Source organism: Scardinius erythrophthalmus (genome assembly GCF_964197995.2).
Source record: "Scardinius erythrophthalmus genome assembly, chromosome: 6".
In the NCBI taxonomy this organism is placed as follows: domain Eukaryota; kingdom Metazoa; phylum Chordata; class Actinopteri; order Cypriniformes; family Leuciscidae; genus Scardinius; species Scardinius erythrophthalmus.
This window is the reverse complement of record NC_138226.1, coordinates 43,928,840-44,000,928: the sequence shown is the minus strand read 5'-3', so window position 1 is coordinate 44,000,928 and position 72,089 is coordinate 43,928,840. Positions and strand designations below refer to the sequence as shown.

At 40.3% G+C, this 72,089-nt stretch overlaps 2 protein-coding genes across 6 annotated transcripts in view; both read left to right on the top strand.

The window, feature by feature from the left end:
* The window catches only part of insig2 (insulin induced gene 2), a 9,157-nt gene extending 6,311 nt beyond the window's left edge, over window positions 1-2,846 (top strand). Inside the window, exons 5-8 of one of the 5 annotated variants that reach the window (XR_014030335.1) lie at window positions 90-189; window positions 1,442-1,713; window positions 1,911-1,982; window positions 2,669-2,846. Coding sequence is in view for 1 of the 5 variants with exons in the window: in XM_081368303.1 (XP_081224429.1) it covers window positions 90-189; window positions 1,442-1,483 (142 nt within the window). In the remaining 4 variants the exon portion in view is untranslated. Of the gene's footprint in view, window positions 1-89; window positions 190-1,441 lie in introns of all 5 variants that reach the window. The other 4 variants (XR_014030332.1, XR_014030333.1, XR_014030334.1 and 1 more) reach the window with 4 other exon arrangements.
* Window positions 2,847-23,804: 20,958 nt separating this feature from the next.
* On the top strand, window positions 23,805-54,862 carry LOC308692364 (E3 ubiquitin/ISG15 ligase TRIM25-like). The gene is made up of 4 exons (XM_081368300.1): window positions 23,805-24,467; window positions 53,497-53,656; window positions 53,807-53,854; window positions 54,079-54,862. The coding sequence occupies exons 1-4, from the start codon at window positions 23,895-23,897 to the stop codon at window positions 54,627-54,629; spliced, it is 1,332 nt and encodes a 443-aa protein (XP_081224426.1). The 5' UTR covers window positions 23,805-23,894; the 3' UTR covers window positions 54,630-54,862.
* Window positions 54,863-72,089: the final 17,227 nt, after the last annotated feature.

Sequence of the window (72,089 nt, the reverse complement as noted above, 5' to 3'; positions counted from 1 at the left end):
TCAGCCTTTATAATCCTGTATTGTGATTGTACTTTGAATAAGCGTGCAGCCTTTACACACAGACCTGCATGTTGTGTGTGTGTGTTTAGATACACCTCTCCTGACTTCCTCTACATCCGGTCCTGGCTGCCCTGTATCTTCTTCGCAGGAGTGATAACTGTGGGGAATATCGGACGACAGCTCGCTCTGGTAAACTCTCGTAATCTGCTCTAAACCACAGTCAACCGAACAGTGTGTGTGTGTGTGTGTGTGTGTGTGTGTGTGTGTGTGTATGTGATCAGCAAGATTTCACACTGCTGTCAGAAAGACTGGACACATTACATTGATTAAAAGAGACAGTAAAGGCACATCGTAATATTACAAAAGATTTATGTTTCAAGTAAATGCTTTGTATTCATCAAAAAAAAATGGTTTCCACAGAAATATGAAGCAGCAGGACTGTTTTCAACACTGATAATAATCATAAATGTTTCTTGAGCATCAAATCCTCATATTAGAGTGATTTCTGAAGGATCATGTGACACTGAAGACTGGAGTAATGATGCTGAACATTCAGCTTTGATCACAGGAATAAATTACACTTTACTATATATTCTCATAGAAAACAGCTGTTTTACATTTATAATAATATTTCACAATATTACTGTATTTTTGATAAAATACTATGTTGGGGAAAGTTAGTTAGACCAGTTTCACAGACAGGGCTTAGATTGAGCCAGAATTAGGCCGTTGTTCATTCATGACATTTAAGTAGCTTTAAAGGGATACTCCACTTTTTTTGGAAATAGGCTCATTGTACTCATTCTCATTTGACGAGACCATTAGCGATGTCTATCTTGAGACAAAACAATAACTGACATATTTTACAATATATCGATCTCAATTAAAACAGCTCAAACATGCATTTTAGTCTGAGACTGACTGTGAAACCGGGGGTCAGAATATTAATATTCTGAGCACATAATATTTCCTGACTTCTAGAGTGAAGTGTGTCAAACAAAAGCTCTTCTAACATTGCAGGTTATATTACTGACTGTACAGTGCGTGTCGGCGACTGCGTTACGGAGGAGAGAGAGAATTTGAACTCACTAGTTTCAAAATGTTTACTCAAATTAATTAAACTCAAAAGTAATTATTTTATTAAAAGTGACTCAAATATTAATATGTACATTTAGAAAGTAATTTTTACTTTACTCATTAAATCAAAAAAGTAATCTGAATACATAATGCATGTTACTGTAATGTGTTTTGAGTATATAAGGTAAGGTTAATAAGTCTTCACTATTTATTTTTTTATTTATTTTTTTTACAAAGGAATATATCAAATGCAAATGATTAGATGCATTACTCAATGTTGAAAGCTCTTAAAATTGTGAAAAGGCCCGTCTGCTGCTTTTGAAACTAAGCAGTGCATTGATTTGTGTCTCTGTATTTCCTGCAGTACGAGTACAAAGTCAGTCAGGAAAAGACTCATCAGGATTGAGGAGAATCCTCTGCACACACAGGAGAAGCAGCGAGGCGTCGACGGGACAGAGCGACCCGTCACTGAGGAGCCACAGTGTTATGATGATCCACCGTTCACCTCCTCAGACGCCAGCTTCTCCACGTGTGTGTGACAGTCTCAAACACGCCAGCTGCGCCAGCGCTGAGATGCAGTGAAGTGCCAAACGGACTGTGATTGGTCAAACCGCAGGACTGTCCTCATGACTGCAGGTGTGAGACCGACAATATATTGACTGAATATTTAGACACATCACACACACTCAATCAGAGAATATGATTTTCCTACTGTTGTTCCTCTGTGACGAGACATCTGGACACAACACCAGCATCGCATCTCATCCATCAGATCCCAAACGAGTTATATGAATGATTATGAGGGGGAATCTCTCATCTGTCACACATCACAGGCTCGTATCCAGCACTAGTGGGCGTCAGAGCGTCAGCATATTCAGCTGGAGAGGGAATTAATGTTCAACAAGGTGTTTATTACAACTTCAGTACTTTAATGTGATGCATTCCTCGTAATAGCCTGATCATTCCCTGCTAGACCCAAACATCTCCCCCGTTTGACTGAAAGACGCATCCTTACACACAGAAATCACTTACTGTATATAAATGCCCGATTGGCTTCAGAATAAAAACAAAATGATTTTTAATGACGTTCCATTGATTATTACCTAAGCCTTAAAATTAGTGCTGGCCAACGATTAATCACATACAAAATAAAAGTTTGTGTTTACATAATATATGTGTGTGTGTACTGTGTATAATTATTTTGTATACAATACACACACACATGCATGTATATATTTAAGAAAAATGTGTTATTTATATATAAAATATGTATATTTATATATAAATGTATATACATGCAAGTATTTCTTAAATACACGCATATGTGTGTATTTATATACAAAATAATTATACACAATACACACACGTATACTGTACATTATGTAAGCACAAACGTTAATGGTTGGCCAGCACTCATTCAAGCGAGATGAGCTGGAGGTGAACGGCTGGGACAGGCAGACCACTAATTAAGGGAGTTTTTGTATTATCTTTCCTCTTTTTATTTACGAGGACATTTTATGAAATATTGAGTAGGATACAGAGTAAGTGGGATCAACATGGTTTATTAAGTGTTTACAATGATCTTTTACAGCTGAAATAATTGTATAGAAGAAGAGTAATTGCAGTTCATCCGTCAGAAACTGCATGTTTTCTCATGCTTTGGCGATCACATGATCCATGGTTTGTATTTTACCACATTTACTGTTTTTTGAAGTTGAAGTCACATGTTTGTTATCTGCATTATTAAAAGAGACTTTCTTTGAAATTAAGTTGTGTGTTTAATATTATAATAATATGTTTTGGTTTCTGAGACTTTTATTCTACAATCAGTGACTATTTAACCCTGCACGTCTTGCTCTTGGTGTAAAGTGAGGTTACAGCTTTAATTGACGCGTTTTAAGCAGCACTAGAACACTGAATTGATTCCTCTTTCTCGTTTACTTGTGGACACACACACACACACACAAAATAATGTCAAAAAACCCATCTCGACAAGACTCGTCGGTTATGTCATAAATGAACAGTTGAGAAAGAATCCGGATGTGTGTCAGTATATTCGGTCCGTGCATTCGGTCTTAAAGTGACAGCAGCCTAATATTCCTGCTGTTGTCTGTGTCATTAGAGATGATTAAAATAAAAATCATCATCATCTACCATGTAGGAGAGAAAAGAAGACAGTGAGGGGAGCAGTCAGAAGGAAAGTAGGATAAGTGTGTGAAGCGTGAGTCCAAGCAGATCTCCTCCTGCAGAACCAGACCAAAGGTTATGTGCACCCCTGACAATAATGCAATCAATGCATCAGATGCATACGAGAATATACATCTACATTTCAGACGATAGACTTGCACGTGATTGAGGTGCGTCTGTGTGCTTCAGTGAAAACAGCACATTACTACAGAACGCTGATTAATTAAACTGACGGTTTTATTGCACACCTTCCAGCCAATCAGAATCCAGTATTCAGGGTATAATGAACTTCAATCAGGGTGGGTCATGCTCATGATAGAACACCACCTGATTTAACCAATATTATTATAGTTTTATTATATTAAAATCACAATACAGGGAAATAGTTGACCTTCAGAGAGCAGATATGATTGTGATTATAAACTGTAGTTACAAATAGTGTTATTGTTAATTAGCTCATATATAAATAGTTCAATAATGCTTAGTTAACATCGTATTAACTGTAAATAGTTCTCACTTTAGATTAGGTCATGGAATATTGGAAAATGTCATTAATTGAGTGCTTTAGACCAATCTTTATTGGACATTAATTGTATTATTATTAAGTGTTCATTTACAAATACAGAAAGCATATCCCCAAAGCTAAGCATAACCACTTAACAAAAAACAAAATAAAAAACAATGAAATAGCCTAATGCTGTCAAGATGAATTACATACAAATACAGTTTGTACAGTATAAAACTCACTATTTCAATGGAAAGTCCCTGTAAAACATGGAAACCCAATCAATTGTGTGTGTGTGTGTGTGTGTGTGTGTGTGTGTGTGTGTGTGTGTGTGTGTGTGTGGGCGTGTGTCTGTCTGTGTGTAGTGGTTCCATATCTCAGTAACTCTGACTGCTGTAATCCCAGTTTGATGGATTTAACCATGTGTGTGTGTGTGTGTGTGTGTGTGTGTGTGTGTGTGTGTGTGTGTGTGTGTGTGTGTGTGTGTGTGTGTGTGTGTCAGTCTGTGTGTGTCAGTCTGTGTGTGGTCCCATGCAACTACTCACAGCCTGAACAACCAGTGATCTCTAACTCTCCACGGACAGTTATCTGGCAGAAATATGACTGCTGCCTCACACACACACACACACACACACACACACACACACACACACACACACACACACACACACACACACACACACCAGCTCACTGTGTAAAGGTTAATGCAGAAGACCTGCTTTGCGCTCGAGTTAATCCATTCTTCTCAGTTTCAGAGTGTGTGAAGCACGTGTGAACCAGTGCATTTACTCACACAGCTGTTTGCCGTTTATCTCTCCTCGTGACTTCTGAACTCATTCAAACTAGATTTTCATCTTTAGTTTTTCACCAGTTTGAACACTGAATGATAAATGGATGAATTATTTTGTGCAACAACAATGCATTCGCCAATATGTTTGGACAATTGCTTTTTGTGACTTTTTTCTTTCTCAGGGTGGGTTTAATTTTAAATATCTTAAAGCATCAGTTCAGCCAAATATTCTGTCATCAATCACTCAAGCTCATGTCCTTCCAAACCCTTAAGATTCCGTTTGTCCTTAAAACACAAATAAAGATATGTTTAATATTCTGGTAGGATTTAAAATAGTCCATGAAACCAAAGACTTTGAGGCCTCAAAAAGTGCACAAAGACGTTGTAAAAGTATCCTGTATGAATGCAGCGGTTTAAAGGGGTGGTATAATGCCCCCTTTTACAATATAAGTGTAAAATAAGTCTCTGTTGTCCCAGTGTGAGACGTGTGTATGTGAAGTCTTAGCTCAAAATACCCCACAGATAAGTTTGTACAGCACGGGGGTGCACCTGAGACCCGCAGTGACAGGTTAATTGACAGCTGCTGTCAGACTCTAAAATGGAGAGTGACTGGATTGACGCAAGCAGCTTTGCAACAGAGCTGTCATTTGAAGTCGAGGACTTTTCTCCCCCACCTTCACCTGAAGTGGAGGAGGGTGAATTGTCTGTGGACACAGGGCCAGAGCCGTATCAATTCGAGCCGCTGGTTCAAACTGCGGTCTTAACTCCCACATCGCGATCGGCATCCGACGATGTTAGCAAAGCAGCCGCGCAAGTGAGAATGGCCATTGTCTGAGTGGTAAAACATTAGCATTATGGCTAAATTAGGCTAATGTGTAACAAGTTAGCTCAAAGGGGAAATATTAATAATAACTCATAACTTTTTATGATTAATTATTCAAATTTGGGTCAGTTATTTGAATTAACTTGCTGTAGCTAAATTAACATTTCAATCAATTAATCAGTTCGTCCAACAAACTCTTTTGTTGACAATCAACCTGTAGAAGCAGCAGTTGAGGCCAGAAGAAGAGAGAGGGTCACTGTGGATTTGTCTCTAATAAAGCCTGAGAAAGGCCCCACCTCTCCGGGTTTGCTTGACCAATGAGAAGGGTGGAATTTCCAAGCGGGAATATTCCTCTGTGGTTGATTTATGAATCTTTGTTCTAAGCATACTCATTTGCATGTGCAGCTGGATTGGTTTCTGATGACGAAACTAAGAAAGATTCTTGTAATACTAATATGTTGTGCAGCTATCAGCATATCATGTACACAGTCATTTCGATCTTCAAAGTACCAATTTATAGAGACCAAACATGGTATGGGTGAGGTTACATTGACCGTTGGTTCTATAATAAAATACATAGTATCAAAGAGATAATAGTATCAAAAGATAATAGTATTAAAAGACACAACACAAGACAGTAAATCATTCACAAAATGTTCTGGGATGCATGTTAATTTCATGTTAATCAGTTCATCGATTAATGAATGCAGGAGAGTCTGTTCTAATATCTGTAGGTCTTGTGGCAGAGGCCCTGTTCACATTGCTAAGAGTCATAAAACCAACTTATCTGATCGTGGTCATGGTAACGAAGACCTTCTTGCCCTGTTTGGGGTGATGGGGTCACAGATCCCAGAGTGAGTTTTAAATATCATTTGTTAAACTATACAAATACTTGTGTTTGACTTGTCTCAGTCGTTACAAATGCTCATAGCAAATACTAACGAACTATCAAAAATTTAAAACCCATGCATTCTCAACAGGCGCACCTGTGGGCACTGCAGCTCACTGTCCCTGGTAGAGAATGTCTGTTGTAGGGAGATACCCAAGGTATAGCTATGAAATATGTCAAGACCAGAGTGTTATAGGGCAATTTCAGTGCAAAATGAACCTAGGGGTTAATAACACATGGGTACCGAGTCGACCGTTCTCTGGGATGTGTTTTCATGCTAATCAAATGTACCCAGTTTTAGCCACTGATTAGCTTATAACACTAGTATATAGGGCAGAGAGTAAGTAAAAAGAAATTGCTAGTTAATACCACTAACAAGGCTCAAAATAGCCCCACACTAACACAGTAGCATAATGAGGATCCCTACATGCAAACCGAAGCATTGAGAACTTTGTAAGTGTACAGACAGTTTAATAAGAAGATACTTTATAAAGACAGTACACTTCGCGTATACAGGCAGGCACAATCTTTGGAAAACAGCCTTGACCAGTCGAACCACGAACGCCGTGCTAAGTGAGCTGGTCGATAGGAATTACGTTTGTGAAATGTCATGCGCTCAGTGCTTTCTTCCGGAAACAACGGACCATATGAGATTCCAAGTCACAGTTAAGCTCACTTAGCACCGCGTTCGTGGTTCGACTGGTCTCCAAAAGATTGTGTCTGCCTGTATACGCTAAGTGTACTGTCTTTATAAAGTATCTTCTTATTAAACTGTCTGTGGTTGCAGACCAATAAAGGTGATTGACCGCACTCTTTCTCCACAGCCCCACGTCCTGCAGTCCCTTACCCTTACTAAGGGCATCCATTTTTTTTACCAAGCCCTGAACACATAAAGTATAATAAAAACAATTACTGTAATCAGTGTTTCCCGCAGCACTGTATAGACCAAGGTGGTGGACTAACATTCAGTATAGGCTATATGATAAAAAAATAAGTTTATGTGATAAATAAACCTTTTTGGGGCATCTTAAAAAGTCCTCCCGGATAATTGTCTTCCACTTTAACTGAAAAAAATTCTGTTCGAAATACTGGTACTGTTTTCGTTCTATTCAAAATTCTAACCTTTTCCCGTATGCCAAGGGTCGAAGAAGTGTCTAATGTCCTTCTTTTGCTCCCTCATAATCTTCTGTGCCCCTGTGTGACGGTCAGTCACCAAAGACTGGACCACAACGCCTCTTTCCTCAAGAAGAGACAGGCTTCTTTCAAATCCCTCCTTCTCCATCTGTTGGCTGTTTCTAATTTCATCGCTCTGCAAACACAAACAAATACTTTAGATCAATGCAGAGTATATAGTAATTCACATAACAAAATGTTTTCATTGTGTAGTTGTTTACCTGGACTAGTTGGATGTCTATGACCCTATATGGTCCATCATGGTGTAGCTGCCATATTTTGCTGAATGTCCTACAATTGTGTTATTTATGCAAGGAGCTTGATCTGATGTTGTGGAAGCACGGCTCAGAGATCCCCTGGATTTTGAAGGCATCTAAGAACTAAAGAAAAAAAATAAATAGTAAATACATCTTCATATAATGACCTGAGGGGTGATGTGCAAATATGACAGCGCTATGTTATTATCTCTCACCTTCGATATCTGGCAAAACGATGAGTCAGTGAACAGAACAGCTGCACAGAGCTGTAGGTTTCCCGCTGCTATATTGTTTACCATTGGCTGGCTCGACCAATCACTGGAGTACTCACAGTAAGCACAGTGCAGTTCGACACGGAGAAGTGTCCCAATGGTTGTTTGTGTGTACTTAGTCACTTTGTGGGGTAATACTTCAATGGAAACTGTATGTAAAAGAAAAAAAAAGTTTAAACAAATTTAAATAAAAGCATAAATAATCATAATTTGGTTATGTAATGTGTATGTATCAGAAATAACTTAACGACAATCAAAAGTATTTAAAAACAAGTAATAGCTAAATTAGAACAGTCAAATATAGCCTAACTGAAAAACCTAACGGTACTAAACGCATTACCTTGTACAGTTCATGGTGCTCTCACTTCCATCTTGATGGTAGCTGGAGTCATCAGTGGACACCTCACATCTTTTCCTCTTTATTGGTGTAGAGGTTGCGCCGGGACACTGTGTGAAAGGCTCCATCAGTGTGCCTGTGTCACACGACACACTCCTGTTAGGCATTCTGGCCTGGGTGGCTGCACAAATTAATAATAGATTTGTTATCATTTAAGTACAAAACAAAATTATATAATATTGACTATATGATAAAACATTCAAAAGCTCCATAGTATTCAAAATCACCTTTGCTTCTCCTCATGGGCTTCATGTTAGCCTACACACCTGCAGATCTGGAGCTGCCCAGTCTGGCACCCAATTTCTCTGGTCATATTAGGCAAAAAAAAAAAAAAAATTGTGTTATGGTTTACAATTACGGTCTTATATTCAGTCATTTTAGAGATTTTAAAATGTTTATAAATACTATTAGTTAATTAACTCACAAACTTCTGAGGTAATTTTCTCCAGGATTGAATTTACTATTACGTTATTATTATTCTGCATCTGTTGAGTTTTATCGAGTTGATGTCAATAGCGCAAAAATCCAGCAAAATGCGCCGGCCATTTGTCGACCCCAGAGGATTAACTTTAGCCTAACCATAAATTGTGATTAAAAATATATGATCACTCACATCAAGACGCCGCTGCATTAGTGGAGTCCATGCAGGAGGAGCAGCATTTGGCACTGTGTCGCTTTTCAGCGCGAGCTGTGTGGAGAAGCCTATTTACACCTCTATTGCGTTGGAGAAGCAATCCCGTGTAAAATGCAGGTTGCACACTTGAGCTCTGGGCGGGAACTCACGGTCTTCCAGGCCAAGTGCATGCAACCACTGGCGCCTAATTTCCAAGTCTGCTGGAAAGCTATGCAGTTAAGAAGTGCTGTTGCAACCAGCAATACTACACCTACATACCCTCCTGACCACTGTACTAAATACAGATAAATCTACACTAACTTGAAGCTATCCTAACTGATGCAATACTATGCTACTAACTAACTATGCTTCTAACAATACTACACTAACAAATATGCTAATTAACTACCTAGGCTACAAGAAATCATCTAAATGCTATGCTAAATAGATTCTAAAATACGCTATCCTGATCGTTTTCGATACTCACAATTCCAATTCCTGACTCGCTACAGTGGTTTTGACGAAACAATGTTTTTATACTGCCAAGGGCATGGTGAGCTCGTACCTGCTTACGTAACGCAGTACCGCAACATCCAATAGGAAAATTCAACTGCAGTAGCCACCGTTCAACCTGAGGAGGGCAGCGTTTTTACACCATATATTGTAGAATTAAAACACTTTATACCCAAATGTCAAAAAAGTTACTTGAATCAATAAATAGCACTAATAAAGCCCCAGTCTTACAGATAATTAACTAAAAAAAGTTGGTTTAGGGTTTAGTTACCCTTTAAAGTTGTCCCTTTTTGAGGGTCAGTAAAAACACGTTGTGTCGTGTGTGTCCCTTTAAATGCAAGTGAACTGCAAGCACAGAGGGCGGAGCTTCAACAGCTCCTGTGTGTGGGTGTTAGCAGCTCCGATTACCTCAGGCAGACAAGCACTAAAATGTCAGAAACGGTTCTGCCTTTTATGTTTAAATGAGTCGGACAAAGATGTAGAGACTCAAGAAGAAGTGACAACATGTAGAAGCAACAGGACGTTTCTGAATGGTTACGCTGCAAACAAGCCTGCACTGGCCCTTTACGGGCCCACTTAGGGCTAGCCTAAGGGCCCCCAGCGGGCTGCCAGCGCAGGGCCCATGAGAATTTGCTCATTGGCAAAACGTTGGCCCCTTAGCGCTGGCCCTGCATGGGCAGCCCTCACTTAGCCCCCCGGAAGCCCTCACTAAGCCCACACAGGGCCCACACTATTAATCTACAACAATAAATCTGTTTCAAATACTTTTTAGTAGTTGATAAATTTATGTTGCTGATGTGGAGTTAACTATCTTCAAGTCTTTGATTAGCATATTCCGTCATGATAATCTATAAAATCGCTCGTGTGTGAACTGTTTTAATAGGGTTGCACAATTAATCGAATTTCTAATCGCGATTACGATTACGGATGCCACGATTACAAAAGAAAATCCACTCTGCGTGTGTGTTTAGAGCATGTTAAGTTATGAGAGGCAAATCACAACTACTTAAGAAAACCCAGCACAATTGGAACTACCAGGCAGTGACATAAGTGTACGCTGAAATAAGAAGTCTTTCACCTCAGAAAAACAGACATTCCTTTCCTGTCAAATGTTATAGGCTACTGTGCTTGTAGCGCACACTCTTCATTTGCACGTGCAAATGCGGCGGCGCACGCTGTGTATCGCTTCACTGTATATAAAGTGCAAAGGAAACTATGAGCATGCAACTTCGTTACGTTGTAAATTAGTAAGTCACGAAATAAAAGTAAAATACCAATAAATCACGTTAATGGTACGTCGTGTATTAGCTGTCGTGTATTTTCATTCTATTCGCTTAGGAGCAGTTTCCATGTTTCATTAACTGTTCTGTTAGTATTGTGTATTCACCATGGTAACTGTCGTTTCCATATTAACCCCAAAATGCCACTTTATTTTCACTTTTCACTTTCACTGGACTATTAAGAGACACAATGTTTAATTAGACGGATCTATGTATGTATTCACACGAAAATTCTTGAGCTGACTTGATGTAAAGCCACTCGTTGCACAGTTGATTTATTTCCCTCTGAAATAAATAGCAAAGAGTCATAGCTGAGACTATGTGCATGATTATGCTGTATTATTCTACTTGATAAAAACGTATTGCAGCGAGATTATGCGTGCTACTACTAGAACTAGAACAACTACATCCGTGTGACTGTTATTCATGCGCAATTGAGCATCCACATCAAAGAGCAGGGCCTTGCATTTCAAGTTCGCACAGGGCCTCGCACCAGGGCTGGACTGGTAATCTGGCATACCGGGCAAATGCCCGGTGGGCCGACGTGCTTTTGGGCCGATACATCTCATACTTTTTTTTTTTTTTTTTTTCTGACGGCCCATAAAACTCGTACATCGGCGGCCCATTCATTTTGTTTTGTTTAATTGACAGCGCTGGGTTAGTGCCGGTGTAATGCATTGGTCAAAAAAAAAAGTAAGCGATAGTTTTTTTTTTCCACTGACAGACCGGCCCATGAAACGCGTAGATCAGCGGCCCATTGGTTGTTATCTTGATTGACACTGGGCTGGCCCAATCACATCTTTAAACACCTCCCCCTCTGGGCTTTGAGTGAGCGTGCAGTGTCAAGTGTGTATCTGTCAAAATAGTCTGAGAGATGGCGAGGAAACGCAAGGAATGTGCAGAGAAATAGCGTGAAAAATAGATACAGGCCCTTCAAGCAGACGCTGTAAAATGTGTCAAGATATATATGTTTTCTGCAGCAGCAGGACCTTCATCAGCTCCAGTGGCTGATGATGAGGATAGTGAGGAGGATCAGGAGAGAGAGATGAGAAAGTGTAACGTAGAGTCCGCGGTAAGCAGAACTACTTTCAAAACACTTTGGCTATGAGTGTAGGAACCCATAACCCGGTTACAGATTATTTCCACATCTGCATAGTTGACGATTACAGCAATTTACTAGAAGTTTAATGAGACACGTTTGTATCCATGTTTTCCGCCAAAATAAAAGCTCGATGCAGTTTCCGTCAAAATAAAAGATCATGTGCTTATCTCTTTCAAGTTTAGAAATTAGTACAAAACTAATTATGAAAGTTTTCTTTATTTTTCGGTGCATTATTTTTTACAATATATTGGCTACTATCATGAGATTAATATTATAACTATTATTATGTAGTAGTGTAATATAGACAGACACTGTTATTAAAAGAGGTTTGATTTGTTTTCTTTGTTATACTTGCACACTGAATATGGGTTGGAGCTTTTAATTTTGAACCCTCAAACTGCACCAGATTGATGAATTTAACATTAAAATGCAAAAAAAATTCTTAGGGGGACCATGCCCCCAAACCCCCCTAGAGGTCCACCCACCACAGTTTTACCAAAATTCCTTTGAGAAACACTGTCAATGCAGCTTATAGCTTGTTTTTTGGATTCATCACTGTGGAGTATAGTTCGACTGTATTAATAAATTACAATTTTGTACTTATTTCATCTGTTAACTCTCACTCGTTTATACTCACTCATTACATGGCATTAGCGGTTTTAATGAATAGGAGTTAAACAAAAACATATTCAAAGGCGTGCAAAGATGGGTGGTGTTTATGATCATATGTAGTGGGCCAGTCTGGGCCAAAATGCCAGGGCCGATTTTCTGTCCCAGTCCAGCCCTGCCTCGCACCCCACCTGCGACGGCACTGCATACAGAGTGACATTATATTGCATTTGTGTTACGTACTGTATTGCATGTGAAAAGACGGATGCGACAGCTTGAGCAGACTCACAAATGTGCTCGACTATAACAACTCTTCCTCTTCTCAACATGGACTTTACCCCCGGGACCCTGAGAACTTTACAATATGTAAAGTTCCCGGGTGAGGGGTTTAGGGCTGGTCCGAATACCATTTTTTGAGCTTCAAAGCTTCGGTAGTAATGAACATCGAATATTCGAAGTTTCGAAGAGAGGGTGCTGAACATATTCTTCTCTCTAATAAAGGCAGGAATCTCTATGTGTCTATATATCCATTTGCATTTTGATTATTTCGAGAACCGTTCATCCAATCGACTTCACAAGGGAGTGCAGTGTTGCATTTGGTGCGATATAGATAGACACGCGAGACGCAACATGTTCAGAATGAATAAACTTTTAATAAACTACAGAACAGCGCGAGCGGGAAGCGGCGCACCTCACACGGGCAGGGCTTATGCTCCGTGAACGGACTGCACTAGTGATATAAAACGCACACACACAAGTCTGTTAAATTAAGCAATACTTTTAAGGTAGTCTAATATTTTTCTGACTAACAAATTACTGACACAGTAAAGGGTAGATTTAAATAAAGAAAAACAAAATTTAAATAAAGAAAAAACGAAATTTAAATAAAGAAAAAACGAAATTTAAATAAAGAAAAACGAAATTAAGTTAAATTAAAAATGAGATTAATTTAGATTGATAATAACAGGTAAAAAGGCTAATACATTTAGTTTCTATTATTCTATTTTCCACAATGTCAAAGCAAGGCAGCTTAACCCAAAAAACAAGCTCAGGCATGCACTTTGGTCCATACAAACTCCGCTGTTCTGTGCTCTAGCCAGAGAACACTCCCGGCGTCGGTTCTATTCCTAGCATGCACGTGTGTTCCGCTTGGCTCGAGCCGCGCTGCGCCCGCAATGTCTCATGCAGGCAGTGTGCAAACTCCAACCTGTTAACATGGGAGCCGAAATAAAAATGGACACGCCACGCAGCTGAGACGCTCACGCCATGCAGCCAGTGTGTCGCAGGCCTTATTCAAACGCGAATGAGAACCGTTTCGAGGGGGATCCCAGGTGTGAAAAAAAAAAAAAAAAAAAAAAAAGAATATTCGAATGTCAAATTTTCAAATCGAATACCAACCCACTGAACGAATATTCGAACATTCGAATATTCGGGTCCAGTCCTAGCGGGGTTTATGTAAATTTTAGGGTTGGTGATGTCACTAACCCAGGAGGAATGTTGTGTAGTCCCAGCCATTTGTTGTAGTCCTTAAAAAATTATTTCTTTAAAAGCAAATATCTTCCTTTGCTTTGAACTTTGAGCGTTGTAATTTTGCAGATATTGTTTATGCTCAAACAGCAACATTACACACTAATCACCCCTTTAAAATACTATTGAAGTAGCTCCTTTTTAGGTACTAAATCATGATCGGAGGCTGACATGCTGCTCTTACTCTCAGACAGGTGTTGTTGTTGTGCGCGCTAGGTAAAATAAATGCGCCATACGTCATCACGTCGCTATGTCATTGATATCGCGATATTACACTTTTTTTATCATGTAAAAATGTATACCGGTGTTATCGTGGATGGTATGATATGGCACACCCCAGTAAGCAGATATAGCCGCCACATACACCTTTAAGATGGAAAGAGATAATCCAGCAGAGAAACGTTCTTCCAAATAATCAAGTATTGAACCAACGGGGCAGTTGACTGGATCCAATTGACATTCTCTACACCAAGAAGAGAATAGTCTCCACTTCAGTATAAACAGTCTTCTCATGAAGGGAGCTCTGGACTGGAGTATGGTCTCCACAACCTCAGTCTAGAGACCAGATTTTATGAGCTGGGCCCCCTCAGGGGCCAGGCCCACAGTTTCCACAACTACGGGCGAGGGTGATAAATCGTGCCCCCTGCTTGGGACAATAGGTCCCTCCTGATCGGAATCTCCATCGGAGAGCCATCTAGAAGGGACACCAGGTCTGAGAACCAAACTCGGGCCGGCCAGTACAGGGCTACTAATAGTAGACGGGCTCTGTACAGGCGAACCCTCTCCAGAACTCCCGGGAGATATCAGAGGAAAAGCAAACAAGTGTAGCCTGGCCCACACCTGAACCATTTGCCCAGGGGAGCTGGATGTGTGAGGGAGAACCACATGGGACAGTGAGTTGTCTCTGAAGATGCAACTGGGTCTACTTGTGCTTGACCAAATTTCTCCCATAAGAGCTTCACCGCCTCGGGGTGAAGTCTCCATTCCCCGGGCCTCAGCCTCAACTTTACATATATATTGCCCTGTGAGACATTAATTTCCTTTAGGCCCACAGGAGGATCTGGTGAGCCAGTTTGCATAAGTGACTTGACCTCAGACCCCCCTGATGGTTGATGTAAGAGACCACCGATGTGTTGTCCATGCGAACAAGCACATGATGGCTCCTCAGGTCTGGGAGGAAGTGTTTGAGAGCTTGAAACACCGCCATAATTTTTAGCCGATTTATGTGCCAAGAAAGTAGAAGGTCCTGCCACCGTCCTTGCACCAAGCGACCACTCATGATCACCCCCAAACTGTGAGGGAAGCATCTGTCGTTAGCGTTACACTGCAACAAGAAGCCCCCAACACTGGGCCTTGGGCAAGGAAACAATGTTTTTCTTCCTCATGACTAAGGCAAGTAGGCATTGCCGTGTGACCTTGATCATGCGAAAACGGATTTCCCCTCGGAGCAAACCCCTTGGTTCTGAACCACCACTGCAGGGGTCTCATGTACAGGAGGCCAAAAGTTATTACGTTGGACGCAGCTGTCATTAGACCCAACAGTCTCTGAAACTGTTTCACAGTGAGTGACTGGCCTAGTTTCACCCCATTAATGGCTGAGAGCATCAATGCTATACGAGCAGGGGAAAGTTGTGCCTGCATTGTCGTTGAATCCCAAACCACGCCTAGAAAAGTGGTTGTTTGAGCTGGAAGGAGCACACTCTGCTTGGTGTTGAGCCTCAGTCCCAACTTTCTCATGTGAGACAGAACGATATCTCGATGCCGAACAGCCATCTGCTCGGATTGAGCTAAAATCAACCAGTCGTCGATATAATTCAACATGCGAATGCCCTGGAGTCTCAGTGGAGCCAGAGCTGCATCCACGCATTTTGTGAAAGTGCAGGGTGATAAACCTAGGCCGAAGTGAAGAACCCGAAATTGGTAGGCTTCGCCCCCGAAAGCGAACTTAAGGAACTTCCTGTGATGAGGATGGATGGTTACATGGATGTACGCATCCTTCAAATCTATCGTGACAAACTATTCCTCGAACTGAATCTGTGACACGATCTGTTTGAGTGTAAGCATTTTGAACTTAAGTTTCAGAACCCTGCAGTTTAGTTGACGCAGGTCTAGAATAGGACGCAGCCCTTGAACAGTGAAGTAACGGCTATAAAACCCTGACTCCCTGCTGGGAGGATGAACCCTTTCTATAGCCTCCTTTCACAGAAGATTCTGTACTTCTTGCTCCATAACCAAAGCCTGCTCGGGGTCCACCACCGTAGGGAGGACCCCTAGAAATCTGTGCGGACGAGAACCAAACTGAATTCTGTAACTCTTTTCTATTGTGAGCAGGACCCAATGAGATATATTTAGCAGTTGTTTCCATGCTTCCAGAAAATCTGCTAAGGGGACCAGCCTCTCTAGACTGGCCTCTGGTATTGGTCGAACAGCCACCTCTGCGCCCTGAAACGGCGAACCGGCGAACCGGCAGGGAACAACTGAACTGGCAGCACTGCGGCCCTAGAGGGTGCCGAAGAGAAACGGGCACGTGTAATGAAGTGGAATCTGTTTCTGCCCTCTGCGTCAGGACTTCTTCTTAGTCGAAACCTTCTTTGAGATGTGGACAGTCCCCAGATCTTGTCTATCTTTCGAAAGTTTCGACTGCGACCGCCTCCCAGACCCCCCTGATTGTGGAGGAGCCCAAGTGGTGACACTTTGCTTTTGCTGAACTCTATGGGACCATCAGCAAGGAAGAATTTTTTTAAATGGCGCTGCAAAGAAGCTCTGGCCGCCCTGTCAAGGACGCTTGTCAAAAAGTACGGGGAAGCTTGTTGGCGCTTTGGCCTCTCTGACATAGCAGCATTCTATGTTCGATCATGGGAGAAGAGAAGTGTCACACCATGAAATGTAAACAGAAAAAACAAGCAATACATTGACACTAGAAGCTTTATAATGAAAGCATTTTTTATAACTGTTTGGTCGGGAAAAAAAGAATAATTAGCTATTATTATTATTATTATTATTTGCATTAGATCGCGAATCGGACGTGTAACCTACGGCATGCGTTGTGTAATTATCTCGGCAGTTTAGGATATCGCACAATATTTGTCAACACAGAAAACATTTCATCACTGGAGAGTTTTTTTTCGACACCATCATGTCAATTGATTTTGATTATTATGCGTGAGGGAGAAAGAGCAAGACAGCGCTCGTGTTGTTTGAAGACGGTGAAGGTGAGTGTGCGCGCGGCCAGGGCTCTTTCTCTCTGTTCGTTCACATGCAAATGATAAACTTTTACTCTATGATGGTTAAACTGTGCAATTAATCCGCTTAAACGATACATCGTGCAGCCCTACTGGCAAGACAGAGACAAATTTGAGTATCTATCAGTACTAGTTAAAAATATTATAAATCATCAGCACGCACTTCATCAACTCACCGGAGACACCAACTATCCCAGCTATTTTATCCCATGCCTCGTTCTTTTGTAACTGGTCCCTATATGCAAACAATGTCATATCATAAATGATAGGAAACCCAGCAACAGCGATGATCAGCTTCTCCTCCAATTTCTCGGAGCTAATGTTTTGGTAGGAACGAAAGTTTACATCGTATGTTTCTCCGGAATCAGCCAGCGCGAAGGACTTCTATATTCAGATTGGTTGCTGGCATTTTGCCGCTGCTTGCCGCTGTACATTAACTGCTCAAGTCGGCGGAATTGTGTACGTACAGTAAGAGACAAATCTGTAGCGGGACACAATTCTTGAATTGCATCAGCGCTGACTTCCTCACTTTCATCTAGGGCCCTTAGCATGTCAGCCTGATATGCTTGCAATCAGGGCTGGACTGGGACAAAAAATCGGCCCGGGGATTTTGGCCCAGACCGGCCCATTATATGATCATAAACACCACCCATCTTTGGACGCCCTTATGCATACCAACTCCTATTCATTAAAACCACTAATGGCATGTAATGAGTGAGTATAGGAACGCATTACAGATGAAATAAGTAAAATTTTTACATTTATTAATACAGTTGAACTATACTCCACAGTGATGAATCCTGAAACAAGCTATAAGCTGCATTGGCATAGCAATACAAGTGTTTCTTACAGGATTTTTGTTAAAACTATGGTGGTGGGACCTCGGTCCTTCTAGGGGGGTTCGGGGACTTGCCCCCCCCGTGAGAAAATTTTGTGCATTTTAATGTTAAATTCATCAATCTGGTGCACTTTGAGAGTTCAAAATTAAAAGCTCCAACCCATATTCAGTGTGCAAATTAAACAAAGAAAAATTCAAACCTCTTTTAGTTACAGTGTCTATTTACATTACACCTACTACATAATAATAGTTTTAATATTAATCCAATGACAGTAATAGCCATATTTTGTAAAACAAATGCACTAAAAAATAAAGGAAACTTTCATAATTAGCGTTGAACCAATTTCTATACTTGAAAGAGATAAGCACATGATCTTTTATTTTGACGCAAACTGCATCAAGCTTTTATTTTGGTGGAGAACATGGTTTATAAACGCGTCTCATAAAATTTCTAGTGAATTGCGGCAATCGTCAACTATGCAGATGTGGAAATAATCTGGGTTATGGGTTCCTACACTCATGACATGGCCTAAGTGTTTTGAAAGTAGTTCTGCTTACCGCTGCGGAATCTACACTCTCTCATCTCTCTCCTGATCCTCCTCACTATCCTCATCTGCCACAGGAGCTGATGAAGGGCAGAAAACATATATTTTGACACAGTTTACAGTGTCTGCTTTAAGGGCCTGGTTCTATTTTTTCACGCTATTTCTCTGCACATTCCTTGCGTTTCTTCTCCATCTCACTGTATTTTGACAGATACACACTGACACTCCAGCACGCTCGCTCACTCGTTTAAAGTTGTGATTGGGCCAGCCCAGTGTCAATCAAGAAAAGAGCCAATGGGCCACTGATCTACATGTTTCATGGGCTGGTCTGTCAGAAAAAAAATGCATTACACCGGCACAATGCATTACACCGGCACAAACCCAGCGCCGCCAATTAAGCAAAACAAAACGAATGGGCCGCCGATGTACAAATTTTATGGGCCGTTAAAAAAAAATTAAAAAAAATAATAAAAAGTATGTATGAGTATGAGATGTATCGGCCCAAAAAGCACGTCTGCCCACCGGGAAAATGCCCGGTATGCCCAATGGCCAGTCCAGCCATGCTTGCAATATAGACATTGTATGCAAACATGCTGCAGCCTAACCTGCTGCAGAACTCACTTTACCCACCAGCCTCAATGTAGCTTTGAGAGGCTTGGTGTGTAATGTCTGGGACTTTAGTGATGATACAGACTCAGGAGAGTGTCATGATTCTGCCTTCATGTCCTAGATCTTTCTTGTTTTGAGGCAGGATCATGACAGACCCATGTTTTGTGTGTAAGCACATGGCCATTTGTTTGGCTGTGTGCTTGCGTTGTCTCGTCATGTAACCCCGCCCCCTTGTTATCTCATCTTGTTATCTTTATTGTATCATCGCCGTCACCTGTTTCCCTCATTAGTTTCTCCCTATTTTATCCCCTTGTGTTTGCTGTCCTGTGCTGGTTCATTGTTAATCACTGTGAGATCTGTTCCTGAGTAAGTCCTGTTGAAAGTCTTGTCTAAGTAGTAGTATTGTTCCTGTTTCTGTTTTAGTCTAGTTTGTCAAGTGTTAGTCTAGTCATCTCTTGTCTGTCTTGCCCTTGTTTTGCCTCCTCGTGGGTTTTGTTTTCTGGTTTTTGCTTAAATAAACCTTTTGTGTTGCACACACCTTCTGCGTTTGGGTTCTACCTCCACATCCCATGACAGTATGAACCAGCCAAAGCCGAACCCAGCAGACAGTATGTCCTCGCCTATGAAGTGTCAATCGGACCCTCTTGAAAACTGGTGGCTCAAGGCTATTTCCGATTCGAAGAGGTGCAAGCTTCCTATTCCCCCCCAGGGAGAGCTGTCATTGATCGAGTATGCCCGGGTCGTGGATGAGAGAAGGTTTCTTTTACCTGACAGCCTCTTAAATCGCTACCTTATTGCGGGCCTTAATGATCTTCCCCCTCTGGCTGAACGTGAGAGGCTGGTCCGTCATCAATTCCAGGATTTGGTGGTCTGTTTGTCGCGGAAAGATCCACCGGGTGCCACCATGTCGCCATCACTTGGCATGCTGCCTGTGATCCCGGAGGGTCGCGTTCTCGCCGTGTCTACGCTGGAGGACCAGGTTCTTCCCACCTCGACTCCCGAGGCGTCATCCGCAGTTAAGACTCTTCGCGGAAAGCGGGGAAGACGGCTGTCATGGGAGTCTGCATCGGAGTCCTCTTCGACGGAGTCTACCCTTCCTGGGACTGTCTTCTCAGAGCCTACTACGGTCCCCACGGAGCTTCTTCAACCGGTCACTAGTCCGTCTACGGCCTCGGCACCGCGACCTAGGAGGAAGAAGAGGAGGAGCGGAGCCTCCCGTCCTTTGTCTCTGCCTGGTTCAGAGCCCGTTGCAGCAGGGAACGCTGTCCCAGAGCCCGCTGCAGCAGTGAACGCTGTCCCAGAGCCCGCTGCAGCAGTGAACGCTGTCCCAGAGCCCGCTGCAGCAGTGAACGCTGTCACCTACAGCACCTCCCCTGTCTTGTTTCCTGGTGTGTCGCCTCCTGTGTCCCCAATCAAGAGTCCTGTCCTGCCACCTTCTGTTTCTGTTCATGTGTCAGATTCCACCCCTGTCAGACTGCCTAGTGTTTCCCCTAGCACCCCTGTGAGTTCCCAGCCTCGGACTGTTTCCCCCAAGTCATCCCCTCGTGTGTCCCCATCCATGTCTGCCCGGACCCCTCGCCGTCAGCCCTCGTCCTGTCCACCCAAGACCCCTAGTCCACCTGTTCACCCTGGACTGCCCCCCAAAGACTTTGTGTTTCCTCCACCTCCTCTGCCCTGTTTATTGTTTTTAATTTTTCACCCCAACCCTGTTATTGTTTATTCATGTTTGCCGTTGTTGGTTTTTGTCATGTATTGTTGGTTTGTGTCCATGTCTCAGTCGGTCTTGTCCTGTGTTTCATGTTCCCTCTAGGGAGCATCTGGAAGCCGCTCCTTGGGGGGAGGGTTCTGTCATGATTCTGCCTTCATGTCCTAGATCTTTCTTGTTTTGAGGCAGGATCATGACAGACCCATGTTTTGTGTGTAAGCACATGGCCATTTGTTTGGCTGTGTGCTTGCGTTGTCTCGTCATGTAACCCCGCCCCCTTGTTATCTCATCTTGTTATCTTTATTGTATCATTGCCGTCACCTGTTTCCCTCATTAGTTTCTCCCTATTTTATCCCCTTGTGTTTGCTGTCCTGTGCTGGTTCATTGTTAATCACTGTGAGATCTGTTCCTGAGTAAGTCCTGTTGAAAGTCTTGTCTAAGTAGTAGTATTGTTCCTGTTTCTGTTTTAGTCTAGTTTGTCAAGTGTTAGTCTAGTCTAGTCATCTCTTGTCTGTCTTGCCCTTGTTTTGCCCCCTCGTGGGTTTTGTTTTCTGGTTTTTGCTTAAATAAACCTTTTGTGTTGCACATACCGTCTGCGTTTGGGTTCTACCTCCACATCCCATGACAGAGAGAGATAGCTTGCAAGCGTCTCTTCAGCCCAAGGCATCGTCACATAAACATGTTGTTTTGTTTCAGCCCAGTGATATCACTATAGTTTGACGTTTGAGGGCTGAAAACACAATATGAGAACGGTTTCTTCCACGATTTCAACACCTCAGTGTGGAGATAGGGAAAAAACAGCAGTCCCTGGCGAGGAGGCTGTGATCTGTATGGTAAGGAACATTTATCCAGCAGGCATTCTTTTGTACTTTCTTCTTTTTCGGCTGGCCAATCGATATTTAATTTAGCTACAGCACGAGTCACAACCTCCATAATCTCCTCATAAGCTAGGGTATGAGGTGGTGAATCCTCAATACCCCCTGCACAATGCTTACAACATCCAGATCCTCAGAACTGGATAATTGCAGCACTAGTGCCTCATCCCGAGGAGAAAAAACTGCAGGGGGTGCTTCTTCCTGAGATAAAGCACTGGATCTGGCAGGTGAAGGCTGAGATATATGCGCCGGTCTCAAACTCCTCTTTCAGAACCATTTGCGAACCCCATGATGAGCATGGTTTGAGACCCGAACCATGAGGAACGAGAGCCGAACCGTCCTCCTCAAAGAATGATCGTGGGAGTGGAGTGTCCTCACAGACAGCTTCCCACAATGCTAACAGTCAGCCCCCTCGAGAACTGACTGGGCATGATCCATTTCCAAACAAGCAACACAAAGATAGTGTGTAGGATACACATCCATAAGGAAACAAGGGCAGGGAAAAGTACACTTCTTAAACCGCTGCTTGTTCACCATAATATATATATATATATGTGTGTGTGTGTGTGTGTGTGTGTGTGTGTGTGTAACTGCAGTGCCAATCCAACACTAAATAGACAGAAACAGTATCACAGACAGCGCTTGCTGAGGAAACAGAAGTTAGTGTGGTCTAGGGGTTGCACGACTACTGATTTCTGCTAATCGATTTCTTATCAAAACAATACTCGAGTTACTCGACTACTCGTCGTTCATGCTACTGTAAATGAAATAGCTAGATCTTATCAATAAACATTTATTAATTCATAGCCTAATGCAACAATTACATAAGTAAACTCTCAAAACATTATAATTATGACATTTCATTTTTAAATTTTCATGTAAAAGTCTAAAGCCAAATAAATAGCCATTCTTGCCTTTCATTCCAGACGTCTGCTTCTAGGGGCCGTTCACATATCGCGTCTTTTCCGCGCTCAAGGTCGTTATTTCAAATGTAGGCGCGCGGCGAGCGCGCTCATAATGAAAGAAACATGGTGCGCTAGTTTTTCCAGGCGGGTTTTTCCTTCTCATCTCCAGAAATATATCTAGTAGTAAAGCTAATGCAAGGGCTAGAAATAAATGAATCCTTTGCTGAATGATACTTCCTCGTCGCCATCATGGAGAGCGCAGTTTGGTTGCATAGCGACGACAGACGCCGCGGGAGCGCAAGCGCTTGTAGGAGACAGCGGCACGGCCACGCGCGCTTTCCACACGTTTTTAGACGCAATATGTGAACGGCCTCTTGCAGAGTTGGCCAATTACAATATTTTTGTCATCCTTGATGAAATACTTCAACACATCTGACGTGTGTTGTCTGTTGGTGACGTTCGCCATTTTTAATTCATTTATGGTTAATGGACGCTCGAGTAGTCGATTGTTTCCGACAGCGTTGAATAGTGGTTGAAGTAGTCGATCTATCGACTACTCGACTAGTCTATGCAAGCCCTAGTGTGGTCTGTTTCTGGGTATGCTTTATAGTTTCCTGGTCTGTGACGTCACCTGCCTATGATGTCTCATCACACCATTGGACTGATTTCATATGTGCTTCATGACGCAATCACGCAGGGGCGTTCCCACAGTGTCTCGACGCAGCATGAAAGGGAACTCAAAATATTTGAGGTAATCGGTTACATAAACCCGTAAATAAAAAAAAACAAATTCATAAAACTCAAAACAATTAAACAATTCAGATTACTTACAATGTGTCAGTTTTGTAAACTCAGAAGAAAAATAAAGTTCTAAATACATATAAAAGATAACTAATTTGTTTAATTTAAATTTACCCTTCTCAAACCAATTAATTATTTTGAGCATTAGGGTTTACAGTGAATGTTTTTGTATTTATTATTGTAGAATCTGAACTCAGCAGGAATGAGGCTTTATGAGGGTTTATAGACTTGATAAACCATCAAGTGTGTTTTGCACACGTCACTCAAACACAGAACCAGGAAGCAGGAAGAGTTTGTGAAAGAGAAACTAAAGTGTAGTTGAGCTGTTCTGTGTTTGTGTCTCAGTATCCGTGCAGTAAAATGGCAGAAGCCAGATTTTCTCAGGATGAGTTCATGTGTCCAGTGTGTCTGGATCTCCTGAAGGATCCAGTGACCACTTCCTGTGGACACAGTTACTGTAAGATCTGTATTACAGTCTGCTGGGATCAGGAGGATCAGAAGAGAGTCTACAGCTGCCCTCAGTGCAGACAGACCTTCAGTCCAAGACCTGCTTTAGCTAAAAACACCATGCTGGCTGAAGTGGTGGAGAAACTGAAGAAGACTAAACTTCCTGCTGACTGTTACGCTGGAGCTGGAGATGTGCAGTGTGACGTCTGTACTGGAAGAAAATACAAAGCCGTCAAGTCCTGTCTGGTGTGTCTGGAGTCTTACTGTCAAACTCATTTTGACCGTCATGAGGAATATTTCTCCCGTAAGCCACATAAAGTGACTGATGCCACTGGACGACTGCAGGAGATGATCTGCCAAACACATGATAAACTGCTCGAGGTTTTCTGTCGCACTGACCAGAAGTTTATATGTGTGCTGTGTACGATGGACGAACATAAAAAACACGACACTGTATCAGCAGCAGCACAGAGGACAGAGAAACAGGTATGAAACTACACACTGATGAAATAATGTTGACACTATTTATATTGGCACCATATGATCAGAAAACATCATTCACACTGCAGACGTCACAGAAGTGAACAGAAGCTGTAAGTGGAATTTCACTGCTGAGCGTATTTGAGCTTCGCATTTAACTTAACAGAAAATATGGTGAAAATACACCGTAAACATTTATCAACAGAGATGATACTCTGATTGGTTTATTGCACGTTATGCCTAAAACACACCCATTACTCATTAAGGGAATAGGGACGACCCTTTTAGACCATGCGCCGGGAGCGCCGACCATTTTTCCCGTCGTTAAACTGGCAAAAGTTGCTTCAGACACGCTCTAAGTGCACTTGCGCCGTGCGCTTTAGACCATGAGCTTAGATCATTAAAATAGGGCCCATAATGTATTGGAGTTAAATGATGAAAGAGTTGATCAAACGATTAAAGCTTGATCATCAAGGCATTCTTTTTGTAACAGACCTTTAAGAAATGTAATAGCTTCTTCCACTCTACAAATCAATGCTCTAACTGCAGAAATGAAAGTGATAATTATTTTTTGAGGACGGTAAAAAGTAGCAGTGCACCAGTGATGACTTGAGCTCATCAGTCCACAGTAACCAGGGTCTGAAATAGCACTATTGTGGCACTGACCACACAAAACATACAGTAGTGGCCAGAAGTGATGTGTGGAGTTTATTTTTTTTTAAATGACCCTAGAAGTTTGATTAAACTATCAAATTATGAGGATTTTTTTTATATATATTTATATTTTTTTAAATTAAAATATGAGGGAAGAAACACTAAACTTAGTGAAGGTATTTATCTGACAAAATTATTTCAAGTCAAGTCATCTTTATTTGTTATAGTGCTTTTTACAATACAGATTGTTTCAAAGCAGCTTTATATTGATTACAGGATAATAATGCAACAACGTTAGTTTTGGCTGTACAGCAGATCTAGAAGAAAATAGTGTCATTGTCCAGCTTAAGTGAGTTCAATGTTGATTCATTTCCATTGTAAAAATCATTAGTTATTTATTTAGTTCATTTATCTATACAGAAAACAGTGATGTCATCGTCCAGCTCAGTTCAGTTCTCAGACAACGGTGTCAGTGCAGGCAGATCAATAATATTGATGAATATTAAATGACAAAAAAAGGCAAACTACAGCTACAGTATGGGGGTAAATTGATGCCTAAAACATTGAAAATGGACAGACTAAAAGTCACAAATAGATATTACAACTTGTAAACACAAAACACAATCTACAAATAGATAAAAAATCCGCAAACAAAGTCCTCATGATCTGCAAATGTAAAACAAGATTTACAAATAGATACAAAGTCCTCAAACAAACTCTTTGTGATCCACAAATATAAAGCATGATCTACAAAAAGATTCAAAATCCACAAATAAACATATCCTGATTCACAAATAGAAATCAGTGACTTGTACTTGAAAACCAGAATTTAAATGAATTTAAAGTGACTTGTTTGCAGGTGAAGATCATGTTCTGTTTGTAGATTGTGTCACATTTGTTTTCAGAATTCTGACACTATTGTTTCGCTGTTGTGACAAAATAATGCCATAATCATTGAAAATGAAGAGACTATGAGTCAAAAATGCATATTACAATTTGTAAACACAAAACACAATCTACAAATAAATTTAAAATCTGCAAACAAACTCCTCATAATCTGCAAATGTAAAACACAATCTGTAAATAGATTCCAAATCTGCAAACAAACTCGTCATGATCCGCAAATGTAAAACAATATCTACAGATAGATACAAAATCCACAAACAGACTCTTCATGGCATACAAATATAAAATGCAATCTACAAATAGATTTAAAATCCGCAAACAAACTCTTTATGATTCACAAATAGAAATCAGTGACTTGTACTTGACAACCAGAATTTGAATGAATGCAGAGTGATTTGTCTGCGCATGAGGGTCATTATTTGTTTGTAGATTGTGTTGCATTTGTTTTCAGAATTTTGGCACAACTGTTTCGCTGTTTTTTCCATTAAAAAATCTACAAATGCCCTCCTCACAATTTGCAAACAAACACAGTCTAACTTGTATTTTCAAACCACTGTAAAAAGACATTCTTACACATTCTGTGCAAAGCTCAGCATGCAAGTGTTGGATCTGTGTTTGCAGATCACAGGGCATTCACAGATCCCATACACGCGTTTGCAGATCACAGGGCATTCACAGATCCCATACACGCGTTTGCAGATCACAGGGCATTCACAGATCCCTCTACACGCGTTTGCAGATCACAGGGCATTCACAGATCCCTCTACACGCGTTTGCAGATCACAGGGCATTCACAGATCCCTCTACACGCGTTTGCAGATCACAGGGCATTCACAGATCCCTCTGCACGCGTTTGCAGATCACAGGGCATTCACAGATCCCTTCGCACACGTCTACAGATCTTTTTGGCACTATCTTTCCGCTGAGTGTGTGACTACGATCCACACGTGTAGTCAGCCAATCAGGGGTATTGCTTCAATGTGATGTCACGCCCCCTCAATAAGCCCTTTTCAAAATAAGAGCTGACACTGGATGGGTGGGCTGGGCTCACTGCCATTTAGGCTACCGTTGCCGGTGTTGGACCGAAATCCGACTCCCCGGACAAATCGCACTTCCCATCGCGTGCACGCGCAAGCGAGTTTAAATGCACTTCCATTTATATGCACTATTAAATGCACTATATCCATTTATCGATCGATTTTTCACACAGCAAGCACCCAGATCCTGCATGGAAGCTTTGTCTACACTTCAATAAATTAACAGAAAGTGAACTAGTGTGGATAAAAGATGCAAAAAACAAACACAAACAAACAAAAAAACATGGCAGATCGATTCAAACTAAACTTCGACGAGTAACGAATAAAGCCAACAGCTATCAAAACAAAACTGTTAATTTCACTTAATTTAACTGAACTTATCGTTTGTGTGTTAAACACGCTGTGGTTCATAGGAAAATATTGTATTAGCCTACTCTCCCCATTGCACATGAATGTAATTTTTCACGAAGATAGGCTTTAAGAGTTCATCAAATACATGTTGTAGCCTATGAGGCAAATAGGCTACCTGTCTTTTTGTTTGTTTGTTTTTTGCTTAATTGCGTCTTAAAAATAGAAATAAAACAAATTATTAGTGATAATTGAAAAAAGAAAGTAAAGAAACCTTAGACATTTAAAAAAAAAAATTGTTATTTTCCAGCACATTATTGCCCCAAAAAGCATTATTTATTTCATTCATTCTTTCAATTTTACATCTTACATAGCTTATGGATATACAATTAAAATAGCTGGAGCAATTGCTTTGCGGTCAGGTGCCCTTTTTTTAAATAATAAAAAAAACTGCTAAAAAACGAGATGGGTTTAGCAGGGGGAGTGGGATTTTCACAGCATTAAAATACGGACTGGTGCACAGCACAGTGCTCCCGCTCCCCTCTCCAGCACAGGTGTATAAGGTCATAGACTCACCACACTACTGCCACTGTCACATCTTGGTTTAGAGATTGAGTGGTGACAAAAGCATTTGATTTATCTTCATCAAGATGGGTTTCCCAGGGTGAGTGGGATTTTCACAGCATTAAAATATGGACTGGTGAAATCAGTTGATTGTAACTCATTTTGTGTGAATGTAAACTGTACATGTTACTACATCCAAATAAAATGTATTTAATAATTTTATGAATATATATATTTTTTTAATATCCGATATATTTTTTTATTTTAAAGTATTTTAATAATAATTCATATAATAATTTAATAATAATTCATATGTATATTTACTTAGAAATTAGTTTTGTGATATATTATAATAATATTATTATATTTATATAATAATTTCATAATAATTAAAAAAATATAATTTACTTGGAAATTGGTTTTATGATAAATATTATTTTTATTATATTAGTTTTAGATATTTTTTATTGTATTTATTTTGAAAATATATTTTAATAATAATTAATATAATATACTCTTATATATTAATTTACAAATAATTAAAAATATACATATATAGTTTTGTTTAGAAAATGGCCGAATGTCGAATTCATCTATGGGCGGATGTGCACTTGTGAAAATCGCGCGCGCTAATTCATTCCAGGCATAGCTAACGGTACCTTGTTTGCACACTTAATTATCACGTTGTTTTTCCAATGGATCCTAGGATTTACGAAGAATTTTTTTCCTACAAATCCCATGGGACATACCCTGATGGGTTAAGCAAGACAGAAAAAAACACACTGCGAAAAAAGCGCACAACTTTGAGATTGAAGGTAGCCTAATATATTATTTTTTAATTAATAACTTGTGATGTGATATATATATATATATATATATATATATATATATATATATATATATATATATATATATATATATATATATATATATAGTAATTGATCATAAAATGTTTCATATAAATTTACGTTGGCTTCACCAATTCAATAGCCTATAGGCTAGGCCTACCTTTATGCGTTATCAGGATTTAGTTAAATTATTTAATAGAACAGAATAACCGAATTAAGGGACCGTTCGTTATTTATGGACCACCGGAGGAAAATAGGAGAGGGTCATGTATTTTATTCTTTGCTGAGGGGAGGGTCATCCATCCATTGTATTGTATTTTGTATTCATGAAAGCAGCTAAATTTCCAAGTGGCTTGTTTGGTGCATATCAGTCTCGGCCCCCCATCGCTAGGAACAAAAATCGTTTGACAGTGCGCGCGCGCGTACGCGCTCAGAAAAAAATGTATCATGTCAGAACAGAACGCCAATGAAATGTTTACCCTGGCAAAGCTTGGCAAAACGGCAAAGCTTTAAAGCACGATCAAATAATGAACTTTTGTGATTGCGAATAAGTGCAGTTTCCTGAGTGTAAATCTACCGCTGAGAAGTCACTGACATGAAGCTGGAATGACTAGCTCAAAGGTTTCACATTGCCTAGCATAATATTATGTTAAAGTTTCAAACCAACAGCAGAAACAGGAATTTATGAACATAAGTCAAATGTAAGTAACATAACATTAATACCTGGTCGAATTTCTGGCAACTTTATTATAAAATTAATTTTACATTCCTATGGCCAACATTCTTTATTAAAAAATGGTAACACTTTATAGGCCTAAGGTTTCATAATAAAGAAAAATCCATGTGCCATTGATAAATAAAATGGAATCGCCTCTAGCACAATAAGGAAATTATCTAATATTAGGAAATAATACGAGAACAAAAAAAGTGCTAGTTATTAATAATATACAAAAAATAAACATTTTTAATATTACCGTATAGGCCTAATAGTAAACATATTTAATAGGCTTACTGTTTCAAATGACATCATTGCTGTTTGAGCTGCGGTCGCTGAAGCTGAAGAGAACGAACATTAAACTGAATCGCTTTGCTAGAAGGTTAATCAACTTGACGTTGCTGAAGAATGCAACTAAACCCAAAGAATTTACAACTTTTTATTACAATATAGGCTACAAGTATAATGATATGACAGTCCCAATCATAGCTTTTAATGTTTTGCGTTGGTGCTTGATCCCGCGCGTTGAAGCTGAAGAGAACGAGCACCGGGAAACTGAAGAACGTTTCAGGTGGTTTAAATCAACAAAGCGCATCCTATGTCATATTATAATCAGATATTTATATTACATCAAACTTAATATTACGACTTATATCTGCACAAAATGACGTGAATGCACAAGCGAACTCGATTGTTCTGGTCAGAATGTGTTATCCCTGTTCTGGACGCTCTTTGTCATGGTTGTAAAAAAACAACAATTGCTATCTGAACATCTTTGTCAAGCGCAAATCAGCACAGAAGTCGGCTAATCAATAAATTATCAGGGAGGGTCATGCCTTTTTTCACAATCATTTTGGAGGGTCATTGAAAAATGTATTGCTGACGGAGGGTCAAGTCTTTTTTGACAATTTATCTCAAAACTCCTGAACAGTCCCTAAGCAATAATAAAGAATACATAATTTTACTAGTTTTACTTCTAATACACACAACAAAATATTTTTTAAGTTATATTGTGTTTAAAATTCAGTAGGCTACTGCAGTTGTGTTAAAAGTTCCAAGTTTCCCAATTTATGTGAATGTTTAATTACAGATATGCATATGCAATATTCACCTTCATATTTATATACACTGTAAAAAAAAAGTGTAATTTTACAGGTAATTGTCTGTATTTTTTTACAGAATTTTACCGTTTTGTCATTATACAGCAAATATCTGTAAAATAAAAGGCATTTGCTGTAATTTAAAGGTCCATTGTTAAATTTACAGGTAATTGCTTGTATTTTGGTTTTACAGCAATTTTACGTTTTTTAAAAGGAACTTGTCTGTATTTTTACAGAGTTATGTGTAATTTTACAGAAATTATAAAGTAATATTTTACAGATTTTTTCTGTGAAATTAGAAAACAAAGAAAAGAAGGTATAACTGCGGAAATCAGCATCTATTCAATATGTTTTCCTTTCAGATTATTAAGCATGTGGGGGTTAATGTGAGCTTTTTAAAGGTTAAATAGTAGTATTTGTACATACAGTAGCCTACCCTACATAGGCTACAGTAGGCCTGTATTGAATTATTTTTTATTTCACATTTTATTTTATACTCATTTTGATCATTATTTCATTGTCTTATTCTCCCATAATTTCATGTATATTTTATGAATATTTTTCCAAATCTCCGTTGCTTCACATTCAGGGCTGTGTGTGTGTGTGTGTGTGTGTGTGTGTGTGTGTGTGAGTGCGCGCGGAAATGAATTCAAATTCATTTCCGCTGTTTACTCCCGCCCACAACGGTTAACGTTAGCTGTAGCTGATCAGTCGAGTTTGGGCAAGCGGGAGATTTGAATTCAGTCTACTCTCGTGAAGTGGATTGTGAGATCAACAGTGGTGCAAAGCAATCGTATTCGTCAAGAGCAGCTCTGTGAGCAGGAGCTGTTGTTGTCTGTCAGACTGTCCGTTTGGATTCTTCGGAAATAAACGCCCTTTTCAGTGAGCCTTATTCGTCACGGCGGACATCATGCCAACCGATCACCGGCTGAGGTAAGAGTCTCATTATACTAAGTTAAATGTGAACGATATTTTATATTACATTTGTGTTACGTTTACAGTTTTCAAGCTAACGTTAGCATTCTTAAATGATGTTCAGTTAACTGGCGAGAGCTGGAGGGCAAAACACTGAAAATGTAGCATGCGTCTTTACATTTTTCATCTGTTTTAAGAACGATCAGTTGAACCCACACCTCAAAAGACCTAAAACGAGCTTTCGTAGACTTGTTATACATATCAAAGTCTGTTTAATTGTGTATAAAATCTTCTTTAATACGCGATAGTAACGTTATCTGTCAGTAAATCAGTCTCTTAAATGGCGGAACATTTTGAAACACTGTCTGGAAGCTGAAAACTCTTCTCTTAAAAAATATCCTTGGTTTTAATTATAAAGTTAGTAAAATTATAGTAACCACGTTTTTGGCGGATTTTTATTACCATTTTTAATAACCACAGTTATACTAAAAATAGGCCTACCATGTTTTTTTTTTTTTTTTTTTTTTTCTCTGTGTGGTTAAACCATAGTTAATTTCCGTAAGGGTTAACGTGGCTATCAAGACTGTTAAGAAAACGAATTCAGTAAATACTGTACTTGATGATACAGGAAAGCACATGAGACTAGAATATGAACACATCATGATAAATTGCAAATTCTGGCTGCATCTGCTTGCCAACACGTAACGTTAACGTTAGCTATAGAATGCATAGGCCTACATGTGCATATATTAGGCTTATAAAATAAAAGTTGATAGAATGTTTGTGTTCTGATGAAGAAATGAACTTATCTACATTTTGGATGGCCTGGGGTCATCATAGTAGCCTTTTTCATAGGATACTTTTGATCATTGGTTATGAAAATTGCATTGATCCAGATGAACAGGCAGTTACACCCCCAGGTGTCTCAGCTCAAAACATCACTGTTAGCCTTTCCTGCTCAGCTTCCAGATCATAGTCAGTTGAGGTTTGCATTGTCTCAGTGGAACATATTCTGACATGTGTAAATGTAATACTGAGTTGTTAAAAAAAATATATTTATATTTTTTTTGTGTGTGATTTCAGGTCAAGTGGAAAGCAGAATGATCATGGCAAACAAGGTATGGGAAAAAGTAATTTAAAATATTGTAATGGCAGAGTCTTCTGATTCCATAAGATTGCACTAAAAGTGGCAGAAAATGTCATTTGTTTTACACTGTATATTTTCCCATGTGAATATTCATTTGATCCTTGTGAGGCCACTGGAGCTGCACAAGGTTTGGTTTTGCTACAGTAACTGTGCGTTCACACCGCCGGCGGCGAGAGCGTCAAAGTGGCCGGAGCCATTTATTTTCAATGAGAGCCGGCGGCGAGCTCCGGCGAAGGCGGCGTGTCTTGGACGGCAAGAGGAGTTGAAATCAAGTCAACTTTATGGTAATAAGCTATGACGCGGTTCGGCGGCAACCAATCGGAATATAGAAGTCCTCCGGCTGAGAGGAAAAAAATCACGCATTCTAATCTACGTCAGAGCGTCCCCGAATCTTTCTACGGCGTCGGTGGCAGGGCGGCGAGAGCGAATTTTGCCGCTCTCGCCGGCGGCGGTGTGAACGTACAGTAAGACCACAATTGTGTTAGATTCCACCCATCTATTTACTTTTTTTTTTTTTTTTTTTTTTTTTGGTAGTGTAACTTGGCTCTGTCATTTAGAAACATGACTTTCACTTAATGACACATATCTCTACCTTTCATTCCAGCCAGAGGATCTGACGTTTATCTCAGCCTACCTGATGGAAAATTCTTGCTGGATGAATGACCTTCACCTTCAACTCAACCTTGCCAAGACACAACTGCTTATGGTTTCAGCCAATCCATCCTTGCTGTGTGATCCTGCTGATTTGCCTTATACAACATCAGAAAGATCCGGCCCTTCCTATCGGAGCCACACAACTCCTTGTCTAAGCTCTTGTTCTATCCAGACTGGACTATTGTAATGCTCTCCTGGCAGCTCTTCCAGCATCAGTCAAACCTCTGCAACTGATCCAGATGCTGCAGCAAGACCTAAACTCACTGCTTCACAAAATCACTTTCACTGACCTTTCCCTGGACTGTTCCCTGCTGGTGGGATGACCTGCCCAACTCAACACATTTTCAAGAAACTGCTAAAGATCCATCTTTACATAAACACTTGACCCAATAATACTAAATCTTTGTTTTAATAAAAAAAAGAAAAATTGTGCACTGTGCTACACTAACTGGGACTTGTCACTGCACTTGTTGCTTCTATTGTTCTCTTAATTTTAAGTCACTTTGGATAAAATGTAATTGTAAATGTTTGAAATAAGTTATATTAGAGTATAAAGGCATACAGCAATTGTCTTTTAATGTGGATATTTTTACTTGTTCTATTTGACATGTTCCTATCATTCACATATCTTGATGTTCAGTGTTTGTTTAATGAGTAATACTGTAAATGTGCAGGTATTCCGTACTTGTACATTTAGTTAATTTAACAGAAATTGACTGTAAATTTGCTATTATTAAGTACTTAATTAGAGATTGGTCAATGTTGTGAAACTGGATCTGCAAAAATTAAAACAGTAAATATACAAACTTTGTATTTGAATTTATGTACTTATTACATTTTTATACATATATTCATAGTTATTTTACACAGAAAAACTATATATTAAAAGATAATTACTGTAGATAGACAGAGCATTATTATAAAATAACTTTATAAAACCCTAAATTTACAGTTTAACCTTAAAGTTAAATGTTCTTTTTATGTAATTTGACATAATTTATCCGTTTTTCCACGGTTTAATAAGCCATTATCAACAGTAAAGTACTGTAATTTAATTAATTTTGACCGTAAAGTCAATTCTGTATTTTTACGGTTTTTGCCTGTAATTTTGTGAAATGGTTATTTGCTGTAATTTAACAGAACCCGTCTGGAAACTTTGCTGCCAGAGATTTACCGTTTTTTTACGGGATTTTTTTTTACAGTGTAGCTAAATTATTTGAATCCACGGCATCGAGGTAAAGTACCGTGACGACGAGTTAAAGTACCAGGATTACCGTTCTTTGCTTTGAGGGCAGAGGCGCCGCAATAGGGCAGGCAAGCCAGGCAATTGCCTGGGGCCCCACATTTTAAGGGGGCCCCCCGAGGGCTGATCATTCAAATAATCAGGAATGTTAATATAAAGCCGCAGCGACAGCTCTGCATCCCCCCTAATGGGGCCCCTTTCTCGTTACGCTGGTTATGCTTTTACCGTCTCGCCTCAGCCGCCTTTTTCAAACCGGAGCAGCGATTCGCGGGTATGTAGAAAATCCATGATTCGATTTGTTAAACACGAAGAGGACTTATCCGTCTGGCAGGGCACTGCATGAGGCGGCAACACGATTACTTGCATTTTGCTATAAACAGTGGAAATGACAAAAAAAATACTATATTTTTGTCCATACAGAAAAGAATGATGCATCAGTCGCAACTACTTTTACTTGTGTAAACTCACAATAACAAGTCAACGTTGTGCTTTCGTAAAATAAAATAAACAATCAGGGCGCGCTTTCGTGGTCTCCGTGAACTGGAGCGTGTCTCAAAAATAAACAGAAACACGGCGTAGTAGCCTCACATAGCCTACATGATATATTGATATGTCCACTTTTAAACGAAAAAATTTGAATGGAAAGCAATTATCATCTGATTATGTAATCCGTATGGTATGAAAGATGAATTTCTTTCTAAAGGCACATGCACTTTACAGCAGAAATGAATGAAGATATGTTTGCAGCACGCTGAAAATAACAGCAACATTTTGTCACATTTAGCTTCAAACAATGTTTAAAAAACTGGTAGGCCTATGAATTTTTGGTATGTCACTTTTTAGCACATTTACAACAATATTTGTCAACTTAGAGATATTTTAAATAGTTAAATCTAAATATTAAATGTTATACCTAAATGTTACATTTAAATGCTGAATCTAAATCTGAATCTAAATCTAAATGTTGAATCTAAATGTTACGAGTGAAACTAAATATTTAACTAATATGCAAATTTAAAATGCCGGTCACTGGAAGTGCCAAAATAAAAGCTCGAGGAGGTCGAAATCACTAATTTAGAATAAATTAAAATGCCTCGTTATGTAAGACATATTTAGCCTGCTTTTGCGGCGAGATTTATGCATGCGCTTGGGCGCAGCATGTATTCCTCCATTCACCCAGTATTTAGCAGAAATTAATATAAACGTGCTATTAGTATTAGTAGAAAAAAATACTAATAGCTTTAAAAAACAATTTAATTATTAACTAAAAAAATAAATAAGATTAAATTAAGATGTTAACTATATATTTCTATTTAGCATTGTTCCACCACGTAATTTAAATTACTGTTTTAAGGTGACAATCTGTTACACGTTAGAAGATTTACTGTATCTTGAAGATTGTTGAATTGCATCTTCTGTTATAAAGATGAAGATTGACCTTTCGTTAATTAAAAAAATAAACGTTGTAAAAATTAAACAAATGCTCTTTTAGATGTTTTGTGTAGATAAAACATATATAAAATACATATATATTAAAAAAAAGGGCCTCATTGATTAATTTTGCCTGGGGCCCCCACACAGTGTTGGTTCGCCTCTGTTTGAGGGGAGTGTGATTTCACCAGTCCGTATTTTAATGCTGTGAAAATCCCACTCCCCCTGCTAAACCCATCTCGTTTTTTAGCAGTTTTTTTTATTATTTAAAAAAAGGGCACCTGACCGCAAAGCAATTGCTCCAGCTATTTTAATTGTATATCCATAAGCTATGTAAGATGTAAAATTGAAAGAATGAATGAAATAAATAATGCTTTTTGGGGCAATAATGTGCTGGAAAATAACAATTTTTTTTTTTAAATGTCTAAGGTTTCTTTACTTTCTTTTTTCAATTATCACTAATAATTTGTTTTATTTCTATTTTTAAGACGCAATTAAGCAAAAAACAAACAAACAAAAAGACAGGTAGCCTATTTGCCTCATAGGCTACAACATGTATTTGATGAACTCTTAAAGCCTATCTTCGTGAAAAATTACATTCATGTGCAATGGGGAGAGTAGGCTAATACAATATTTTCCTATGAACCACAGCGTGTTTAACACACAAACGATAAGTTCAGTTAAATTAAGTGAAATTAACAGTTTTGTTTTGATAGCTGTTGGCTTTATTCGTTACTCGTCGAAGTTTAGTTTGAATCGATCTGCCATGTTTTTTTGTTTGTTTGTGTTTGTTTTTTGCATCTTTTATCCACACTAGTTCACTTTCTGTTAATTTATTGAAGTGTAGACAAAGCTTCCATGCAGGATCTGGGTGCTTGCTGTGTGAAAAATCGATCGATAAATGGATATAGTGCATTTAATAGTGCATATAAATGGAAGTGCATTTAAACTCGCTTGCGCGTGCACGCGATGGGAAGTGCGATTTGTCCGGGGAGTCGGATTTCGGTCCAACACCGGCAACGGTAGCCTAAATGGCAGTGAGCCCAGCCCACCCATCCAGTGTCAGCTCTTATTTTGAAAAGGGCTTATTGAGGGGGCGTGACATCACATTGAAGCAATACCCCTGATTGGCTGACTACACGTGTGGATCGTAGTCACACACTCAGCGGAAAGATAGTGCCAAAAAGATCTGTAGACGTGTGCGAAGGGATCTGTGAATGCCCTGTGATCTGCAAACGCGTGTAGAGGGATCTGTGAATGCCCTGTGATCTGCAAACGCGTGTAGAGGGATCTGTGAATGCCCTGTGATCTGCAAACGCGTGTAGAGGGATCTGTGAATGCCCTGTGATCTGCAAACGCGTGTAGAGGGATCTGTGAATGCCCTGTGATCTGCAAACGCGTGCAGAGGGATCTGTGAATGCCCTGTGATCTGCAAACGCGTGTAGAGGGATCTGTGAATGCCCTGTGATCTGCAAACGCGTGTAGAGGGATCTGTGAATGCCCTGTGATCTGCAAACGTGTGCAGAGGGATCTGTGAATGCCCTGTGATCTGCAAACGCGTGTAGAGGGATCTGTGAATGCCCTGTGATCTGCAAACGCGTGTAGAGGGATCTGTGAATGCCCTGTGATCTGCAAACGCGTGTAGAGGGATCTGTGAATGCCCTGTGATCTGCAAACGCGTGTAGAGGGATCTGTGAATGCCCTGTGATCTGCAAACGCGTGTAGAGGGATCTGTGAATGCCCTGTGATCTGCAAACGCGTGTAGAGGGATCTGTGAATGCCCTGTGATCTGCAAACGCGTGTAGAGGGATCTGTGAATGCCCTGTGATCTGCAAACGTGTGTAGAGGGATCTGTGAATGCCCTGTGATCTGCAAACGCGTGTATGGGATCTGTGAATGCCCTGTGATCTGCAAACACAGATCCAACACTTGCATGCTGAGCTTTGCACAGAATGTGTAAGAATGTCTTTTTACAGTGGTTTGAAAATACAAGTTAGACTGTGTTTGTTTGCAAATTGTGAGGAGGGCATTTGTAGATTTTTTAATGGAAAAAACAGCGAAACAGTTGTGCCAAAATTCTGAAAACAAATGCAACACAATCTACAAACAAATAATGACCCTCATGCGCAGACAAATCACTCTGCATTCATTCAAATTCTGGTTGTCAAGTACAAGTCACTGATTTCTATTTGTGAATCATAAAGAGTTTGTTTGCGGATTTTAAATCTATTTGTAGATTGCATTTTATATTTGTATGCCATGAAGAGTCTGTTTGTGGATTTTGTATCTATCTGTAGATATTGTTTTACATTTGCGGATCATGACGAGTTTGTTTGCAGATTTGGAATCTATTTACAGATTGTGTTTTACATTTGCAGATTATGAGGAGTTTGTTTGCAGATTTTAAATTTATTTGTAGATTGTGTTTTGTGTTTACAAATTGTAATATGCATTTTTGACTCATAGTCTCTTCATTTTCAATGATTATGGCATTATTTTGTCACAACAGCGAAACAATAGTGTCAGAATTCTGAAAACAAATGTGACACAATCTACAAACAGAACATGATCTTCACCTGCAAACAAGTCACTTTAAATTCATTTAAATTCTGGTTTTCAAGTACAAGTCACTGATTTCTATTTGTGAATCAGGATATGTTTATTTGTGGATTTTGAATCTTTTTGTAGATCATGCTTTATATTTGTGGATCACAAAGAGTTTGTTTGAGGACTTTGTATCTATTTGTAAATCTTGTTTTACATTTGCAGATCATGAGGACTTTGTTTGCGGATTTTTTATCTATTTGTAGATTGTGTTTTGTGTTTACAAGTTGTAATATCTATTTGTGACTTTTAGTCTGTCCATTTTCAATGTTTTAGGCATCAATTTACCCCCATACTACAGGCTTTAGAAAAACCGAAATGCTCACAGAAAAAAAAGCATCATATATTGAGTGCAACATAGTCAGTTGTTAATATTTCATCGTCCTCTCTTGTTTTTTCATGTGTTCATAATTTCTTTGTATGACAGCCTGGCTAAAAATTACGTCTGTACAATTTGGCATGTTTCATTGTGTTATCACAAATAAACAGCTGACTTCAAACACAATATGCTTACAAAATCTTTAACATGTTTTAATACTATTTTAATAAAGGGTGAATCTGTCAGTTCCTTTGCCGGACATCACTTTTGGCCACTACTGTATGGCAGTTCATTGACTTTCCAACTGATCTTCAAATCTTGCAGCAAAATCAAGCCACTTTTATGAGGATTTCAGGCTTCCCTGAAGTTGTTGAAGCTATTGATGGAACTCATGTTCGCATAATTGATCCAACTGTAACAGGAACCAGGGTATCCGGGTACTTTCTCAAAGTTCTTTCAGGGCTGGGACTTGGGCGCTGAACATGCTGATTGGTTGAGTTCATGCCGCATTTTTATTTCAACCACCATTTTTTAAAACAAATAGTTGTTTGCTATTCGAATCAACAATGTATTTTAAAAAATACGACCGGTGGGCCGACGACGAGGTTCAGGCTTTATTAAGCTTAAAATTCAGAGGATGAAATTCAGCGGGAACTGTAAAGTAGCGCGCAGTCGTACGTCATGGGACTAATTGCCTAATCTTCACGGTACTTTAGACCGCGGTGGAAACATAGACAGCAACAGGTCTGGGGGAAAAAGTTCCTGGGAAAATTTTTCCGGGTAATTTCGGTGAAAACACGGCTTTATATAAATAAGTTGTTTCTCAAAGGGATACTTCAGGATTTAGCATTAAGCTTTGTATTAGTAGAAAACCTGTAGTATTTTCGAATTACCGTGCTTTCCACCCTCATATCCCCCTGAGACGAGAGATTTATGTATTTTTTTGTCTGGAAAAAATCCTCCAATGACGGGTGAAAAATTTTGCTCAAACGGGTGAAAAATATCCAACCGTGACGGATATGGGTGCGGGTCGGGTCGGACACGGGGAAAACACGGGTCTAAACACGGGTTTAAAACAATCACATGCAAACATAAAAATAATATATGCATATTTTTAGGAACACATCTACAAAAATATGCCTTTATTTCAAGTTAATAAAATAATTTAAAATCCACATCAGTTTATTTGTGCCCATGCACGCCCTCCCAGGATCTATAACGTTACCTAGGCTACTTTCACTTTTAAAAATTCATCATAACCGCGCGCGCGATCTGCTTGCAGTCGTCGAGATGGATGCTGAGGAGTTGAAGAAAAGCATAGCTAGTGGAGATTGTAAAGTTGTGGACAGTACGTCATCAAAAATCAAGTCCAGTGTGTGGGAGAAATTTGGAGTTATCTGAAGAAAATATTGTGAAAGGCTTGCTGCAGTTTCATGTTGGATAGCCGCAGATGTGGAACTTCATCACTGAGGAAGCACGCAGATAACTGTGGTAACAAGCCGTTCTATCGAACAGTATTTTTCAAATTTAACACTGTTAAGTATGTGTGGTGTGCAGGGCGTGTTTGAACCCAAAATTGTCAGATGTAGGCTAGACGAAATTGCGTGGCATATAGTGTTGTAGCCGCGTCTGTTCGATTGGTAAAATGTTATAAGGCTAACGTTACTCAGCTTTGTGGTAACACTTTGTGGTTAGCCATGTTCTTTATGTACCGGCCTTTTGACAGCTTCGGCTGAAGTTGTCCTTGTGTTAATTGCCGTGTAATAACTTCTGTATGACCTGGCGACTAACATTGGGTCGGGTGCGGATTTTAATTAGTGCTGTTGACGGATAACAGGCGGATGCGGTTTTAAGCACTGCGGGTATGGGCGGGTGCGGATTTACAAAATCGGACCCGTGCAGGACTCTGCCTCATCCTGCTCGCCACAGTAAACATAATGAATGAATGGCAACTGTAGAACGCAAAATCCGAATCCCGGACATTTTGGGTGATCTCGAAATCCCGGGCAGAGCAGACTCACTAGTAGCCTAGGCTTGTTGTTTTAAACTGCGCTCTCTTACCGGTAGGCATGGCTTGGGAGTGGCCTCCTAGGGCAGCGAAGCAAGTGCATTCTGGGAGTTGTTGTCTTTCATCCACATAAGCCAAAAATTTTTTTTCTGGCTTTTCTCAGTCTAGAAAGCTCCAAATTCAAAAATAATTTCACATTTCTTCTACATAAATGACCCATTTTAAATACACATTCATCTTTCCAGAGGAGAAGTATCTCTTTAATATTGAAATGATTCCCAACTGATTCATTACATTCATTATTTTTTTCTGTTCTCATATTGGTTGTAGGAACAGCATTAGCGTTCGGTGGTTCAGCGTAGTTTGTTAGCAATGAAAGTTTGTCAGGTTCCAGTTCACAGTATCCAAATCTAAACTCATTTATAGTAAACTGATTGTCCAGTTTATTTTCTATAGAGATATCAAGTTGATAATTTATCTCTCCTCATCACTCACTTCCCGATCACTGATAGAAAACCTCGCTCTGTATTCAATTTCACTCCATGTCAAAATTAATTCAGTGTGCTTTTAAATAAAGCCGATCTCTAGACACACGATGTATTCAACGAAAAATAAATGGACGATGTTTAGAATAAAATAAGAAATGTTATATTATTGCATTTAATAATACAACTGTATTGTTTCTTCACTTTCAATGATCAACAGTAGCCTATTATTTTTTCAATGAAACTTAAAGTGCTTTATTAAAAGTTATATTACCCCAAATCCAAGCATTTATTAAAGTATTGTTCACCTTTCATAGTAAATTAAATCAACAAAGTCAAAAATATCACATATTAATGCCTTTCCATCACACAAATATGAATTTAGCAAAGTTTGCCCTTTAATTCTGTGAATAAAACAAAGGCTTTAATGACATTCCCATTAAAGAAGGTAATTTAACTTTTTAGAGTTCAATTTGCATGATATAATTATCATGTTAATATGATTAATATGATTATTTATTATGATTATGATTAGGGAGATCATAATTATAATAATCATAATCAGTAATAACATATATTACTGACCTCTCGATTTTATTTCCACATCTAAATGAATCACTTTCGTGTTTTCTGGATTTTTATTTTTTATTATTTGGTTCATTCTGCCAATTAATTTTTTAAATATATAATTTCAAAACACTACATTTGGATTTATGATCCCAGTATTTCTAATTAAAATCATGTATTGACTTACTGTGACGTCATGGTAGTGGCGGCAGCCTGATTTTTAAGCTCCAGGGGGAGACTTTGAAAAAACTAGCCAAACCTTAAGTATACCTCTTATTTTTGGTAAAAATCACTCACAATAATATACCGAAATGACCAGCAGTCGAAAAGACACAGAGAAGAAGGGCAAACCATCGAAAAAAGACGAACAACAGAATCCAAAGGACGAGGGAGAAGAGAACATAGCGGCAGTGCTAGCCAAGTTGCGCATACTAAGAAAGGAGCACGCTGAAGCCTCTAAAGACACCAAAGATTCCTTAGCAAGAGCAGAATCTGCACTGGCTGAAGTAGATGAAAGGATGACAAAATTAGAACAGCGGGTGACCGAATACGAACAGAGGCTGAGTGACGCAGAAGATAATATTATTTTTATTTTCTGGACTACAGAATCAAAGAAACGCTAATCCAGGAAGCATGGAAACACCGTGGTGGAGTGCCATATAACAGACAGAAGATTTTCTTTGACCAGGATTACACGTCAGACATCCAGAAGAAACGCAAGCAAGTAAGAGACGTGATGAAACTGCTTAAAGAAAAGAACATCAAAGCTCAATCGCCATTTCCTGCCAAGCTGAAAATTCACCTGAAATCTGGAATGAAGACCTTCACGACCTTCACAAGAGAGTTGGGTATCCATGTTCAATTGAACGAACGTGAGACGCTCCAGGCGGAACTCTTTCAGAATAAATGGACTGAGGCTTACATCAAGCAGAGCGAATTCAATGACTAACACGGATTTGAAGAGCATTCTCCATGGCAACCATCGATGAACAAATGAAACATTACTGAACTGTGAGTAGCGATTTAAAAAAAAAAGAAAAAAAAAGAAACACATTATACGATTTACCCTGTAACACATGTTTGGCTAGTTTCACTATTTAAAGTTATTAAATTCTAATGGTGTGTTCACACCAAACATGAAGTGTATATTCGCATCGCGTTACTCGCTCTAGATTACTCGTGGGATGTTTTTCGCGTCACACGAAAATTTTCCGCTCGAGTTGAAATTTTTCAACTTGCGCGGAAGACGCGATTGAGGCGATTATCGAGCTTTCGCGGCAAACGCATCGGCCAATTTGCGTCATTCGCGCCGCCCTGCGCAAATTCGTGTCTATTCGCGATCTTTGCATTGACTTTGTATGTAATCTACTCTCGCAAATAATTAAATTCGCGTTTGGTGTGAACACGCCATTACAATTAAGCAGTCACATAAGGTGCTTTGTGAACACGGGTATGGGCCAGCATTTGGAAAATTCATGTTAACTCCGAAGGTCAAAATCTTAGGTTATCTTTGTTATCCACATGGATAAATTGATTGTTGTGAGTTATAATGTCCATGGATTAAACCATCCTATCAAAAGGAAGAAAATATTCTATCAGTTAAAAAAATGCAATGCTCAATTGCTTTACTACAAGAAACACATTTGTCAGAGAGTGAGCATATAAAATTAAGAAGGGAATGGGTTAATTTAGTATATAGTGCCTCAAGTGGGAAAAAGAGGGGGGTGGCTATTTTAATTAACAGAAATTTGGCCTTTCGTGCAGAAAAGGTGATACAGGATAAATCAGGTCGGTACGTCATGGTGGTTGGGACTGTTGGAGGAACCGAGGTACCATACTGAATGTATATGCCCCAAACGAGTATGACCCAATAGCCGCTTTTCCACCGAAATTACCCGGAACAATTTGTCCCAGGAACTTTTTTCCCAGGAACCTTTTTTGCCCCAGACCGGTTGCTTTCTGCGTTTACACCGCGGTCTAAAGTACCGGGAAGGTAAACTGCGCGCAACTGCTCCTCCCAGTCTGCGACGGACAGTAATCAGTTTTGAGCGCCACATTTATAAGTATGAAGGAGATTCAAACTGTGCTGCAGTTATTGGTTTACTAACGAGGTAGGCTAATTAACATAACAAAATAGACGAGCACTGATACTAAAGCGTGTTCAGAAAGCTCGTGTGCGTATAAAATTAGACAAGGTACGTTGTGAGATGACTGGGACGAACGCGCAAAAATGTCCTTTTGCGCAAATACTCTTAAAAAAAGCCTGAACCCCGTCTATCAATCATAAATAGTGACAGTCTTGTAAATAGTTGTTTGTTACCAACCTCAATGCGCTATTTCAATCCTGTTATAGTAAATTTGTAACATGGTTTGCCTTGCAATAGATGACAATGTGTAAACATATAATGACTTAATATTAAAAGCTGTGGCAGAAAAGAGACGAGCACGATAAAGCGTGTTCAGAGCTCGTAATGCTAACGTTAGATATAAAATTGTATGTTATCAGCTATTGCGGACATTGGCCGTGAGATGGCTGTGACGAACGCGCAGAAAGTTTCCTCTTCCACAAATACCCAAATAATAAAGCCTGAAACTCGTCGCCAGTCCCCCAGTTTTTTTTATTAAATTCCATATTTGCAGACAGACAACTTTACTGCATGAAGCCACTTTTTAAAAGGGAGGTTAAAAATAAAGAAAATGCTGCGTGGAGTCATCCAACCAAAATGCGCCGTGAACACAACCAATCAGCTTGTGCAGCGCACAAGTCCCACCCCTGAAAGTTCCTGAACTTTGAAAAAGTACTACCTCGTGAGCAGGGACTATCGGAGGGGGAAATATTTACCCGGAACTTCATTTAGACCCTGGTTCCTGCGGTGTAAACACATCGAGTACCAGCCCAAAGTTCCTAGTTCCTGGGGAAAGTTCCTGCGGTGGAAACGCGGCTAATGTTCATTAGTGAGATCGCTATTCATCATTGCAGGCAATTCAAAAGGGGTATTGATGATAGGAGGGGACTTCAGTGCAGTGCAGGGTGGGAAACTGGATAGGATTCCTATTGAGAAGGGTTCTCAGTGCCCCAAAACGAAAACCTTAAATAACTTTATGTCCGAACTAGGTCTTACAGACCCATGGAGAACTAAAAACCCAAAAGGGAAAGATTTCAGTTTCTTCTCAAATGTGCACAATAGCTATTCAAGGATTGATTTCTTCTGTCTCCCTCAACAATACATGTATAAAGTAACAGACTGTTTCATCGAACCTATAACTCTGAGTGATCATGCACCTATTGGCCCTTATTTATCAATCTTGCGTAGAAACGGGCGTATATATTGGCGTAAGATTATGCTTACACTTTTCTCATCGCCTGATTTATGAAGCTGTGCGTACCTTTGAAATTCTGGTGTACGCAATACCTGCCCTTGATAAATGCCGCGGCTGAAACCGATCGTCATTAGAATAACACGCCCCTATATATTCAAGTCTCCGCTCCCCCCACGCCCTCATTTTACGCCATGGACACACGGAAGACGGCAAAGAAAAGAAACCTCTTTGAGAAAGAGAAAGCGAAACCAGGGAAGTGGAAAGAAACAAAATTGATTTCTAGATTTTTATTATTAATGACGCTTATTGTTATTTAGAAGAAGAATTTCGTTATTATTATTATTTGTATTATTATTATTTAAAATAAGAAGAATGGCATTTTTATTATTTTGTCAGTCTGAATTATTTTTTTGGTCACTGAAAGCCTTTCATTACTGAACCCAGTCCGTGCACACCTGCCGGGCCTAACCCTGGCCTAACCATCGTTTCAAAGAATAGTACAACGGCGAGCGCGTCGAGTATAAACGCCTCGTCCGTTTGGGGAGGTGCGCGGGCAGTCTGCGGAGACTCGCGCTGCGGAGCCAGGCGAAAGTATAAACAAGGCTTGAAACGTCAGGTAAAGCGCACAGGCTCGCAACTTAAGGAATACATATGCCTACAATTCAAATGCTTTGGTAAATTCACACAAATTAAACATTGAAGTCCATGTTGCACAAAAATAAACACTGAAGTTTATAATTACTATGTTGTTGTTGTTTTTTACAGTGGGTCATAATATATTATATCTTTTAGTTTGTCAGTGCGTTTTGTGGTGTTAGGAATTGTTTTTCTGCGCATTCCCGCACTCAAAACGTGCGTACACCACCTCCTGAGCTGGCGTAGGATTTGAGCGTGCCGTACGCCAACGTCCATATTGATAAATCTCAAAGTCACCGTGGTTTTGGGTGTACGCCAGGTGTACGCTGGAAATTTGGTGTACGCACTTTTGATAAATGAGGGCCATTGTGCTGAAAGTAGATCTAGGCATGCACTCTTTTTTCAGATATTGGAGGCTAAACGTATCACTGCTGAAAGTCAGAAATAGCAGAAGATTTAAGTAAAACCCTAAAAGAATATTTTGAGATCAATGATAATGGCGAAAGCAGTTATAAGAGGGAAAATCATACAAATATCATCAAAAATAAAGAGCCAGCGACATTTAAACCTGGAAAATAAAATAAAGCTTTTAGAGACACAACACAAATCTACAAGAACGAGTAACATTGCTACAGAACTTAGGGAGACAAGAAAAGCTTTGGACAAACTCCTGTCATATAAAGCAGAAGGGTCTTTAAGATTTTCCAAACAGAGGTAATACAAGATGGGGAATAAAGCTAGTAGTCACCTTCTAGCATTTCAACTTCGCAAAGCTCAAGCTAATCGTACTGTTTCTAAGATCTGTCACCCTACATTGAGTAGAACAGTATCTCAACCCAAAGAAGTAGCAGATGCCTTTGCATCATTCTACCAAAACTTATACAAAGAACCCAGATTACAAACATCAAGAAAGGATGCTGATACCTTCCTGACTGCTTTAAATCTCCCCACATTATCAGAGGAAGCATCAATACAAATGATAACACCAATTACAGAAACAAATAAGAGATGCTATAAAAAGATTAAAAAGCAACGAATCACCAGGAGTAAATGGGCTTCTTTGAGAATTTTGCAAATGCTTCATAAATGACCTAGTGCCCATACTAACCAAGGTGTTTAGATTCTCCCTATAGAACAACCATCCGGAGACATGGTCACAGGCCATTATATCTGTGATTCAGAGGTGGAAAGTAACGAATTACATTTACTCGCGTTACTGTAATTGAGTAGTTTTTTTGTGTATTTCTACTTTTTTAAGTAGTTTTTAAAATCTGTAATTTTACTTTTACTTAAGTATGTTTTGTTTAAAGTATTGTAATTCGCTACATTTTAAAACGTATCCGTTACTGAGTAAAAAAAAAAAAATCATTATTAAAAAAAATGAACTAGCCTACAGCACGCGCGCTCGTGCTCAGCATTGATTGATTGAAGGGCGGGAGAACAGACACGCAAAAACCACAAAAAATATGGAGACGGACAACACAGATTCTTTACACACACACGTGAGGCGAACCCCAGGTAAGTATGGGGATACTTTGGATATAGAAAAACGAACGCGTGGTTGTCCTCGAGCCTCGAGCATAGCCTATTCATTTTGCAAAAATTGTGGACGCAAATTGGCTGCAAAAGAAGGAAACACATAGAACGTGTTCGGGAACACCATCCCTCCGTGCAGATTAAGATATGTCCCGTTTATAATTTAAGGTCGAAGGATTTCTGTGATGCAGAGGGAATCCCGGAGTTTCATTATTATCATGAAAATGGAATTTAGCCTACAGTAACGCAGACGTCACGTAAAACACATGAAAGTAAAGCTGTACAATAAATCAAATTGCGACATGGTCTGTAGTCTATATATTAAAGCACAAGAGACTGCTATATAAATGTATAATCTGCGTGTCTGTGTGAATCAGTGCGAATGAGACGAGCCGTTTCGTCTACTACATTACTCAAGTACGCGACGCGCTAATAGTGTTTTCAGCAGCTCACAAACAATATGAGAACATGAAAACATGAACATCTCCAGAGCTGCTCTGAGAGAATGACCTTTGAGAAAAACCTTGTCAAATAGCCTACACTCTGAAACAGGACTTCATTACAACCCATCAAAATAAAAGTTTGGTTTAACTACGAAGAAATGATGACATAACTGTTGTGGGCCTACAATAGAATGTACTTCTCATAATAATATTAACAACAACAATAATAATACAGATTATTTAAACATTATTTAAGGATTTTTGTCCATGGTTTAATTGAGTAAATCTGTTTTGCAGCACTTTGCCAAAAAATAAAAGGATAAAAAAATGTGTTAAACTTTTATTTGATAAACCACCGTTTTGGATAATATATTTGTTTTAAATCATAAAAACAAAAAGGATTTTTCTGAATTAAATACATTTCATAGAAGTCTTGTTCTTGAACATTTTAATAAATTATTAATGATAAAGAAGTTGTTAAATGAGTAGTTCACATTAAAATGAAAATTACCCCATGATTTATCAGCCCTGAAACCATCCTAGGTGCAGGCTATTTAACTTTCTTCTTTGTTCTTTCAGACGAATACAATCGGAGTTATATTAATAAACACTCTGATGATTCTGAGCTTTATAATGGCAGTGGATTGCAACCATCAGTTTAAAGCTCAAAAAAGTACACCATACGCAGTCTACTTACACCTTAAACGCAACTCATGACGTCAGAAGTAGTGCGTCCTGGCGTAGCATAAATATCAGCAGTACGTCGCATTACTCGCATAAGTTGCGCTTTAGATTTAAGTCGAATACATATGTTCGTTTGGCCGGAAACTAGTTATTTTACTTCATAAAGATTTAAATATGAATATCTTTCTTACACAAACTCAACGTTTTGTTTCAGAAGGCCTTTATTAACCCCCCGTTGCCATGTGGAGCACTTTTATGATGGATGGATGGATGCACTTTTATGAGCTTCAAACTGATGGTTGCAATCCACAGCCATTATCAAGCTAGGAAGCGTCAGGGTGTTTATTAATATCAGAGGCTTCCTTCACCTCTGTACAGATAAAACATTATCAAAATGATTCCAGTTCGCATGGATACGCGGAAGCGACAAATTTTTTTTTGTATTATGCAGGTCAGACAAGTAATTTGGTGAGGTCAATTTGTAAAGAAAGACTACTCGCATGCACACATTCAAATGCACATACCTATAGATTAAACACGTAATACGCATGTGAACGCCGTCAGCGTTTTCACAGATTCACATTTTTGAAGTTTAGACAGAGATGATAGCGTTTTTCAAAAATTTTCAAAGCTTGCACCTTGTAACCTATTTCAAGGTTCACATTCTCGAGCTCCAAACACTGTTGTCGTGCAAATGAACGGCCAGAACACATTAAAGTTTTCTGTTTTCTGTTAAAGCGGTGTCGTGTTAGCGGCCCCTAAGTTAATAACTAATGTGCTTTTCGCAACGAATCAATCAAAAATGAATGAATCAAAAACTAACTTTAGCTGGACAATAACTTTATTCTAGAGCGGCTGTAAAGCCAAAACACTCTCTGTTACTGTAATCTCCTATTATCTCTGTAAAGCTGCTTTGAAACAATCTATATTGTTAAAGCGCTGTATAAATGAAGGAGACTTGACTTAATATAATTCTGATTGTATTCGTCTGAAAGAAGAATGTCATATACATGACTTGAGGGTGTGTAAATCATGGGCTGGTTTCATTTTAAAGTTAACTACTCCTTTAATCAAATTCATAATCATTTATTGAAATTAGTTGATTAGACATGTTTTATTGAAATTTTAATAAACAAAACAAATGTTTCCAAAAATACTGTTTTCATCCCATTTACTGTAACTGTCATTTTAACTGATGATAATAATAACCCTAATTTAATAATACAGTTTTTATATTTAATAATTGTTTAATACCATTATATTAGTCGGTTATCATACTGTGAAAATCTCATACCTTTACAACCCTACTCGGGGGACTCCCCAACCCACCCCCGCTGTTAAAAAAGTAACTCAGTTACTTTTACTCTGAGTACATTTTAAATGAGCTACTTTTTACTTTTACTTGAGTAGATTTTTCGACCGGTACTTTTACTTGTACTTAAGTAAAAAAAAATTGTAGTAATAGTACTTTTACTTGAGTAAAATATTTTATTACTCTTTCCACCTCTGCTGTGATTCATAAAGAAGGGAAGGACCCAACGCTCTGTGAGGGATACAGACCTATCAGCTTGATATGCAACGATCAGAAAATACTGACAAGTATTCTAGCACAGAGAGTTCAAAGACATATTACTACTCTGATTAAGCCAGATCAAACAGGATTTATTCCTAACAGACAGGGTGCTAGCAATATAAGAAGAACCCTAAACATCATTACTTGCACTAAAAGAGACAAGCAAACATCAATGTTAATAAGCTTTGATGCACAGAAAGCATTTGACACTGTAAATTGGGACTTTCTGTACAAAACACTATCTGTAATGGGATTCCATCCAAAATTTGTAAATTGGGTCAGAGTTATTTACAGAAATCCAAAGTCTCGTGTCAGAGTAAACGGATGCCGTTCTGAGTTATTTGACCTACAGAGGGGCGTGAGGCAAGGGGACTGTCTTAGCCCCCTGCTCTTTGCTATAAATATTGAACCCCTGGCAGCATCTACCTGTATAAGACAGAATGAGGAAATAAAAGGCATTAAAGACATGGGAAATAAGGAGCACAAGGTATCTCTTTATGCAGACGATATCCTGACCTATATAAGGGATCCAGTTTTTTCTGTCCCTTTACTGCTAGACACCTTAAAGAAATATGGAGAACTCTCTGGTTATCAAATCAACCAATCAAAGTCAGAGGCAATGATGTTAGTTGGACATTGGCCAATCCAATTATCAGAAAGGCTTGATTTCCACTGGTCTCAGGGATTCAGATATTTTGGAATTATTATAACGACAGATCTATCTAAACTGCTTAAAGCCAACAAAGGGAAATTGATGTGCCACATAAAATGAGGCTGATTTATAAGACTACAGTTTATAAATTTATTTACGGTGCGTGTCCACTACAGCGGCAAAAGTCCGCTCAGTGCCGCTGGCAACGCTGTAACGTCTCCGCTTTGGGGTGTGTCTGTTGCGAGTGTGTTTAATCTAAATTTTTTTCAACACACGGACAGTATAATCATCAGCGATGCACGCGATTACATTTAGAAATAGACAAGCTTTGTTTCCAAATGCCCCAAGCAATGATCCTTTCAATTTTATAAACTTTAATAAACCCAGCCAATATAATCACAATGAACACATCCAAAATAAAATCTTTATAACAACTGCAAAGCGTCTAATTTGTAAACAAAATGATTTACGCACTAAATCCAGCATAAACTCACTGAGACTGTCGACAGTTTCTTTTCCATGCATCATTTTATTATATCCATGTTTGTGGTTAGTTACAGTCAAGTCATAAGTCTGTGAAATCGCCCTCGAACTCTTCTGTCTTGCCTGCACTGCACTCCAGACGGTGACGGGAGCTGAGCTCCACTGAAGGCTTCTTTCCTATTTGTCGCTCGCGAAATTTAGTTGCTGTGTGTGGTTGTTAAATAAAGTGTCTTGTGTTTATGTGCTCAGTGATATGTTAATAACAATATTAAAATTGAAAACAATATTAAAAAACTCACTGTTGTAGGTCTCGAAAGAAACTAATGCATTCTGTGATGTAGATTAGATATTACACTTTTTTTTTAAATTAGACTCTATAAATCGAGGGGATGGGGGGCCTACAAAACCTCTCAGCCCCGGGGCCTAACATTAGGTTAAGGCGGCTCTGTCCAAGACACTGACACTGTATGGGTTGGAATGGAGCAGAGTGAATGCCCAAATTTGCCATTAGATTCAATCCCATTCCTAAACCAAGACATATGGGGGAAAAAGAAGAATGCTAATGTATGGAGTAAAAACACCCTAAAAATATGGTCAATTGTGAGGAAAAAATTACAACTACCCAAGACTATTTCCAGAGCTATAATGATAGCAAACAACTGAGTTCTCCCCAGCTATGCTGGACAAAGGATTCCTGAAGTGGAAAGAAAGGGGTCTAGTTGTATTGGACCAGCTGTTTGACGGAGCAGTCCTGAAATCATTTGATCAGCTAAAAGAGAAATATGATTTACCAAACCAAGACTTCTTTATGTACTTACAAATTAGACATTACTTGCAAAACCATCAAGAATGGGAAAAGCTCTGCTCCCTACCAATAAAAATAGAGCACTTTTTTATATCAATAACAAAAGGAACAGTAAAGACAAAGTTTATATCACATATTTACAAGATATTGCAGGAAGAATTTAAAGAAAATAATTTAGACATTAAAGAAAAATGGGAACTAGAAATGAACACAATAATTACAGATAAGCAGTGGGAGACTTCATGCAGTCAAGGACACAGACCAACCAGTCATCCAAACTGGAAGGAATTTGGATGGAAAATTAGAAAAAGATATTTTAGAACTCCATTCATAAAATCAAAATGGAGTAAAATCTCAGACGGCTGTTGGAGGGGCTGTGGCTTGGTGGGGGACCACACAAATATATTTTGGGACTGCCCTAAGATATTAGAATATTGGAAAAATGTAAAAAAATAAATAAAAAAAAACATCATACTTTGTGCTGGGGGTACTGCCAGCTGATCTTGAAGAGAACAGCCAAACATGTTTGGTAATTACAGCCTCCTGGCTGAAGCCATACCCTCCAACGGTTGCACAATGGAGGGAAAGAATCCAAGAAGTTTATAACATGGAACATACAACAGCATTATTACAACTGAAATCAGATGTATTCCTAAATAAATGGTCATCCATTGCCCTACATTTTCATTTGATATGAATGATATGCAGAATTGTATTTATTTATTTATTTATTTATTTATTTATTTATTTATTTATTTATTTATTTATTTATTTATTTATTTATTTATTCCATAGAGATTTGTGCATGCACATTTGTGCACACTTTTATGTTGTGTATTCTCATTTTCTTTTCTTCTCTGAATATCATATATTTTCCTTACTTTTATTATTATTTTTATTTATTTATTTATTTATTTATTTATCTTAATGCATTGGTCATTTGCAAATGTGTTATGGTTAGGATGAGAGATGTCTGTGGACTGCTGTTCTGTTTGTGGACTTGCCCGTGGCACCTTGCTGTACAATCAAAAAGTTCATTTGTGACACTGTATGACTGCACTTCATAAAATGAAATAAAAAGACAAGTAAAAAAAAAAAAAAAAGAAATCATGTATTTCTCAAGCTAATATTGAGCTTAAATTGATTCCTAGGAAGTTTACATATAGTGTAAATGGCAAACGATAGAACTTGTATCTCTAATGTCACATAATGAATATGAGAAGAATGAAGCTGATGCTGTGAAAGTGCTGGATTGAGGAGAGTTACTAAAGATCAACAAGAGCCGCACAAATCTGACAGTAGAGCAGGTTATTGATGAAGTGTGGAGGTGATGAGCTTTCATTTCTGTTTTCTCTAGAGTTTCCAGTCTCTCTCAGCTCCTCCTGAATCTACAGATGTAAATGACAATCCCTTCAGTTCTCTCTCCTCTTTTGATGGCGTGAGAGAATCTGCCCATCAGCTGAGAGACAAACTGGAGGATTTCTGCAAAGAGGAGCTGAAGAAGATCTCTGACAGAGGTAAAGTCCTGGAGATTCTGCTCTCAGGAATGATCCTCCATCATCTCAGATCATGTAGACGATCATATTAGAAATGTCTTAGGAACGGATGCAGGGATCATTTTCTCTTGTCATGATAATCACACTCTTCATGTCTGTTGATTTCCACAGTCACTTTCTCCAACATTGTTCCCAGGACCAGGAACGACTTCCTACAATGTAAGTCACTGAGAAAACAAGCAGAAAAACTCACTGAGTGTGTTCATGTTCTTCCTGGAGAAGTGAAAGAAAGCATGACAGAAGAGTTTTAGAGTTGATCATGTAAATATATCTGGTAAACTGCACTGAGACACTGATGATATATTGAACATTAAGAGTTCAGATACATTAAAAGATCAGACAGATTCATAATTCCTGATTCTGATGTGTTTTATCTCCATCAGATTCCCATCAGCTCAATCTGGATCTGAACACAGTGAATAAACACCTCCGTTTGTCTGAGGAGAACAGAGTGATTACTTGCTCTTACCCAAAGCTTCAGTCGTATCCTGATCATCCAGACAGATTTGATGATGTGTGGCAGGTGTTTTGTAGAGAGAGTGTGAGTGGACGCTGTTACTGGGAGATTGAGTGGAGTGAGATTAATGTGTGTATATCTGTTTCATATAAGAGCATCAGCAGGAAGGGACGGGGTATAAAGTGTGGGTTTGGACGTAATGATCAGTCCTGGAGTTTGTTATGCTCTTCCTCCAGGTATTATTTCATACACAATAACATAGAGACTAAACTCCCTGTGAAGCCCATCAGCCGTAGAATAGGAGTGTGTGTGGATCACAGTAGAATAGGAGTGTATGTGGATCACAGTGCAGGAACTCTGTCCTTCTACAGCGTCTCTGACACGATGAGCCTCATCCACACAGTCCAGACCACATTCACTCAACCGCTCTATCCTGGGTTTGGGGTTTATAGTGGATCATCAGTGAAACTGTGTTGATGAATCAGGATAGATTGTAGAGAGATTCTACCCATAATACTTTGAGCTGCATGATAAATCATAAACGCTGAGATGTTATAGAGTCTCTTACTTTTCTTTTTTTTTATTACATTAATACTACAGCTAAGCTTCTGTCAGTGAAATAACATGTTCAGATTATGGTTGAGTAAGTGCTGAGCTTGAAGATGATATAATATTCCTTGCTAAACTCAATAAAAACATTTTGTCTCATTATTGTGTATATGTGTGTGTATATGTATATGTATATGCGCATATGTATTTTTTATGGTGCACAATTTTTGAACACCTTTTACCTAATTTTGATTATTATCAGGTTAGTAAGGTTAAAGTCAAATCTGTCCTAAATCATAAGCATCTGAATTTTCACACTTACAGTAAATAGGTCACAGAAGACTTCTCCGTGTTCAGTTCAGCTCAATCTTGGAGACTTTTGGCACAGATTAAATAGTTTACATACATTTTACATTTAGTCATTTAGCAGACGCTTTTGTCCAAAGCGACTTACAAATTAGGACTACATTAAGAGAGTCATCGTGAAGAGGCAAAAACAACGCAAGAAGTGCTCAAAATACGAAGTTCAGGCATTATTCAGAGTAGCATAAGCCCGATAAGCAAGGATTCAAAGGAAAATGAAAGTTTATTTCTTATGAGGTTAATTGCTCACGGAAGAGATGGGTTTGCAGCTGTCTTTTGAATGTTGTCAGGGATTCTGCATTCCAGATGAGGGTGGGGAGAGCGTTCCACCAGCATGGAACTGTGAATGAGAATGTTCTGGAAAGTGATTTTTGTGGCTCTCTTTGATAGAACCATGAGACGCCGCTCATTGGCCGATCGTAGGCTTCTGGTAGGGATGTAGACTCGTAGGAGCGAGTGGAAGTAGGAGGGAGCTGAGCCTGTGACAGATCTGTAAGCAAGCGTCAATGCCTTGAACTTGATGCGAGCAGCGAGAGGTAGCCAGTGCAGTGAGATGAACAGAGGAGTGGCGTGGACTCTCTTGGGCTCGTTGAAGACAAGATGAGCTGCAGCGTTCTGAATCATTTGTAGAGGTTTAGTTGCACATGATGGAAGTCCAGCCAGAAGAGCATTGCAGTAGTCAAGCCTAGAGATGACCAGGGCCTGGACAAGCAGTTGTGTTGCATGCTCAGTTACGAAAGGCCTGATCTTCCTGATGTTGTGCAGTGCACACCTGCATGATCGAGCTGTCATTAAGATGTAATCTGTGAAGGTCAGCTGGTCATCAAACGTTACTCCAAGATTTCTGACCGACCTTGATGGGGTGATTGATGATGATTCTAGCTGGATGGTGAAGTCGTGCTGTAGCGATGGATTGGCAGGGAGGAAGAGAAGCTCAGTCTTTGCCAGGTTGAGCTGCAGGTGATGTTCCTTCATCCATGTGGAGATGTCCGCCAGGCAGCTTGAGATCCGTGCAGCTACTGTGGGATCATCTGGATGAAATGAGAGGAAGAGCTGTGTGTCATCAGCATAGCAGTGGTAGGAGAAACCGTGTGCCTGTATGATGTGTCCCAGTGATGTGGTGTAGATGGAGAAGAGGAGGGGACCAAGAACTGAACCCTGAGGAACCCCTGTGGTCAGCTGATGAGCTTTGGATACCTCGCCTCTCCATGCAACCCTGAAGGACCTACCTCTGAGATAGGACTCAAACCAGTGGAGTGAAGTTCCTGTGATGCCCAGTGATGAGAGGCTGGACATAAGGATCTGATGATTCACAGTGTCGAAGACAGCAGATAGATCCAGGAGAATGAGAACTGAGGATTTAGAAGCAGCTTTTGCTTCTGTGACCGACAGTAGTGCAGTCTCAGTTGAGTGCCCTTTCTTGAAGCCGGATTGGTTGACATCCAGATGGTTGTTCAGAGACAAGAAAGATGTCACTTGGTTGAAAACAGCTCTTTCAAGTGTTTTCGCAATGAATGGTAGGAGAGAGATAGGTCTGTAATTCTCTGCAAATTATGTGTTTAGTGTTGGTTTTTTAAGCAGTGGAGTTACCCGAGCCTGCTTTAATGCAGTAGGGAAAATGCCAGTCTGAAGGGATGAGTTGATGATGTGTGTGTGTGCTGGTAGAAGTGTGGAAGAGATGACTTGTAGAAGGTGTGAGGGGATGGGGTCTAGAGGACAGGTGGTAGGATGACTGGAGAGGAGAAGTGTAGATACTTCTTCCTCGGTTAGTGGAGAGAAGGAGGAGAGAGGGTTATTGGCTGTGGAAGAGGTCGGTCTGGGTTCCTGTGTGTGTGGAGCTGAGAACTAATTGCTGATAGTAGTTGTTTTGTTGGTGAAGAAGTTAGCAAAATCGTCAGCAGTTAAAGAGGAGGCGGGTGGTGGTGGAGGTGGACAGAGGAGAGAGTTGAATGTCTTGAAGAGTGATCATGTGTTAGAGGAGCTGTTGATCTTGTTGTTGAAGTAGGAAGATTTTGTAGCATGAACATCAACAGAAAAGGAAGAGAGGAGAGATTTATACATACTCAGGTCAGATGTGTATTTTGATTTGCGCCATTTCCTCTCCGCTGCCCTGAGTTCGGTCCGGTGTTCACGAAGGACCTCAGATAAGCAGGGGTTGGAGGGAGTAGCGCGTGCAGGCCTGGAGGAGAGAGGGCAGATATTGTCTAGAGAAGAGGTTATAGTGGAGCATAAGGTATCCGTTGCGGTATTCACATTCAGAGATGAGAATTGTGAGGGTGAGGGAAGAGAAGATGACACGGCAGAGGAAAGATGGACGGGTGAAAGTGAGCGCAGATTTTGTCTGAAAGTGACTGGTGGGGTGTTGGTGGTGCAGGGGTAGAGAGTTGTAGACTGAAAGTGATGAGGAAATGATCTGAAACATGGAGAGGTCCCACCAAAGTGTTGTCTGTAATGGAGTTGCGTGTGTAAACCAGGTCCAGTTGGTTGCCTGATGTGTGAGTACCTGTGGTGATGAGTCGTTTGAGATCAAAGGAGGCTAGGAGAGAGATGAAGTCTGTTGCATGCGGCTTTTCAATATGAATGTTGAAGTCACCAAAGACTACAAGTGGGGTGCCGTCTTCAGGAAAAGAGGAGAGCAGCACATCCAGCTCCTCTACGAAGTTACCCAGCTTACCTGGGGGTAGACTTGTAGTCAAGACCGCCTAAACTGAGACCAAGACACTACCAAGACCAGAGGGTATCGAGACCAAGACAAGACCAAGACCAAGACCAAGACAGACCAAGTCAAGACCAAGACCAAGTCGAGACCAAGACCGAGACCAAGTCGAGACCGGAGGGAAAAAAAACAGACTAGTGTTGAAGCTAAGCAATAACTTGTATGAATTCAAGAACAGCAGCATACTAGGGTTCAGCCGCAGTTTACATTCAGTACATATTAGACGGTATTACTTCAACTACACAGGCAGAACAATACAGAGACAGACCATGTCATGTGTGTGACTGTGAGCTCACTGTAAATATTTTTGCAGACTGGGTGAGATCAACTATGTGTAGCAATTCCATGACAGTTGTTACTGCACTATTAGATTCCCTTAACTTTTGTGTACTGTTGAGGACTGACATGACTGGTACTGACTGGTTCATCTGACAAAACATCAAACACCTCCAACACCATCTTGCTCCTCCAACAAAGTTGTCTAAAGAATGAGAAATATGTAACCAATTGAAATTATACTTAATGTGTAGATGAAATCGTAACATAAAATTAAAGATACACAATTATAAACTTGGATTAGGCCTAATGTTTAGTCAACACAACAGAGATATGCAGATGATATTTAAAAGACCATTTATTTAGTCTAACGCCATCTTAAATACAAAACTGTAATAAAACAACACACACACACACACACACGCACACACACACACACACGCACACACACACACACACACACACACACACACACACACACACACATACATACACACGCACGCACGCACACACACAGACAGATATCAAAGACACAAATTCATCTAAGCAAATGCCTGCCTATCTCTGCTGATTTCGGAGTCTCCAGTCCAAATGAATCCATTCTGCAACTTTTAAATGCATAATAAAATGTTTAAAAACGAAATTATAGGCTTAAGTGCAGGATCCGAAAGTTGGTCGAAAGTTTGTCGCTATGGTTACACACACACACACACACACACACACGTTGGCGGTGCGCTCAAAGTCATCTGTCAGTTGTGCAGTTACCCAAAATCTCCTGAATGAAGTTAAAACCCATCATGTCACTGATATGTGTTTTTTAAATCAAGTGATCAAAGTGCTCGTTGCCGCTGCGATCAGTGGCGCGGATAAAGTGTTTTCTCGTGTGACTCGCGCCTCGCGCACACGGCGCACTGTCTTGACTCGGACGCGCGCTTCAATCCGTTCTGTTGCAGATAATAATGTTGCATTATCGAACGTTGTTTCGTCGTGGATATTGTAGTATTGTATTGCTAAATCCCCCGACCACTATGTCGGTCTGAGACAGCGAGACCTAGACAAGACCGAGAGGTCCGAGACCAAGACAAGACCAAGACCAAAGACCGTCAAGGCCGTGACAAGGCCGAGACCACGTAAAAGTGGTCTCGAGACCGGTCTCGAGACATACATCACTACCTGGGGGGCGATAAATGACTACAATATGGATCTTATTGGCAGTTGTAAGTGTAATAGCATGATATTCAAATGAGTTGTTGTTGCATAGAGAAGAGAACGCTGAGTATTTCCAATTGTTAGAAATGAGAAACCCTGTACCCCCACCCCTCCCAGACTGGCGAGGGGAGTGAGAGAAAGAGAAATTGCCAGAGAGAGCAGCGGGGGTTGCTGAGTCATCTGGACGAATCCAGGTCTCCGTCAAGCCTAAGATACTAAGAGTAGAATGAGATGCAAAGGCTGGAATACAGTCAGCTTTACTGACTGCTGACTGACAATTCCATAGACCCACAGAAAGAGAGAGAGGTGTGTGTGAGGATGAGAGAATGGGACGCAGATTGGCAGATTGTATTGTATTGACATACAAAGTACTAATATATAAAAAGAAAAGAAAGTCAAAGACAAATCGTTAACAAGCTTTGTCTGCAGGAAATGCTAATAGCAAGAGCATCTAACACCGGAGAGGCCGTTCCTGAGAATCAGCGTCTGCCTTGATCTCCTCATGTCAGCCTTGTGTTCACAATCTGAGTTCTTGAGGTCTTCATCTTTGTAAATCCTCTCATAATTCATTAGTCATTTTATGGACAAATCCGAAGTCTTGAACAGTCATAAGTTCCGGAAATCCCCTTAAAACCCGTTTATATAATCCCCTATAACAACCTGCCAGTTCAGGGTGCATTATCGGCTTCTGCTACTTCTTCTTCTGCTACTTCTTCTTCTGCTGCTTCTTCTTCTTCTTCTTCTGCTTCTTCTTCTGCTTCTTCTTCTTCTTCTTCTTCTTCTGCTGCTGCTTCTTCTTCTGCTTCTTCTTCTTCTGCTTCTTCTTCTTCTTCTGCTGCTTCTTCTGCTTCTTCTTCTTCCTCTGCTTCTTCTTCTTTTTCTGCTTCTTCTTCTTCTTCTTCTTCTGCTTCTTCGTTTTCTTCTTCTTCTTCTGCTGCTTCTTCTTCTGCTTCTTCGTTTTCTTCTTCTTCTTCTTTTTCTGCTTCTTCTTCATCATTTGCTTCTTCTTCTGCTTCTTCTTCATCATCATCATCTTCTTCTTCTTCTTCTTCTTCTTCTTCTGCTTCTTCTTCTTCATCTTCTTCTTTTTCTAATAATAATAATAATTTCTGGCGGATCTGGCAAACAACTTTTAAAGGTGCATACCGCCCCCTACTGTACAAGAGTGTGTATCACCATGTCACTTTTATTATTCAATCTAGTGCATTTTAAAAAGGTGAAAAGTGCCTGATCTCTCTTACCCCTTCTTCCCCTGTTCTGTTCCCAAAACCCTTTTAGATCCCACACCTGTCCTGTTTCTCTTACTTTGTCATGTAAGTTTCTTCTGTCAGATTCATATATGGAACAGTGCATGATGACATGATCTACATTTTCTTTATCTCCACTGTTAGCACACTTATTACTATTTATTTTCCCTAGAACAGCCAATGTAGTATTTAATCCTGTGTGATCTAATCTGAGTCTTTTATTATTATTTCCTCTCTTCTGTTAGTGTTAGGGTTAATATTTATAGAAATTTGTTTTAACTGATTTTTTTAATTTTATAATATCTCCTTCCTTTCAAATCTTTATCCCACTTTTCCTGCCGAATCTCCATATCTTTATTCTTAATCAGGGCTTTCACTTCTCCTTTTCCTAATGTAATTGATATTGTAATTTCTTGTTTTGCAAGTCAGCACCCTCATTTCCTTTCAGTCCCTCGTGAGCTGGCACCCAACAAAACTGCACATCAATATCATATCTATTGATCCTAAACCAATTTTGAAAAAGTTATATGATAAGATCATCTCTATCCCTTTTCCTTGACTGGATGCTTCCCAAAACAGTGATTGAATCAGAGCAAATTACCACCCTATCCGGTTTAACCTCTTCAACCCAATGTAACTGTTGGAAACTTTTCCTTCACCAAAGCAGAGACCAGGAGACGTTGGAATATCTTTCAACAGAAATTACACTTTATTGAGAACTCGCTGTGCATTGCTGTAGTCATCAAGTCTAACTATGGCAGCAGACATTGTAGTTTATATACATTTCAAGGGGGAGGGATTTACATAGAGGATACACTCGGAGCAAAGCATGTAAATGAAGTATATAGGTTTAGGAACCCACCCTAGACTCTAGAGTGTTACCGGTCCTAATCCAATCAGCATAACTATTCAAATGCATAGATGATAATCCAATCAGCCTAAATATTCAACGACTGGGGCTGGGGCTCAGGCTCCAAGAGCCATTAAGGACAAAAGGTGAGAGTCTCAGTAATCTGACTCATTTAACTAACAATAGAGAAAACAGATCTGGCAGGAATCTCTTTCTGGAAACTCGGTAATCATCATTTATACCTCAAATGCTAAATTCAGTCTACTAAACTCTCTCAGTTTATATACTATTGTATTGGAACCTAAATTAAACATTTATTAAATTTGTAATACAACATAACCCAATTATAACTGCCACTAATTCTGCTGTGTAAAGTGATAAATAATCAGAAAGTCTTTTAGCAATGGATATTTTAAACTCAGGAATGAATACACCGGTTCCCGCACTCCCTTGCTTATTCTTTGACCCATCTGTGTAAATTTTAAGGTAGTTGAAACTCTTATTTATTACATATAGACTAGCTTTGTTACCCACTTTTTTTAAATTTTACATTAATATCTACTTCTGTTGCTGGATAAAGCCATGGTGGAATATTACTAATTGGGGAACTCCTAGTGAAATCTATAGACTCCAAGCCATATTTCCTAGCTCTTTCTTTCGATGTCCATCCAAATCCACTTCTCTTCAATTTTATCATGGGAAAAAGAACAGCGGAGGCAAAAGCAAGTTAACTGGTTCTTTAATGTGCAAACAGAAACCAGACTCAAAACAGGCGCTCCCAGGAGAACCTACCTATTGATTGTAATCATCAATAAGGGACTGATCCAGGATGTCCCTAGCAGGAACCAAACTTCTCTCCTCCGGACCGTAACCTTCCCTGTCCACCAGATACTGAAATCCGCATCCCCTCCATCTCAAGTCCAGAATACGATTTACCGAATAGGTTGGTTCCCCATCTACGAATCGCGGCGGTGGAGGAACCGGAGCCAGCGGATTAATGGGAGAATAAAATACGGGTTTTAATTTGGACACATGGAACACGGGATGAATTCTCCTGTACGCAGGATGAAGTTTGAGTCGGACTGTCACCGGACTAATGACTTTGGTGACAGGAAACGGGCCAATGAATTTAGGAGCTAACTTGTTAGAAACGGAGCGGAGCGGAATGGAATATTCTTGGTGAAAAGCCACACTTTGGAACCGACAAGGTATACGGGAGGTCTTGACCAGTGGCGATCAGCCTTAACCTTGGTGCGCGCCCCCAGCTGGAGCAGAGTTTCACGGGCTCTGGTCCATGTGCGGTGGCACCTCTGGACGAAGGCGTGAGCAGAGGGGACCGCGACTTCGGATTCCAGGCAAGGAAAAATTGGTGGCTGGTACCCTAAACTTGACTCAAACGGAGATAGGCCCATAGATGACACTGGTAATGAGTTGTGTGCGTACTCCACAATAGAAATAGTTTAGTAATAGTAATAGCATAGTTGCGGGCTCCAGAAGGAAGGATTCTTAGACACCACACATTGCAACATTCTCTCCAAATCTTGGTTGGCTCTCTCGGTTTGACCATTGCTCTGGGGGTGGTAACCCGGGGACAGACTGACAGTGGCCCCCAGTAATTTACACAACTTGGGGCCCCCTGTCAGAGACCACGTCCGTCGGGAGGCCATGTAAGCGAAAGACGTGATCAATAACAGTCACCGCTGTCTCCTTGGCAGAGGGTAATTTAGGCAAGGGAATAAAGTGAGCCGCCTTCGAGAACCGGTCCACTACGGTCAAAACAACCGTCTTGCCTTGGAAGGGTGGTAATAAAATCTAGCGCTATGTGGGACCAGGGTCTCGAAGGGACAGACAGCGGTTGGAGTAACCCAACTGGGGGTCGATTGGAAGTCTTACCAGTGGTGCAAATCGAACAAGCCAAAACAAAATCCCGAATGTCGCGAGCCATCAAAGGCCACCAGAATCGTTGCTTGACCAAAAAGTTGGTACGGTTTACTCTTGGGTGACACGCCACGTTAGAACAATGACCCCATCGAATAACGTCGGACCATAATCCCTCCGGCACAAACAACCGATTTGGTGGGCAACCGGGCGGAGGCGTTACCCCTTCTAAGGCCATCTTGACCTTCAATTCGACCTCCCACGTGAGTGTGGAGATGAATAGAGTCTCGGGTAAAATGCACTCCGGAGTAGACGGGCGTTCGGATTGATCAAAAATACGAGATAAAGAATCGGGTTTGATGTTTATGGAAACCGGGCGGTACGAGAGAGAAAAATCTAAATGACAGAAAAAAAAGTGCCCACCGAGCTTGCCTGGAGTTGAGTCTTTTAGCAGATTGAATGTATTCCAGGTTCTTGTGGTCAGTACAGACAATAAAAGGTACCCCCGACCCTTCTAACCAATGTCGCCATTCTTCCAACGCTAACTTGACCGCCAACAACTCTCTGTTACAAATGTCATAATTATGTTCGGTTGGCGATAAACGGTGAGAGAAAAATGCACAAGGGTGCATCTTTTCGTCTGTGGAAGAGCGTTGGGAGAGCACTGCACCTACCCCCACCACTGACGCGTTGACCTCCACCACGAACTGACGTGATGGATCAGGGGCTATCAGAATGGGAGCTGAAACGAAGAGGCTCTTCAGGTTAGCGAATACAGCCTCGGCTGTATCGGACCACCTGAACGTCGTTCTGGGGGAGGACAAGGCTGTCAGAGGAGCGGCTAGTTGGCTGAAGTTATGAATGAAACGTCTGTAAAAATTGGCAAACCCTGGAAACCTCTGTAGGGCTTTACGTGAATCTGGACTTGGCCAATCCACCACAGCCTTAACCTTGTCAGGATCCATACGCACTCCCTCAGACGAGATGATGTAACCTAGGAAAGGGACAGACTGTGCATGAAAAGTGCATTTCTCCGACTTGGCAAAAAGCCCATTCTCTAGCAACCTCTGAAGCACTCGTCTGACGTGCTGAACGTGTTCCTGGAGAGACGAAGAAAAAATCAATATGTCATCCAGGTAGACATATATGAACTGGTCTACCATGTCTCTCAGCACGTCATTGACGAGTGCCTGGAAAACCGCTGGGGAGTTGGAAAGACCGAATGACATGACCAAATATTCAAAGTGCCCCCTGAGGGTGTTAAAATGCGGTTTTCCATTTATCCCCCTTCCTGATGCGGACCAAATGATAAGCATTAGGTATATCAAATTGTGTGAAGACCAAGGCTCCCTGCAAACGCTCGAAGGCTGAAGACATCAACGGCAAAGGATAGGTATTCTTTACCGTGATGTTGTTCAGCCCTCGGTAATCCATACACGGTCGCAGGGAACCGTCCAGTTGCTCCAGACGACGCAGACGAGCGTCCACTCTCAGCGCCAGCTCAATAAGTCCGTTCAGGCTGGTGGGCAGGTCCAGGGTGTAGATTTCTCGTTGGATGCGGTCAGCCAGCCCATGCAGGAACATGTCCCACTGCACCTCCTCGTTCCAGCGGCACTCTGCAGCGAGGGTGCGGAATTCGATGGAATAATCGGCCACTGGTCTATCTCCTTGATAGAGGTCTACAAGCTGTCGTGCCGCCTCTCTACCCTTGACCGCCCGATCGAATACCTTCTTCATTTCTTCTGAGAGTGCCGTGAACAAGGAACAGCACAGGTGTTGATTCTCCCACACCGCCGTCCCCCACAGGCTTGTCAGCATGCCCTGACAGCAACGTGAGTACAAAAGCCACTTTCGAAATCCTCAGTGGAGAAAGTCTGTGGTTGGAGAGCAAAAAACATAGAGCATTTGGTCAAAAAAGCTCTACAATAATTTGGCTCACCCGAATAACACTCTGGCATGGGTAATCGTGGTTCGTGTTGACGATTGGGTGCAGGCGGCAGGGGTGGCGCAGTGGGCGTTGCCGGTTGTTGTATCTGCTGGGTGAGCCTGGACACCTGCGCTACCAGTGCCTGAACCGCGCAACCATTCACGGCGAGATTCTCCTCCTGCCGTTCCACGCGAGTCGTGTTGTGAGCGAGATACTCTGCGAGCTCGGGTACTCTTGCTGCCTCCATAGAAGGTCAGATCGTTCTATCACGGGAAAGAGAACAGCGGAGGCAAAAGCAAGTTAACTAGTTCTTTAATGTGCAAACAGAAACCAGACTCAAAACACGAACGAACTCAGAGCTCGCATAAAGATCACAGGAAATCTGTCACAGGCCGGGGTGGCCTTTTCCCTCCCCTTCACAACGTACCACCTCGAGGAGTTTCCCAGAGACACCAACAAACCAGACAAGATAAGTATTATCAAAAACTTGTATTTTATTTAGTTAAAATAAGTCCGAATCAAGCTAAAATCCACTGACGGATCCTCTTCTCTCTTCTATCAGATTGCGTGGGAAGTTCGTGCAATGATCCCCCTTCGAACAGAAAGAAGCGAACAATGGAGCAGACACTGGTAGGAATTCAAACGACAGTTCCTCTTCGGCCGGCAGAAAGTAATGGAACAGACACAGGTAAAGATTCGCACAGCAACTCCTCTTCGGCCAAAGGTAAGTAGTGGAGCAGACTCAGGTAAGGACTCGCACAGCGGTTCCCCTTCATCCAGACATAGGTAGTGGGACAGGCACCGGCAAGGATTCACACAGCAACTCCTCTTCGGCCAAAGGTAAGTAGTGGAGCAGACACAGGTAAGGATTCACACAGCGACTCCTCTTCGGCCGGAGGTAAGTAGTAGAGCAGACACTGCTAAGGATTCGCACAGTGGTTCCTCTTCGACCGGAGGTAAGTAATGGAACAGGCACAGGTAAAGGTTCGCACAGCAACTCCTCTTCGGCCAAAGGTAAGTAGTGGAGCAGACACAGGTAAGGATTCACACAGCAACTCCTCTTCGGCCAGACATGAGTAGTGGAGCAGAAACTGGCAGGAAATAGACAACAAGGGAGGGGGTTACTCTTCTCACAGGACAGCATCAATCGTTTGAGTGTCACCTCTGTTTGGGATAGAGGGGAGGATAGGCCAGGGGATCGTCCGTCGCAGTGTACTGGTCGGTCGTAATTGGCGGCCAGGGGTCCTCTCGCTCTCCCTCCGTGGGACACCCCTGAGAGTGGAGCGGGCCTTAGTACAGATTCGCACAGCAATTCCTCTTCAGCCGGAGGTAGGTATTGTGGCAGACACTGGTAGGAAGTTGAAAACAAAGGAAGGGGTTACTCTTCACACAGGACAGCATCAATCATTTGAGTGTCACCTCTGTTTGGGATAGCGGGAAGGATAGGGCAGGGGATCATCCGTCGCAGTGTACTAATCCGACGTAAATGGCAGACGGGGGCTCTCTCGCTCCCTCCACGGGCCACACCCGTTTAACTGAGGGCCACTCCCCTTCCACAAGCCGGCGGCAGTTGGAATACAGCAACGGGCAGTGACTTCCCCACGGAACAATGTTGGCCGTCTCCACTAGCAGATGACAATCTCCCTATATCCACAGAACAACCGTGGTGAGTACAGGATTTGACAATCAGCAACTGTGTCTTCTTACCACAGAACAGTGAGGGCAGCACTCGATGGCAGAAGGCGATTTCTCTATGTTTACAGAACCATGGTGGTGAGTACGGATTTCAACAGTCAACAGCTGGGCCTCTTTTCCACAGGACAGCAATGACAACATTCAATGGCAAAAGACAGCTTCTCTATGTTCGCAGGACAACCGTAATGAATACAAGATTTGACAATCAACAACTGTGTCTTCTTACCACAGAGCAGTGATGACAACATTCGATGGCAGAGGGCAATTTCTCTATGTTCACAGAACCATAGTGGTGAGTACAGGTTTCAACAGTCAACAGCTAGGTCTTCGTTCCACAGGACAGTAGTAACAGCATTCAATGGCGAAAGACAGTTTCTCTAGGTTCACAGAACAGCAGTGGTGAGTACAGGACACAACAGTCAGCAACTGAGTCTTCCTACCACGGAACGGCGATGCATAGCGCTCTCATAAATCCTCTTCAACTCAGACAGGATGGAGCTGTATTCCTGTACAGCATATGCTCAACACACAGCAGTTAATTAATTTCAGTTTGACTTTCGAACCCCACGAGAAGTCAACTGGGGAACGGGCAGACATAAAGTTACAGTTTCTACACCAGTGCACAATTCAGTCACTTCAAATGATCACACGTGTTCAATTCACATTAGGCACTGTGCATCTAAAAAAAAACACATGTTTCTAAAGGCCATATTTGACTATAATTATATTAAAATGTTGATGTTGAAAAATTTGGGATGATGCACTAGGCTACCTGTTTCAGCCGTATATATGCCCATAGAAAATTAATTTTCTAAACAAATAAGCTAAATAAGCTGAATCAGGAAATTAATAGGATAATGTATTAAGGTTTTTAGTCTATATTGACCTTAACAATACGTAAATTAATTAATTCTGTAATGTTACTAATAACTAATAAAGACATGGTGGCAGTTTAACAGAGACTTAACTTTACTCCACTCATAGTGCAATGCAATAGTGCAATACGACAGTTCCTTGCTTTTTGAAGAAGCCAAACACATGTCTGCATCTTTCATTAAAGTGATATAGTTCACCCAAAACTGAAAATCATTTACTCACCCTCAAACTGTTTCAATCCTGTATGAATTTCTTTCTTCTGATGAACACAAAAGAACATATTTTCAAGAATGTCGATAACCAGACAGTGGATGGATCCCATTGACTTCCATAGTAGGAAAAAAATAATACTATGGAAGTCAATGGCTACCATTAACTGTCTGGTTATAGACATTCTTCAAAATATCTTCTTTTGTGTTCAGCAGAAGAATTAAGAAACTGGTTTGAAACAACTTGAGAGTAAGTAAATGATGACAGAATTTTCATTTTTAACTAAGTGAACTAATCATTTAACAGAAATTAACTGTTGGCATATGTTATGTTTACCAAAACTGTCTAGTTTGTCCTGTTGGACACGACACACAGCAATACTGTCAAGTGTCACTTGTGACCATTGCTCTGAGCCATGTTTTCAGTGTCCAAAGAGCACTGACACTTCTTTCAGTCCAGCTGATGAGACTGGGATGATTTGATCAACAGGCCTCTCATTTCAACAAGACCAGCCTTCAACAGACCAAGCAATGTTATTTTTTCATGTTTTATGAGGACTTTCTATAGACATAATGATTTTTATACTGTACAAACAAACAGTGTATTCTACCCCCCATAGACTAACCTTACCTATCACAGAAAACTGTCTGCATTTTAACATTTTCAAAAAACAAAAGTCTGATTTATAAGCTGTTTTCTAAAAAAAAAAAAAAAAAAAAAAAAAAAAAATCCCCAAAAGGACAAGTATTTCTGATATTGACATCTTTGTGGGGAAATTTTGACCCTATAATGTAGAGTTGCACACACACGTCCGTCCCCAAATCAATCTTTGACGCGATTTGCCCCGTATTCTCAGCACAGAAATGGAAGCGTCAGCGTAAGTTCTACCAGAAAGACTCTATTGCCACGTCACTAATATGTAATTTCGCACCACCAATCACAGTTCAACATCAGATATAAAGACTGACCTTACCTCCCCCTTTTCGTTGCTGTAGGTGTCGTAGAAAAGTTTTAGCTGCCAATTACGCTTCCATTCAGTTCGCAGAAGCAGACGCCGGCGTTCACTTACTCGCGTTTCGATTCCAAACATAACAACACAAGTCACATCGTTGATTTGATCTCAGCAACTTTCGCGATGCGCGAGTGCGACACACTTGTGTAAGTAAGCGTGTGGCAGCTTTAAATCTCATGAGAGTCGATCTCCACACAGCGTTTCTTTCAGGTTCAAGTTCAAGTTCCACTTTAAAGGCTTTTACGTTGGTAGGCGCTTCCAGCGGCCACTGCTTACATATCCCTTTTTACTATGATTAAACTTCATTCAGGTAAGTATATTAACTTGCTACTCTACTGTTCCCTTCATCAGCGGTTAAGTTCAAATGGCGACTCACTGGTGACGTGGTAGTTTTATTCACGTAACTGATATCCCACAGCGCAGTGGTAATCTATTTTCAGAGTTGTCGATCCCACGCACTCATGGGCAGTTGCAAAATACTTACAACTGGGTTACTGAATAGAATTAAAACAAAGAGCAACTAAGATATTAAATCGGCTTTATATGTATGCTATATATTACAGCTCACGCTCTATAAAGTATTCTCTTTAAATGAAGTCCTCCATGCTTGAAGTTTATGCGTGTAACTTTGCAGATGTTGTTTGTGCTTTAAAGTAACAACATGTAGTTTTTCAACCTTCATAATATATTTCCAAGACCCTTGTGATGGTACATCGACTTACAATAGGTTGAATGACACGTCTGCCAGAGCCTGACGGGGTCTGTATCGTTTTTACTGGCACTATGTAACTTCGGGGTGCGGGTAGTAACCAGAGCTCAAAAAGACTACAAAATTCGACTGCTTTACGGCATACGTCACTTCGCCAATCACTTCCTCAAATTCGGCCGTGACAGGCCAACCAGCGCGTTTGTTTTCGTGCGTGTGTTTTCGTCATGGCTGAAGCAGCAGCGAAACGTAAGAAGTCCAAGGTTTTGTCGGAGTAGAGTCGGAAGAGGAAAACGGAGAGTGATAAACTGAAAGGCAGGACGAGGATCAATATTGGTCGAGCGTTTGCTCGCTGGCGTGAGCTTATCGTCAGACCGATGCTGACTTGGCCGTCATGCTGTTGAACTAGTAAGTAAATTGCTTGCATACTATCTTTAGTTTTTCTAATCTGTTGTCTGCCTGGCTACGTTACGGAAACTATCTGGTCCTCCATTTATCTTCATGAATCAGCTAATGTTAGTAGATGAGCGAATTATCAATCTGGTAGCTAGTAAACACTAACATGCTAGTTTTAGATGGTTAGGATGCTATCGCTATCATTCTCGTTCAGATTTGAGCATTACAATCGACATGCAAATCGCAAATGTTTGAGTTAAAATGTTTAGTCTACTAAACATGCATAAATTATGAAAGGAGGAAGATTAATAATATTATCATTGCCCATATGAAAAAAAAAAAAAAACCTGCATGCTTCATATACAGTAACAGCCCGTTCTCATCCCAAGGCGTCATATACTGACGCTTTCGGGGTTTCTTCGGTGTCTGACGCACGGGGCACCCTTTGGCGTCCATTTGAGACGCATAACCCTACCACAGACCTAAACCTACCCATAACCGAAGCGTCTCGTGTTGACGCTAGGGGTGCTTTGTGCGTCGGATATTGAAGAATGTTTGAAAGTGACGATTTGGGGATGGCAGTAACCGTAAATCATTTTACGACAGCGGTAATGGACAATTCCGCTTCCAACCTGTAGGGCGACCGCATGTTCCATGTTCCATGTTGTTGCTTTAACAGCAACATTACAGAAAGTGAAATCCATTTAACCCCCCTTTTATTATTTCCCATCCGTAATGGTCTCTTGACTCTCTTCTCTTCCTATTTTCATATTAAGATTGTAGCCTACTAAATGCTCAACAAGCCCTCTCAACCCATAATCGAGGTAAATTTCTTCGCTAGCTCCTGGTGGTGGTTAACGATCCATACATCTATCATAAGTCTGCTTTTCGCTGCTAAATCTGTTTAGTTATACATGCAGTTAATTTCTTTATCTCGTTCTTTATTGTCAACTCAGCCCATAATTGTTTAATGAAGCATAGCTTTGTGAAAATACCATAATAACAACGCTCCAAGGTTATTCGTATCCCTGCTTGCTTATGTCTATCGTGACTTTCTTTTGCTTGCTTTCTTTCCTTGGCTTGCTTTCTTTCTTTGGCTTTGGCAAGCCTTTGGCTTGCTCAGTTGGGGATATTTTGGGGATATTTAATTAAATTTGATCAATCAATAAATTCCACTAGAAACAAACCTTGTATTTTAATTTAATACTGTGAAGCTGCTTTGATACAATCTGTATTGTGAAAAGCGCTATACAAATATACTTGACTTGACTTTCGTTTCTGATAGCTGCAATAATTCTAAGCCTATCGCGGCTTCTGAAATTCTATGATTACTGCCATTTTTATTTATTTTTTATGGCCAATCGTGGCTTATTTCATTAATGTTATCGAAGCTTTCGACTTAATTTTGTTCTCGACGCATGAACTCTGCCTATCGAGGCATCACTTGTATGAGCTTTCATGATTGTACCCTAAAGCCAAATATTTTTAATGGCCGATCGTGGCCGTCGTTCATAAATGCATATCGTAGCTTTCCTGATTGTAATCATCTTAATGTCATATCTCTGCCTATCGTGGCTCCTCGGAAAAGTCGCCCTGGCTTCAGCTTTTATCATTTTAAATGTAAGGTCAATCATGGACCTATTTTATGATCACTGGTATTGTTTCATGGTTAAACGTAGCCTATTACATTAATGCTATCAAATCTTTCGACTAATCTTGGTTCTGATGTATGAACTCAGCCTATCGAGGCATCAGCCTATCGAGGCATCAGCCTATCGAGGCATCAGCCTATCGAGGCATCACTATTGAACAAGCTTTCATGATTGTACTCTAAAGCCAAATATTTCATGCTGATCGCGGCCTTCATTCATAAACGCAAATCGTAGTTTTCCTGATTATCATCTCAACGTCTTATATCAGCCTCTCTTGGCTCCTTGGAAAGTCGCCCTGGCAACAGCCCTCATAATTTATAAATATATGGTCAATCACGGACCTATCTAATGATCACTGTCATTGTTTCATGGCTA

What these genes read in the sequence shown, in the direction of transcription:
- LOC308692364 (XM_081368300.1), top strand. Translation starts at nt 23,895, where the DNA reads ATGGCAGAAGCCAGATTTTCTCAGGATGAGTTCATGTGTCCAGTGTGT. An exon ending in CACAGAGGACAGAGAAACAG is followed by an intron (nt 24,468 to 53,496) that starts GTATGAAACTAC and finishes TGTTTTCTCTAG; the next exon opens with AGTTTCCAGTCTCTCTCAGC. An exon ending in CAGGAACGACTTCCTACAAT is followed by an intron (nt 53,855 to 54,078) that starts GTAAGTCACTGA and finishes TATCTCCATCAG; the next exon opens with ATTCCCATCAGCTCAATCTG.